Source organism: Gavia stellata, chromosome 20 (assembly GCF_030936135.1).
Source record: "Gavia stellata isolate bGavSte3 chromosome 20, bGavSte3.hap2, whole genome shotgun sequence".
NCBI lineage: Eukaryota > Metazoa > Chordata > Aves > Gaviiformes > Gaviidae > Gavia > Gavia stellata.
Genome location: NC_082613.1, coordinates 9166715 through 9238803, shown reverse-complemented (window position 1 = coordinate 9238803; position 72089 = coordinate 9166715). Strand labels below are relative to the sequence as shown.

General features: G+C 39.9%; 2 protein-coding genes across 2 annotated transcripts in view; one reads left to right on the top strand and one right to left on the bottom strand.

Moving 5' to 3' along the window:
• Positions 1 to 9536, top strand: part of PTPN1 (protein tyrosine phosphatase non-receptor type 1) — a 13512-nt gene extending 3976 nt beyond the window's left edge. The window contains exons 3-8 of the mRNA XM_009809730.2: positions 17 to 115; positions 2536 to 2673; positions 4426 to 4635; positions 5348 to 5509; positions 6161 to 6396; positions 9136 to 9536. Coding sequence (XP_009808032.1) covers positions 17 to 115; positions 2536 to 2673; positions 4426 to 4635; positions 5348 to 5509; positions 6161 to 6396; positions 9136 to 9343 — 1053 coding nt within the window. The 3' untranslated portion in view covers positions 9344 to 9536. The remainder of the gene's footprint in view (positions 1 to 16; positions 116 to 2535; positions 2674 to 4425; positions 4636 to 5347; positions 5510 to 6160; positions 6397 to 9135) is intronic.
• Positions 9537 to 13844: 4308 nt separating this feature from the next.
• RIPOR3 (RIPOR family member 3) lies at positions 13845 to 45432 on the bottom strand. Its single transcript, XM_009809729.2, has 21 exons — positions 45332 to 45432; positions 41196 to 41342; positions 37860 to 37938; positions 37078 to 37101; positions 36896 to 36949; positions 35988 to 36137; positions 35358 to 35421; positions 34913 to 34956; positions 34124 to 34249; positions 31810 to 31955; positions 24714 to 24843; positions 23129 to 23713; positions 21825 to 21964; positions 21247 to 21379; positions 20383 to 20491; positions 19003 to 19164; positions 18676 to 18834; positions 17341 to 17543; positions 16990 to 17073; positions 15937 to 16027; positions 13845 to 14905 (listed from the first exon to the last, which is right to left on the bottom strand). Exons 1-21 carry the CDS (start codon positions 45430 to 45432, stop codon positions 14805 to 14807), a joined length of 2832 nt encoding a protein of 943 aa, XP_009808031.1. The 3' UTR covers positions 13845 to 14804.
• Positions 45433 to 72089: the final 26657 nt, after the last annotated feature.

Below are 72089 nucleotides of genomic sequence, written 5' to 3'. Positions count from 1 at the left end.
GATTCTGTCTCTGCAGGGACCTTTGCCAAATACTTGTGGTCACTTTTGGGAGATGGTTTGGGAACAGAAAAGCCGTGGTGTTGTCATGTTGAACAGAGTGATGGAAAAGGGATCCGTAAGTACTTATCCTTTTCTAGCTATGTGTTCATTGCATGTTTATGTTTAAAAAAAAAAAAAACAGACCAAAAACCAACCCAAAGAATGCCTAGAATTGAATACCCGGTGAACCCATCTTAGTGCAGTCAGAAAATTATTCAGTTTGTAATTGCAGGTCTTCATTTCTTATGAATTTGGCTGAAATAAGGCATGAACATAATATGACTCTACTGGTCTCTACTGCTAACCTAGGTATCTGAATGTAGTTCTTTTCAGTGTACACAGCTTGCACCTCTCAAAGATCATTTACACCAAGTGTTCATTCACAATCATTATGAAATGGTTTTGAAGTAGTTATAGAGGCACTTTGACTCCAAGTTTCCTTCGTGCAATAAGAGCTCTGATTATTAAATGTAACATCTAGGCATATTGTTTCTCCACCAGTGTCATTGTTTTACAGAAGACATTAGAGGTATGAGGAGAATGGGGGTACAATTGAAAGTACTTCTGTATCTATCTCAAGCAATGATCTTCTGGGTGATGTGGAACCAACTGTTAAGCCAGTGCTTTATTTGCTAGGACAAGTGTGGTGGGCTAAGTTCTGTCCAGACCTTTTAGGACGTTTACATTAGACAACAGTCAGAAGATGAAGGGAAACAGTAGATGAACAAACAAACGGGGTTATTTAAAGTAATTTACTTTCATATAGATAAAAATGTTTGGTTCCTCTGGCACATGGAGTAGCTGCTGCCTTGGGAAGCAAATGCCTTAGCCCTTCTGATGGTGGAGAAGACAGGAACCATCAGGCATGGTTTTCATCCGTGGGTCAGAGTTCTGCCTCTATGCTAATTCCACAGCTGTCACCCTTAAAGTGGACTTGGCAGCTGTGCAAATTTGAGACAAAAGCGATTTTAAAGACTGATAGAAATGCACAGTTTAAAGTTGAATGTTATAGTCAGTATAAAGATGGTTTGGAAGATGGGTAGCAGGTATGTTGGGTATCCACCAGTGATAACTGGGTAGTACATGCTTTTGCATAATCAGGAAAGAATTCCTGATAATCAGGAAAATTATTGTGCAATGAGTTGTGTTTTAATAAACTGCAGTCTTGATTTTTGTGTGTTTTGCTTTTTTTGTAGTGCAAGTGAAATTTAATCTTCAAAAGAGATGCAGTAACCATATTTTTCAATAGTTTCTTCCTTTCCAACCATTCCCTGCTCATTCTCTGCACTACCAATAGTTTTGAACAAAATGAATTATTGTGATCCCTTAGGGCAGGCTGCTTACACTTCTCAGCAAACAGCAGTGGGGGACCTACAGTGGAGCAACAACAAAATATTGTTTGCAGACACATTTGGTGGAGAAATTGGACACAAAGCCACTTGCTGTCTCTTTAAGATTAATATGCAAAAAAAAGTGCAAAGAATTATAACTGCATTCTACACCCCGATAAACTAGAGAATGTATTTTCAAGAAAAACTAGAATTAGTCTGAGCAAAACTAGTGTTAGTCTACCTATGAATAAAATACTGAAGGGTTTTCTTACTTATTAAAATGCTGTCAGAAATCATCTTAGTCTTGAGGATGCAGTTCTTTTTTCATTGTTCTTCCACTTCAACTTTAAAGTCATATTATTTGCCCTTTAATAAAAGAGGTATTAGCCACGTCCAACAATCCATTCTTATTGCATGTTTAGGTATGGGCAAATGGTGGTCATAATCCCATTTCAGAGGAACAGAGCTTAGTGGCAGAAGTAGCAGGCGAGTTCTCCCAGTCACAATACCCTTAGATTTAACTGTCAAAAACTTGGTTGCAGACTTTCCTATTCATGTTGCTGATGAGTTTCTTTCAGTTTTTTCCTGCACACAGCAAAATGTGCTACTTTTCTATTTGGTTGACTCATTTAAGGTCCTAGCTTGTAGCAGTCTTTGCAAAACTAAGCTCTCTGGGAAACTTTACTGAGAAAATTAAAATTCAGTCAGAAGTAGGTAATGGGAATGTTTACTGAATGCAGGTTTTATTTGACATGACTGTAATAAATAAGGTGCAGAGTAGGCTAAAATTCGGATTTTGGCGGAGTGTTGTGAGAGCTTTTATACTTAGTTATTAGATTTTGTTAGTTTGTTCTGACACAAGCTAAAATAACTCTTTCGGCTTACATGTAGAAGAAAGAGGACTTTACCTAAACAAGCCTATCAATCCTTGGGTATTTTCATGAGTTCAGTCAGGGTCAAAATAATTTGACTCATACAAAAGATTCAGTGAAGATGTGTTTCTGCAACATAAAGGAAGACTGATATTCTTCACACTAGAATTGATCTTCATAAAAAAAACAGACGAAGAAATTGTCTCATAAGAAAATGTTGTATCCAAGGATGTTTATTGCTTGCCTTTTACCCAAACATAAATGACATATAAATGTCTCCTATTTGTTTTTAGATAAAGTGTGCACAGTACTGGCCACGGAAGGAGGAGAAAGAAATGTTTTTTGAAGATACAAACTTGAAACTAACATTGATATCTGAAGATATAAAATCATATTACACAGTACGACAGCTAGAATTGGAAAACCTTACAGTAAGTACAGAAACTAGTACCAATCAGATCTCCAAATCACTAATCAGTACCAAATCGCCAGTCTCCAAGGTGAGGTTCACCTCTTATCAACAAGGTCTTGAAAAAGATTGTCATGAATTATAGCAAATTTTGTTTTGGAATTGGTGATTCTGCATGAGATTTGTTCTTCAGCCTCTAGTTTGTGTGTTGTGGAAATGAAACTCGTAAGTATTTATGAAATATATCTGGGGAAACTACACCTGTTTTCATGTCTCAGCTGTACTCTGAGTGAGAAGGTTGGTTTGTCACTACTTGGGATTTCAGAGAACCCTTTATAAAATCACTTAGCAGATGTTCTAGTGCTTTTGTGTTATAGCTGAAATAATTGCTCTTCCTGTCACTTAAGCTACCTGTTTGCCCGTGTCTTGTTCTAAGGTTTATTTTTAGGTTTTTGGCTTAAATCTTCAGGTTTTGTATTGATGGCCTTCATCAGAAAGCAGGAACTGTTTTAGCCTTGGTGCCACAATGAGCTGTGTGGAGCTCGGTACAAGGAACAGGCCACTAGCTTTAAGAGAAATAACTCTTCTTCTCTTTTTTCTTTTTTTCTTTTCTTTTCCCTTTTTTCCTTTTTTCTTTTTTCTTTTTTTTCCCCTTTTGCGCAATACCAAAATAAAAGTATACATGCTGTTTCCCACCCTTCCTCTCCTCTTCAGCACTGCCCTGTATTAGAGCAGTGAGAGCTAATCTAAAGCTCCTTGGGGAGACTGGCTAAGGAAGAACACCATTAACTTTCACTGAATGCAGGTCACTGAAGATACTGTCTGAGTTCCTTGATGGTGCTGAGCTAGGTGTGTATGGTGTGACATGCTAGTCTGAGTTCTTCCTGTCCTGGTACTGCTTGCCACTGGAAGACAGAGTTATTCCTTTGCTTGTCTGTTAGCATCTTGCATGTTTCATCCTGCCAGGGAACATGAGACAGCAGATAAGAATTTGACTAAATTATACCTGAGTAAGAATTTAGTTGATGTAGTTTGTGGTGTGTATTAACTATGATATCTGCCATAGACATGTTTGATGGTTGTAGCTTAGTGTTCTAGGAGGATGTGAGCACCATTGGTTTAGTAGTTTTGGAAGAAAGTTTTCAGGTTGGGAACAAACCTGTAAAGGAACAGCTGTGATAGTGTATGGGCTTTGTCTGCAGAAACTGTAAAGGGCTCCTATAACTTGAGGTAATTCCTTCTGAGAAATCTTCAAATGATATTCTGTCATTAGAAATTGGAAGGTAGTAGTGCCAGCTGTCTTGTGGTGATACAAGCATTTGGACCGTACTGAAAAAACTAGACCATGTTATAAATAAGTAAATTTCCTTACCCAATTTCCGTTGCTCAAAATGGAGACCTTCACAACAAGAGATAATTATTTGTAATTAGTTTCTTAGCTGTGCAGCTATAAAAGCTCCCTCAGACTGGTGGAACTTTGTCATTTGAATTTAAGTCAGCTGTTCTAAAGATGTAGTGGAAGCAGTGTAGTCTGAGTAGCATACAAAGCTGAGCAGGCACGTGCCTCTGTTCCACGTAAGTTAGAGTTATTTTCAAAGGAAGTAGCTAAAATTTTTCCAAAGGCACAAATTTGAAATTGACCTGAAGGTAAAGACGTCTTATGTCTAAAGCTGTATGTATTTGCTGATTAGAACATTGTTGTAGGCAACTGTGCTTTGAATACTTCTGACTTGTGTGTCCAAGCTAAAAGACTTCCTAACTACTGTTTTTACAGACACAGGAAACTAGAGAGATTCTGCACTTTCATTATACTACGTGGCCTGACTTTGGCGTCCCAGAGTCACCTGCTTCATTCCTCAATTTCCTGTTCAAAGTGAGAGAGTCCGGCTCACTTAACCCTGAGCATGGGCCTGTTGTGGTCCACTGCAGCGCAGGAATTGGGAGATCAGGAACTTTTTGTTTGGTTGATACGTGTCTTCTACTGGTAAGAACATCATTCCAGACGATAGGCTATTTTTGTAGAGTTATTTTCAGGAATGGCTTGTTGTGCACTTACAAAGAGCTGTGGTATGTTCTGTGAAGTATTGTTGCATGCTATTTCCCATTATCTTACTCCTATTCTGGTCTGGGAGTGTATTCTAAGGCAGATCTCATTAACTGGCCATTTTGAGTCTGGGGAAGAAAAGTCTGTCTTTTTGGAGTGATTTGCAAAGATAGACTTTGCCCTCATGGTTAAGAAAAAACCACTAGATGTCTGCTAAGTAATAGTGCAAACTATCCCGAAACAATGCAAAATAAATCTAATGTGTTTCCTTTTACAGAGTCAGCGTCACCTGTAGGCAGGGGGAAATTGTCCGGACTTTAAGATAAAACTGGAATTCCCTTGGCTTTATTCTGTCACTGTGTGAGAGCAACTAGTACACGAAAGTCAGGCCTAGGTTAAAATGTCCTCTTTTTTTTTTCCCCTTAACTATATTTTCAAAACAAGAAAGACAAAAAAGGGAAAAACATGCATGTTGGAAGCTCAGTTTGTTTTCGCCTCTCTGTCTTTTTAGAGACCCAATAAATAGCTGCTGATATTTTTATTAGTTTATTAATTCTGTAATATGGAGTGTAGTCTGAAGGCTGTACTACAAAATGAGTCATTGTATTGAATCTCATGAGAGCATAAAGATGTTTCAAATTTTTATCTTCAGATGGACAAACGGAAAGATCCTTCTTCTGTGGACGTTAAACAGGTTCTCCTAGAAATGAGGAAGTACAGAATGGGACTTATACAGACAGCAGATCAGCTCCGTTTCTCCTACTTAGCTGTTATTGAAGGGGCAAAATTCATTATGGGAGATGCTTCAGTGCAAGTGAGTACTATTGACTGCACAGCCTAATGTAGTGAGCTGCAACCCTGTTTTAACGTAGCAAATATGTGGGATGAACAGACTAGAAGGAAACTTTAAATTTCATGCTTGCATTGGCTTGAATAAATTTTTATATTATGGGGTTCTTAAATACCATGCTTTACGATCTATCGTGACCTGAAGTGTTGTATGTCAGAACCTTCAAAAAAGTACCTGCAGTTATAACAGGTGGCCTTGTGTACTTTTCAACACTGTAATTGGAGTGTAGACTGGCTTTCATTTCAGAGAATAAAAATTCTCTAATATGCCTGAAGTTTAAGTATTATGATTAAATCCTATAAGTTTGTTTTATGGTAAGCAGAACTCTAGCAACACAGATTCTACTTTGTGCTATTTAAATTTCCCGGAAGTAGATTAAAATTTCCTGCATTTATAGCAGATGTCTTCTGTGTACTGGATGTAGCTTAGGTTTGGAGTTCTTGTCTCTCTCTTTTTTATCCCCCCCCCCGCCTTTTTTTCAATGCAAATGAGCAGCCACTCTAAGAATAAATGAAAAGGTAGAGTGTAAAGACCTTGCCATGTTAAAATTAAAAATTATAGCAGCTTACATAAAAGAAATAGAGAAAAGCTTAATAGAGCTTTTCCTTCCTGAAGGAACAGTGGAAAGAGCTTTCCAATGAAGACCTGGACCCTCCACCTGAACATACCCCACCACCTCCCAGACCACCAAAGAGAACCTCAGAAATGCACAATGGAAGGATGCATGAACACACAGAATTCTTTCCTAAACATCAAGTAGTAGAGGAAGAGATTAGATGTTCAGTCAGCACTGTGGAAGAGATGGTTCCAGATGGCAGAGCTCATTCATCTGTACCACTGATCACAGACAGGTAATTCATTTAGTTTCCCACTTTTAACTGTCCCAAGAAGACTGTCCAGTTGACTTACAGTGTTGAGAGGTTGTAGGACGTTTGCATATAAATGGCATTTCGTACAGAAGGTCCTGAACAGACCTTTATGAAGTTAGTGTAATAGTAGTTCCAACCCAAGATCTTTTCAGTAAAGGTCTTACGCTCATGTTCGTTTAAATTCACACATAAGCTAGGGCTGCTTACGGGATCCTGCTAGAGCAAAAGAAAAAGTGACAGCATAATGAGGTGTTTTGGTCTTGATTTACATGCAGTATATGTTAAGTTACAGAGGAGCTCTTTCCCTACTTAGAGGCGGTATGAGTCATGTAGCTGAAAACTAGGCTGACTAGCTTTAGCCACACTTAGAAATGTGAAATTAATTGCAAGCAAAGCTACTTTTGATGAAAGTAGAGGGGGCTCATGAACAGAGAACTTTTCTACCTATCATTGTAACCTAAATTGTAGAGACTAATAAATGGGCAGAAACGCTGTGTCCATGGGCAGTAGAACAGCGGAGAAGCCGAGGTTCCTGTCTGCTTAACCACTAGATGTCACTCCTGATTTATCGGAGTGGCGTGGAACTGGTTGAAATCCGCATGCCTTGGTGCGGATCCTGCATGGCATCCTGCATGTTAACTAGTTTTATTCAGAACAAACAAATGGATGCCACACAGAACAAAAAAAAGTCAAAATTAAAAAAAAAACAAAACAAAAACCCACATCCATGAGGGATAATCAAGGGAAAGTTTGATGTTCCCCCACTAGATGGTCTCCTAACAAGACATCTTCAGCTACCCATAGGAATACTGGAATAAAATACAAAGGTTTAGTACTGTCCACAGAACTCCAGAGCTTTTTCAGCAGATGCAGCTGGCAGGCTTGATGTATTTGATTTAGCTGAACCAGTGGCAGGGGAGTGTGTGACTTTGGGAACTGGAGATTAGTGAGATGTGTTTCAGAATAAACCTCCTCTTAATTTCACAGAGCAGAGAGGCTGAGACCATGAGCTGAACCTGTTGTCTCCCTCCAAATTCTGCTGGAGACAAGGAGATAAAATGGAAGTGTTCCCTGCTCAACATGAAACAATGTTTTGATGAGGATTTTTCTTAATTCATCAGGGAGATTCTGGAAGTGATATACTCAAATTCCAAACACCTTTACTAAAAAGAAAGGAAATCTTGGAAGTAGGAATGGACACAAATGGAAGTTTAGCTACAAAAGAAAGAAATGTTGCAATGGTAGCACCTCCCTCTTTCTTCCCTCTGTGACAATATAGTTCTGTTACCAGGATATTTGCCTGGGATGTGAGATGCCAGTTAATGCTTTCCACGCCTAATGAAGAGTATGGATTTAAAGCTGGTGTCTTATGTCTTCTCATTAGAAATGTGAATTTCTCAGTGAATAAGTATTTCCTGGAAATACTTGACACAGTGTAGTTTAAATGAACATAAGACATGTCCAGCTCTAAATTGCTCAGAGACTCAATTAATTTCATTTATTATAGTCCCTTGTCTGAGTTTGGAGTTGAGTCATCCTCTGGAACTGCCTGTCTTCATTGATTGTAGAGGCTGACTAGACATCTCCCTTTTACTTGCTAAAGTTAAATCCTACCTTATGCGATGTTTCAGGCGTACTAGGAAGGGCCAGGATTTGAATCCTGAGCTCCCTCATTCCGTACCAGTACTGTTGCTGCAGGATCAGGCCTCCTTTGTGATCATCGCTCTTGTCCTCGTGTCTGGGACAGTGAGTCTAGAAGTGAGGAAAGTGACACTTGCTAGGCAGGAGGGGGAAGGAATAGAGAGCAGAGGAGCAGTCTGATGTGACAGGATGTGGAACAGTGCAAGGCTGGAGGAAATGGAGGGGTGGGAAATAGACATGGTGCTGGCAGAGGTGAGGGAAGAAGAAGCAGAAGTCTTAAAGCACGTTTATTTTCCTGCCCAGATATTCTAGTGTCTGGTTTGGAAGATTCCTGAGTTCTTCTATACTTAAGCTCTCAGCAGATGTCTAGGAAATCTCCCTGCTGGTTACCTCCCCACTGGTTCTCACAGTATGGTGATGTTCTGCTTTCTACATTCAGCTAGAAGTTGTGGTACGGTAGATGTAAAAGTTCTTGCTCAGTTAAGAAGCCTCTTTGGGTGTCAATATACTGCCAACAGGATGGAGGTCTAGTATCTAGAAACAAAACCATGTTTAGGTAGAGTATTAAAGGTGAGGAGATCTTCAGTTCTGTCGTTAAAAGCTATCGCAATGCATTTAGCCACTCGTCTAAGTTACGGCTGCACGAGCTAACCACAGTTCCATCATTTTCTGACTTTCTGGGCGGGTTCTTGATTTTAGAACCTTAATGTTCTCCTGACCTGGCTGTAGGTTTGATTTGTGCTAGTTCACTACCTGTCTCAGTGCAGGTAGCAGGTTTGTGAATAAGCAATGGGAGTAGGTGGTGTTTAAAACTAAGTCAGCTTATTCTTTAAAGGGCACAAAATACTCCCAAGCATGGCTTTTGATGACAAGCACTGTTCTAAACCTGTAATTTAATAGCCAGAACTGTAATAATTAGTGATAGGCTTTGGTTTGTCATCTGCTGCAGCTCCTGATAGCAAGAGATTTCCAGCTGTGTCTGTGGTGTTCAGTGGGTGAGGCCATGCTCCTGTAGAGTCTGCATGGCTTTTCTCCTGCATGGAGAATCCAGTACTGAGTATTTATTTCTTTGTCCTTAAGCACTAGTCAAGACACTGAAATTCGGAGGAGAACTGTTGGTGAAAATCTGCGTCTCTCGCCCCACAAAGAAGAGTCGATGAAGTCAGAAAACTCAGAAGAGGATGATGAGAACATGATGACAACTTGGAAGCCTTTTCTAGTGAATATATGCATGTTCACTTTCCTCACGGCAGGAGCTTATCTCTGTTACAGGGTGTGTTTTCATTGATGGACGTGCCAGCGAGATCGACCCTGCAGAAAACACCAAGGATTTGATCGGTTTGTAGTAAGCTTCTCTGAAAGAAAGCTAATTGAGGCATGTGAGCCTTGTCTCAGTGGAGGGAGATCTTAGGTGGAAAGGCCGGAACTTTGGTTAGGGTTTAAAGAGAGAATTGATGCACTAGGGTTTTATCTAGCCCTGTGGTCCCAAGAACATAATATTCTAATCTCAGGGCCTTAAAATATTCAGGAGTAAGCAGAGAAAATGCCAAATAGTATGTTTTCCTTTTTTCTTTTTTTTTTTTTAAAACTAAATAACAGAATTACAACACATTGTTGTTTTTAGTCTTTTTAAAAAGCCAGTTATTTTTCTTTTGTGTTTCAGAAAAACTAGGCACAAGTGAAACTTGCTTGTACTCTCCAAGTGTTGTAACCAAATATGTGACTTATGAGTTCCCAAAAAAAGAAAAAGAAACCCACATACCTGAAGAATGTAAACTTTTTGGAAGGGAGGGTGTTGGGGGAGGGCTGTTTGTAGTTGGGGTTTTGTTTCTTTTTTTTTTTTTTTTTTTAACTTGCTTCATCATTAAGGACTGAGTTGTGGGCAGTGCCTGTGGTATTGATATATTTAATCTTGGCATAACTGTTCTTAAAGAGCTTATTGTTTTACATGTGTTTCTATAAACAGGCTTCTGCATTTGCTCAGGGTATCCCAACATGTCAAGGTCTTTTTTTTTTTCCTTTTCTTTTTTTTTTAATAAGTGTATCTCCTCATTGACTTTTGTTGCACTCTACTTGCACATATGCCTATTTACATTGCACCATCCTCTGTAAAGCTGTTTTTACTTTTATATTCTGGGTTCAGAGAGGTTAAGGGGAGGGAGAGAAACAGGAAGGGAAAGTCAACCAAAACATGTCCACCAGCATTTTGCAGCTGTGCAGTTGGCATTCAGAAGGACCAGTTCGTAAACTTCATCATTTGGAATGTAAAATGCAGTTTCACTCTACATCTGCTCCGTAAGGAATGGCATGCTTCCTGCAAGGGCCGGAGAGGTAATGTACTCGGAGGCATTGCAGGCAGCGACCAGGAAAGCATTTCAATACATCCAGAGCAACTAATGCTGTGGCAGCTTCCTTAAGACATAAAAAGTTAAACAGAAGACATGTTGGTCTGTGAACGTCTCAGTTGGCTTATGATGCAAGCGTTTGTGTGTTCTGCTTTTCTTAAAGCAAAGATTTAAAATACTGGCTTTAGCTTGGCTTGAAGATACGCTCTTCAGTAATTATGGGATGTAGTGGTGTCAGAGGGTAAGTCTTGCACCTCTGCAGCCAGGGGTGTTGCTATCCTAAGGTAAGCCAAGTGAGACGGGTGGTTTTGTCCCATGCCACACGGTGTCTGTGTTGTTCCGCTCCGTCGGTGAGCCTGTTTCGCAGGCCCAGGGCTGGAGTAATGTAAAGTGCTTGTAAATAAGGATTTGGGTGCATTGGTAGAACTGTGACTGGAAGTCAGCATTGCACTAAACAGTCTTGGTCAATGCTGTTCCTCTTGTTCAAACTTATAATAAATTTGGTTCTAACAACAACAGCAAGGATTTTTTTGCTGGTGTCATGGGGCAGAGGATAGGAGTAAACTCACTACTGGGAGTTGTAGTGATTGAAACTAAACCATGACAGCTAATTTGCAACAGTGTTACTAATCACTTGGTTTTATTTTTAAAGGCTTTCTAGATTTATAGCACTTAACCATTCTCAGTGCAAACCTCACTATGGAGTATCTTACGTAAGTCTCTCTCCACTCCATGTTTATTTTTGCAAAGCCGTCTGTAGGTGTAGCTCTTTTCCTTCAGTGAGTAAGTTGGTGAATGGGGGCGGGTGGGAGTTATTTCTATTTCGTGTTTTGTTAAGCTTGCATCAAGGGCTTTTCAAAAGTACAATAATAAATCCTCAGGTAGTACTGGGAATCAATACTTTACCTGTGAGACTGTTGGTCAGACCAGTACTTGAAAGGAGGAATGTTGTAATCAGTCAAGATTTAGTTATATTATTGGAAACATGAAAAATGAGTATAGAAAAAATGGTAATATATAATGGCTCATCTGTGTATTTAAGATACAGTATGTGATTGCTTTGTCCCCACTATTCTCTCCATCAGCTGGTAGGATATTGTTCTAAGGCAACATCTGTACCCCATTTGTATTAAAATGCATGTAAAGTCTTCTAGTGTCCTGATTAAATACCACGTGCTTGAAAGGTGGAAGAATTTATATTTCTGCTTACTGATGTACCCAAATTGTATTTGCATGAACTGATCATTAAGTGGCTGTGGTTCAAAGGGTGTTGCTGAAAGTATCTTCGTTCAGCGATAGACTGATTTGGTGTTTATCAGATAACGTGTACTCGCCTAATACTTGGCATGACTTCCTATTGAATTTCTGCGTACTCAGTGTAACCTGGTTGTTTCGCATGGTTCATTTCAGCTGAGTAAGTATAGTACAGACATTCCAGAAAGTTTAGTAAGCCGTATTCACACCTCACCTCTGGTCACTTCAGGCGAGGAACAGCTTGGTGATTTCAGGGTATGACTTGCTGTGCTGCCTTCACAGCTGTGCTGGATGAGGGAGAGGAAAGTCTCTTTTGCAAGAGCTCAGCAGGCTGCTTTGATCTGCAGAAACACAGGCTCCTGAAGTGGTGGCCCATTTAAAAATGAAGAAGGAAAACACACCTCTATATACTGTTTCCCGAGAGGGAATATTTCAAATTTTAGGCTTGACAGGAAAGCAAAGCATCCTTCTTTTGAATCCAGAGTAATTCACTTGCAAATTACTCTACCAAGAGAAGGTTTCTGCAGATGATAAAGTTCTGCACATCCCCCTTTCTGCCCACATATTGTACTATTTCTGTCATCGGTTCCAAATCCAGAAGTTACACTGTCCCAGGACAGACAGTGGAATATCCCACAGCCCTGCGAGGTGTGTATAAGGCTTATAATACTGAACTGTAAACATTTTTGTTTTGATGTCCTGTATATGTATGTAGTAGTTCGGGTGTGTATATACAGTAGCATTTCAAAGTGGGTGTATTGGTTAACCTGTTCTTGGAAAATGGACAAATATCCATGTAAAACTTGTTAGAAAGTTAGTGAGCTGCTCTGCTATATGCCTTAAGCAAATATTTACTCATCAGGTCTTTCTTTTTTACAGATTGCCATAGAATAAACTTTTTTAAAAAAATAAAAAAACAAAAAAGCTAAATGTTTTGGTATAATACATTTTCAGGTATCTTGTCTTTTGTGTAAGCCCCTGCAAAGACCTCAGAGGTTATAGTAAATTGTACAGTTTTTCAATTTCCCATACAAGTTTTCAGTTCTCATTTTAGTTGTAACAATAAAATTCTTTTTTTAAAGAATGTATGTGAGGCTCTTACTGCTTCCTGTCTTCTTGGGGCTAAAGCCACGGGCCTCTGTTTTGAATCACTTGCAAATTGGGGCTAGCATGGTATTTGGTGGGGGTTTTTGCAGAGGAAAGTGATTTAAATGTTACTATAAAAACTTACTCTCTTTTATGGGAGCTCTGAACTACAAGTAAGTGAAATGAGCATCCCCTGTCTCTCCCTGACACATACATCTCCCTCCTCTAGTCTTCCACTTTAAACAGTTAATATTTAACTACCTTGGCTCAGGAATCAGTGTAATGTAAAAAGTACAGAAACTCTCAAGCACAAACAGGTTTTTTCACAAGAGTTTCAGTTGTGTCTAACACGAAGCTGTGTTTGGTAGGGATAGGGTAACATACCTGTCTGCTGGAGCAGCTATCACATTTCCATGGTGTTTGGATTAATGAAGTATTTACCTTTTTGTTTATAGTTTTAAGGGAAGCTACAACTGGAGGAGAGGTGCTTGAAAAGAGCATTTTCAGTAGTTTCATAAAGTGGTATTACAACAGCTGTAGTGAGTTTTCACACACTGCCCCTCGGAAGGTGTCAGCACCTTACTGGTAGGGTTTAAAGCCTGACTCAGGCAGAAAGTTCACAGCAGGGACCTGTCTCTTTCTTACACATCACCAGCTGTTTATTTCCCCTTCCCCCTTCGAGTGAAGGGGAAGAGTAGGGGAGAGAGGCCTGGGGAAGTAGAGAATATACCAAAGAACTTCTTTCCCCTGCTTTTAAATAGCTCTGTCAATGAAAAGCAGAGTTACAGCACAGAGAAGCAGCCCATGAAGTTTTCCTTTGCTATAGAACAGCATGACCTCAACACCACAGTCCTGCACATCAGCAAAGACTTCAACTGTATAAGCACACTGCACATTTCCAGACTAAATACCAAGAGCAGAACAGTAGCTCAGCCTGTCCTAATGCTACAAGCCCGACCTCTCCACAGACGGAATACAGAAGTGGGTGTATGACACACTGCGTACCAAGCTGTGATGATCTTAATTCCTTTTGGGGGTTTATTGCCTTAAACCTGTGCACAACGCTACAAGCACATCAGTACAAAGCACTTGGGGGAACTTGTCTCAAATGTTTTATTAGAATTTCAGAAAACAGTATGAAATCCAACAAATAAATACTGAATAGAAAAGTAACATATATTTAAAAAAATATATACACACAAGCTAAACCCTTTCAAGTATTTCACCTGAAGCCAGGCTTCTCTTTATGGCTACCTTCCACTAAGTTAACTAAGTGCTGAGTAAGGAGCCTGACAATGGGCGCATGATTATGAGAAGTCTTGATTTATGACTAAATGAATAAATTTAAAAAACAAAAACAACTTATACAGAGCTGTCCATATGTCAGTCAGACCTGCACATGGCAAATACAAAACATACCTTCCTGTTGTAAACTGCCGAGGATATACACTCAGTACACATCCTTGTCAGTCCTTGCTTGAACCTGTCCTAAGTTACAATGATGACGAGATTGGCTTTTGAAGTAACAAGCTTTCCTTCTGCAACTAAATTGTACAAGAAAAGGAAACCACCAAGCAATGCCACTAGATTTTTTTCTAATGTATATGGCAGTTGATGTAAATGAGCTGTTGTCTGCTAGTTTTTAGACAGACTGTTACAGAGATAATTTTTTTCCTCTTTGAGAAATGCCAAATTAATAAAATACTTTATGGGAAAATAGATCATCTTTGACTTACAGTTTGAGCGGGGACAGATAATTCCAGTGAGATGGGGATTTTAACTCAAGTGACAACCTGGTTCTGTATTCTAAGAGATCCTAGTTTTTGTTCGTCCAGCACTTGATAATTCAAGTGTGTGCTGAGAGACTGAGAAAATATACTCTGGCCTACTGAATGTAGACTGCAAACTCTCCCCTCTTTGGAAATAGACCTGTACTCTGTCAGTATGCAGCACATATATAGCAGGGCATAAGTAAACCAGACACTGATAAACAACAAAACAAAATCCTCAGGTACCCATAGGTGGCTGTGAGGACAATAGGATTCAGCTCCTTATGTTCCACTACTAAAATACTGTGATTTCAATTTCAGCCTCTTGTTGTACAGTTTCTCTTAATTCACAGCAAATCCTGTCCATTTTCTCAAAGGCTTGTCGTCCCTTGTCACCTATGGAGAAAGAGAAAATACATCCCATGCTGAGGAAGAGGAAGCAGTTAGGTACACCCTGAGAAATGTGATACTCTAGAAATGCTTCTGTTGTGACCTTGTCCGGAACTAACAAGAGCTCTCAATAGTGACGGACACATCTCTAAGGGAATAGTTTTCCAAAAGCTGCTAGAAGCCACCATGGAAAATCAGGCCTGCTGTAAACATTTCCACATGAGTAACGATTTGGAGCATCACAGCTGGAAAACTTGTTCTGTAATATGTGTGAATCTGAGTGTTTCTGTGAAGCAAGTCCGGAGATCCCCAGAACTAAGCATGAATCGAAGTGGTTTTAGGAAGAACAGAACAGGGAAATTACTGTCTCCTAGGTAAACTGGACACCCTCTCTAGCAGCTGTGCATTTAAGACATTTAGCCTAGGCAATTCTCCCGTGCCCTCAGTGAAGTACAAACACTAGACAGTAGCAAGTTGGGAACATGACATGTTCGCAGCTCAGCTCCACTGTAGATCTACTGAATGCAGGTGAAGTAACAGGTAACAACAACCCAGTATAAAACCATTTTGTTTGTACTCTTTACCCCTCCCAGTATTCAGAGTGGAACCATGTGAAGAAGAATAGGAACACCAAAATCAGAAGTAACTAGTCAGTTTGTGATCTGCCAGGTTCAAACGTCTTTTTTACAAAAATCTGAGAGGAGAAAATTGCCGATGCCAGCACTACTGTTAAGACTTACTCCAGCAGCACTATCAGCACTTCCAGAACTTACCTGCCGCCTTTTTAAGAAGTTTAGTGGTGCTTAAAGCACTTTATCCTACAGTAATCTCCTTGGTCTGGTTTTACAAACTTTAATGGGAGCCTTTGGTTATTATAGGTGATACGAAGTTTACCTTAATGGTATGAAATAGCTGTTCATGAAACATTTCCATTGTCCTGGATGTGTTCAGGCTGGACTTCAGGCCTGTTCTGGTTCTGCACTATTTCACACTACTTTTTCCAGAATCTATATTTTGAAGTTGTACGGAAGACTTACCAAAGGATAGCGTTGTTTCTCTGGCTGCATTCCTAACTTCCTCTGTTTCAGACTGGCACAGGTGGGCAACCTGCTCAATGCTCTCAACACCCTGTTTGAGAAGAGAAAAATTTGCAACAGTAGCTTTTCAGCAAACATTTTGATGAACATTTTTCACAAGGTACACACAGGGATACCAACTCCCATCTCTTCGTGCATCTGAACGCTACTGTGACCTTTCTTTTCTCCCCCAACATACCAGCTTGCAGTTAATTTTTCTGAGCATGATCTCACCGATGCTAGTTTCTCTCTTGTTTTAGGGCACGAAAAAGTGTTAAAGTTCTAGGGTACAGGTCACGGTGCAGTGCCATTAATTAGCATAAACCAACTGGGACCTTCACTGAAAGAGTTAATGCAGGTTCTGCGAGGGCAACAGTCGCTTTGCAAATCTGACTTTGAGAATAAGACTCAGGTTTGTTTGGCCTGTCTTGTGACTACGTGTTTGTAGAAACCATACTCACAATAATCCCTTGTGTGCAAACCAACTTATTACAGACTTGTGGCTGTTGGAAAGCTTTAAATCTCTTCTGACAGTTTCTTATAATAGGATTGCAAATACTACTTTATTTTTTGACTATCATCAGCTATTATTAAAAAAAAAGATGAACTGATTTAACTTTAAATTTCTCTAGTTAAAGCTTTAGAACTGACTCCATATATAGCTGACTGTTGCTCATCTTCCTACACCCTGGATGGTCCCCAGTCAGACAGTGTCTGTTTGTCCTTCACCACTGACAACATTGCAGAAGTTAGAAAACACCCTTTCTGCCACTGTACTGTGCCTGTCAGATCAAATTGAGAGACTCCAAGATGCCTCCAGCTCCCTCTGCCTGCTGCCTTTTGAATAATAGCATTAATACTCTGGAACTTTGGCAGCCAAAGAATTCATAAATTCCAAATAGAAGGAAGCTGAAAAAGTAATCCTACCAGCTTAAAAAAAAAAGCTAGATACAGTTTTGCATGTAGCAATTTTGGCCAGACACGCACAGCAAAAGTAGAGCTGTAAATACTTACTCTGAGGTTTTTAAGAGCCAAACATGCAGCTTGCTGAAGTCTTGCGTCACAGTCAGCTAAAACATCAGTGTAAAAAAAGAGAGCCTGAATGAAAAAAAAAAGAGGGAAAAAAAAGAAGAAAGGCTTTATAAACTTAAGCGTAATCAAGCACTCAAATTCAGACTGACATAAGCACTGTTTTTATCTATCTGAAATTGAATAAAGGATATAGACAAATCACTGGAGCACCGATGTAGTTTAGGTTCTAGTTAATAGATTAATGAAGCGGACAATAGTGCTGTTCTAGGACAAAGCAAGCTCCCTGTATTTCAGCATCTATTTAGAAAAGCTGGTAAGAGCTGCAGTCTTTACCTTTTCCCTAAAGTTCTTGTTTGCTGCGGCACGGCAGAGGCAGGATGTGGCTGCTTTGCTGACACGGTGGTTGTCGTCTAGCTGTAAAAGCCCAAGGAGCCGTAAAGTCTGTGGTAGAGGTTGGAGTTTGTTCAGTCGCTTTCCTTTCAATTTTTTAAGAGTCTTCAGCCGTCCAGGGCATTGTAGCTCCTCAATCAGCATTACTGCAAGTGAGAGGACTCAACTTCACTAACTGACAAGTGAAGACATTACCAAGAGGAGACAAACTCCTCTCTAATTCAGTCTCCTTTAGCCACAAGTATGTTGTATTCACATGGCTAATAAGCAAGCCAAGCATGGCAGGAAGCAAGTCAGGATGACTGCCCCTTTGACCATCCTGTCTTCTTTCCCTGTCATTGTTTCGTTTCCTCCTATGCCAAGACTGTCCGATGAATGGAGCAGGGATTATTATTCCACAATATTAGTTCACAGGGTGCAGTGAAGCCCTGGTCCTTTTAGGGCCCGGGTGCATTGAGTACAACATACAGTGCAAAAGAACTCTTACACTTTCGGAGATTAGGACAAGCAGTCTAGTCCTACCAAAAGGAAAACACGCTCAAGCAAAATACTTTTAAACATCCCTGAAAGATCTTGCTGTACTGGTCAAAGAGAAAACCCACTATCTTTTAAAAAAATAAGAAATCAGGCATTGGATGGACAGTTTCAATTTGAAGAACATTCCAGATCTTTTTCACTGACTAGCGACGCACAAGTTCTTAGTCCCCACCAGATGAGTCATCTGCATCAAAATAAGACTAAAGATGCAGCCAATATCAGGACTGCTTTTAAAATAATTCTTTTCTGATACAGACTAAGTTTTAAAGTACTTTCACATGTTGGACTAGGCTTCAGCAAGACACTGGCTACCTCATGCTAGAAAATACCCATTAGTAACCTCTGAAGTTTTATTGCTGTTATCAGTCTCTGATTACAGCTGCAATAGTCACACAAAGCTACAGACAATTACTCAGTCCTTGAATCCAGCTGTAGATTGCTGCCAACTTTGTTTCTGCTTTAACTTCAGAATTCACAGAACCTGCTTTTTAAGGCACTTAAGATAAACCCATCCTTCATACCTCTGTTTTGTTTCTACCCAGTTAGATATGGGAGTCAAGCGTGTCTTTCCTGTTCCAATTAAAATTACATGGTCATAAGGGGAATTAAAATAGAAACTTGGTCAATGCAATGGTTGGGCTGTTTTCTGCTCTGAAAGTGTATCTGGAGTAGTAACCTGGAGAGCAACAGCCAGCTGCTGGGCTTGCCAGTTCAAGGGAAGGAGCCAAGCACTGCCATTACCTTCTTTAGCAAGTTTTCCCAAGTGTTTCTCCAGGCTGGTAATGTGGTGTTTCTCCAGGTAGCTATAAAACTGGAATAAAGTAACCGGTTCTGTTTGGAGGTACGGAGAGGGGAGCAACCCGTCACAGGTGATGATCTGCTCCAGCAACCTCTGGAATACTGAAAGTAACAAGGAAAAGAACAAATGAGAAAATGAAGGGTTGGTCAGATGCAAGCTGCTTAAACCAAGTAAGTGTTTTAGTTTATTTTTAAAATGCACAAGGACAATTTTTAGCCATGCAGTAAAATGAAACTGTAGTGGCCTTGTTTTCAAGGAATGATTGGTACCTGCTTCTAATTGACCAGGGTATTTTTCCTTCACTTTGAGCATCAATGTGTATTTTAGTGCATGACGGAATCTTTCTGCTGAAGCAAACAAGACGCTGCCAGGCTCTGCAAGATCACTCCAGATTTTCAGATAGTGCTTCTTCTTTTTAGTCTTCTGAATAACTGGAAAAAAAAAAAAATCACATTTTAAAAAGTCAGTGAGTTCTAGCAAATTTTGGATTTTACATGAGAAATTAGGCACCAGATGGCATATCTAGAGATGTGTCAGCATTAACTTGTATTTGCGTTATACAGACTGTTTTGTGCAAACCTGGAGATTTGCTGCCAGTATTTTAACATCTGCAAGCATCGATTTCACCAAGCTTGGGTTGAGCTCCTAAACTGTCATTACGAGACCTGAATGAGACGCCCAGAAGCAATTCTGCCTCTTATTATTCATTTTATCCCAGCATCTGAGTCAAGTTTCAGAAGAACTTTCTGTGACTTTAACTGTTTCCACTTCTATCAGCAAGAGGTGTGCCATTTCCAAGCATTTTAGAGATCCTGTCTTACGTACCTTCACAAGTGGAGAACTCTGAACCTCAGCACATAGGCTGAGGCAGGCTTCCTTTCATCAAACACTTCAGAAGAGCACTTGAAGCCATGCCCTGTGGTTTCTCGCTATCTTTTAAACACTATTATTTCTCACTCTGACCTACAGAGATGTTGAACTTGTGTTCTGCATTTAAAACTCCTACACTTTCCTCATCACATTGTACCAAAGGCCCTTCGGAGCTTTGCTCTGGGGAACAGTTTATTCTCACATCCTTCAGGATAAAAATCTGTCAGCAAATGCTTTCAAGTAAAATTTGCATTCTTGCTGCTATATTTACCAAAATGAGAACAAAAGCCTTCAAAATCTCCCATTTGTGCCTTTATCATTTTGTCATATCCAACAATCAATGGAAGAATTTAGCAGCGAGAAGGCCTGAGATGGGAAAAATTGCTCACCAAACTTTTCTTGCAAATGTGTACAGAATTTGCGCTGTTTGCTTATTAATTAAAAGCATAAATATAAAAGAGGATTTTATTAAGGCTATTCTGCTGTTCTCTGACTGCTAACTCCATCATCTATAACATCCCTGTTTCCAAGACATACCAGTTCAGCTACTATTTCTTTGAGACAAACTTCTTCAAATCTTTTTCTTCCTTGCAGAGGGGAAACCCCAAGCAAACGATGAGCCCTGTTTTTTCTAAGAATCTATATATAAGAGCTGTTTTAATTATGTGAACGTTTGTAAGGAATTTAGAACGAAACCCTGATGTGTTTGGGGAAGCTCAAGCAGAGTTACCTGTACCTCTCACATTTCTGGCATGCCTTGGAATAATGCAGTTACTTACTTTCTTCAACAGACATATCCAAGACATCCCCCAGGACTTGTGTCTGCTCTGATACTTCTTCCAAAATGCTCTCCTGGACAACCTGGGCTACATTTGGTGACCTCAGTTTCTGAAATGCAACATGCTTATCTTAGTAGCTGAAACAAAGGCAGTATGAAACAAAGGCTCGAGATGAATGAGGATTTGTTTCTTAGGCTCAAACTTCTAAAATCTGTGAGAAAACACACCAGCTGCTCTCAAAAGGCCTCTTTTCCCATCACAGCATGGACAGGTCACTTTGGAGCGCAAAGCTCCTCAGCAGAACATGATGAGTCAATCACATTATGCTGGGACAGGCTGTCTGGCATGTGACATCCTTCTCTGCCCCTGTCCATTGACGATTGTGCAGCAGATCAATACTAACAGTCACACTGTCCTCTGCTGCCCATCCTGATCAGAGGTAATACTTCGAGGACGATAATGTGCTTGAGCACTATAACCGAAATTAACTGAGGAATGAGGTCTCAAGGGGAGAAAAAGTTCATGCTACCAGTTTCTTTCTAGTAGTAGCAGTTTTTAATTCATTAAAAAATTGATCACCTGCTATCGATACACAATTCAACCCAAATCTGTCCTACTGCATTAGCAGCCTGCTTTGGGCACAAAGGTATCACACTTAGAGCTTCAGCAAAACCCAGAGGCTGAAAAAAAACCAGCAGAGTTTTGTATGACATGTTCTGTGTATACACAGAAGATTTTTTGGACTCAATTTCTATTCCGAGTCTTTCTGCTGTTATATAAGAACCAGCTACATATTCACTTTTGTCCATAATCAAAATCAACAATTACAACTAGTGCCCTGGAAACCCATAGGCTATTCCTTACCTGCAAAAGCCCTTTGCACAGCTTCAGATGAGTTATCAAAAGTGCGTCTAAGTTGTCATCACCAGTAGTTACATCTCTTGTTTCTGTTCTCACGTCACAGCTCAGGGACTGAAGCGTGTTGTCATTGTATGTGCTGTTGAGATGAGGGAAAAGAGAGTTAAAACTCTCATCACAAAATAAATGTGAAGTTGTGCAGTCTCAATATTAGCCTTCAAGCAAGTTGCAGAAGTACAATCCAGGTGGCATTTAACAGATAAGAGCATTTTTTTATTGCATTTATAACAGTTCCTAGAAACATGAGGACTTTATTTCTAAAGCTTCCATCGTATCCCGCAGGCATCCTTCTGCAATGTTTTCTGTAAATTCAGTTTAAGTTTCCTGTCATTTCAATCTGGTAGGCATTCTGACTTACGAATCTCAGAGCATTCAAAAAAATTTGTTTCTACCCTGGATGTTCCAACCGATAGCAGCTCTGCACAGTTACTTAGCCAAGTATAGTGTACCGGGAAGTGTTCCTGGGATCAGCTCTCCTTACCCCTTTCCCTTGTCCCCTATAATAAAGTGCTGCAGATACATACCTGATACTGGCTGTTCTCACACTTCCAAATAACGAAAGCTCATCAGCACTACAGTCAGCATTTAAAAAGTCAAAACTTTCCAGTACCGTCTCCACCATTAAACTTTCCATAGATGAATGTTTGTGATGAAGTGTCTTTAGCTGTTGATGGAATGGAAGGAAAAATATTGTTATTTGTAGTTATCAAGCCTTTTTGCATGAGTTCTTTCCTGATTTGTTATTGAGTAGTTTGCAAAACAATATGCTCTTCTGATTTCATTCTTAACACATCAGGAAAGTCAGCTCTTGGTACAGCACTCTGATCCCAAAATAATTTTGCTAATTAAATTCAAAATATGCTTCAATATTTTAATCTGACTGTATTCGTCTGGATTTCCATGCCTGTTAAGGTTGGTATGAGAGCTGATTTTCTCTGCATCTTCTGCCACTAGTGCAAGTTTCACTTATTCCCTGTTTCAGATCTAGAAGTAGCAATCTTAGGGGTCTGTTGCATTTCAGTGTAGTATCGAAGAACTTTGATATCAGTAGTGGATTTCACGGGGCCACTAAATTTCTCCCCCTTGGAAAGGCTGTTTTGAGAGCACTTGGTTTGTTGTTTTAAATTTCTATTTTTAAAAGTGGTTGCACTGGAAGAGGAAGTCAGTGCAGTTTTGTTAATGTCATTTATTATTCCAGACCTTAGATGAAGTCTTACAGTATCTTATCTCTCAAGTCTGCACACTGGCCCCATGTACTACAATGCTACCGAATTTGCAATATAGCCCACTGCTTGCAGAAAGCTCTTTTCCAGGATCTTTCCTCTAAAGAAAGAAACGTTTTCAGCATCATATGACTTGTCAGACAGACTGAACTGCCTGCAAAACCTAAGTGATCCTGGAGAAACATTAGGTTTAATGAACTGATGCAGTCATCTCAAGGTATATTAAATCTGAAAAATGTAAAAAAAAAACTAGAAGCAAACCAAAATGCAGAACCTCTGACATACAGTTCAGATTCTGCTTAGCCCAGACTAGTTTCCACTTTGACTGCATGCAGTTTCTTAATTTCTTTTTCCAGATTATTGAACTGCACACAGCATTTGAAGGCTGTCTCTGAGATGCTGTGCAACACAGTGCTCCGGTGCAGCTGGCTCTCAAGGCTGCCTTTTCCGAGTGGTGCCTGACCTCTGGCGGCCAAACTCACTTTTTGGGAACATGCCATCGATACATCACTAAAGCACATCCACCACAGAGTCATGGAACTCCTACAGTTTTAGGAGTAACGGTGGAAGCTACACCATCTACCAAGAGTAAAACACTACCATACCTTTAATTTGTCCCTCAGAGATGAAACCTGGTATTCCAATTTCTCCAGCTGGGCTTGCCCCACATCATGTAATTTCAGCAAATTTAGTACTTCTTGGAGAGTCTTATCAACTGACTTTGTATGTCCATCTAGTTTTAGGTCATTTCCAGCATTCAAGCTTTTCTGGCTAATGTCTTCTTGCTCTGTCAGATGGCGGTTTCTGGTCTGGTTGAAAGAATCCCTACCAGCTTTGTGACGATTCAGAAAACTAGATGGGTTATTTGGAAATCCATCCACACACGGAGTCTTCTTCAGGATATCTAGAGTTGTGTGATTTGGAAGAGGATGCTGTCGCTCTTCTGCACAAGTCTCTTGAATAATCACCAATGGCAATGTCCTATGGTCTAGAGCTGGAGTTGTGTTTCTGGACTCTGTCCCTTTCTGGTCCTCAGAGCTGAATGAGTCTGCCTCACTTGTCTCTGCAGGATTGTGAGGCTTGCTCCTCCCATGTACATCAAAATCACAGGCAGCCAAGTAGCTCAATATGCTGGGAGGCTGAGCTTCATCACTTACGTCCCCTTGGTTCTGCCTTTGTTGCAAAACAGACTGCAGCAAATAGATTCATAAGTGAGCACATACAGAATTGAAAAGCATGAGATACCGCCTAAGACAGAGAACTATGGTTTCCTGTTCTTGGAAACATGCCACCCAAACTGATCAAAACCACAGGGCTCTTCTGCACAAGGGAGCCAGGCCAGCATAGACTGGACAAAAGAAACTATTGAAACAAAGTGCTACGAGCCTACTGGATGAACTAAGTGGAGCAGCAGTAACTGTGCTTTAGATCTTTCAGATGAAAGCTACCAAGACAGCTAAAAAATTGTTTCTGGAAAAACAACCTTGCCAAGCAGCTTTTGTGTCAGATCAGCTCAGGACAGGATGTGAATGCAGTGGTTAGAGTAAATGTTCACTTTGAAGAGTCCAACATACCCTGTACAAATAATAAACCTTTCTGAAGAAGACTGCACATTCTGCTGCCTTGGTAAGGCAATGCCAAACCTGACTTTTAGACTTGATGTTAGGGGAACATACATATGATGTTATTAGTATTTGAGATGTATGGCAGAATTAACAGGGCCATATAAAACAAACATTAAAACAAAACCCTCTTGAATGAATGAGAAGTAGCCCAGGGGAAGAGAAAACCCTGTTCTCTACTTGGCAAAAAGTGGGATTGAGGAAGAGGAAGGCTTGTTTCACACAGCACCTCTAAGACGCCATTCTGCTCCATGGCTACTGAGACAAACTGGTTCCGAGTTTGATTCCCACCACAAACTATTAGAGCAGATGCCCACACCCCTACCATTCTGGGTGCCAAGAGGAATATCTGGCAGGGTTTTTTTGTTTTTTCTTTTACAAAATCTAAAAGTAGAACTCAAAAGAATAGGGGTTAAAAGAAAAATATAACGAAGCCCCAAAATAAACTGCAAAGGCCCTGGAGTGCTACGCTTTCAGATTTCTGAGTGTGTTCTTCAATAGCCTAATGTAATCCAAAAATCAAATCCTAGGCCTGTGCTTTGCATTTTGCTTTCCTCGGCACACTCACCAGGTAATATTTCTCTCTGAAGCTGGGAGTATTTGGTGGGGTCCAGTTGTATAATGAGCTCTTCCTGCTACCCACAGAAAACTTGGCAGTGGTTCCAGGTGACAAAAACAGGTTCTCTGTGTCAAATGGGCTGTAGCAGAAGACACAAAGGCCTAAGTGTCAGTAAGACCAGAAAGCACAGAAATGTTTAGCAGCACAACAGCTGTTAGGATTTGAACTGTGACATTTAGTAAACACCACAGGAAATAAAAGGAAAGAGAGACTCCCTCTCTGACCAGTATCTTTGATTGCACCAGCTGAGAAAGAGGTAGGCAAAAAGATTGCGTATTTCACACAGAATTCTCAGCGCCCTTTAGACAGAGACCTGTGCCACAGTCTTTGGAAGAAGAGTCCAACAGGCCAGAAGTCTGAAGTGCTCTCCATCCTTCTGCAGGGTCCTGCACAGGCACCAGTGCTGGCAAGTACAGTACAGGCTGCTTGCTGACAGCCACTGGACAGATAGCAAGACATACACCATACCAGATAGGAAGGAAATATAACACATGTAATAAAGGAAAACTCTCATTAGTTTCCCTCCTGCAGAGCACACACCACCTGGAAAAGCCACTAAAAAACCTCGTTATCCTTCAAATATTAATAAACAACTCCTTTGGCTGGCAGAGGAAGCTTGTGCAGTGGTATATGGCAAGTTATGCACTTCATATGGTCATGGATGAGTCCATTTATAGCCCCACAGGATACTGGCTATAGTCTACAAGAGTTTGACAAGTCCTGCTCTAAAGCCTTCCCAATTACCTACTACATCACAGTCATTAATTTCCCAACTCCTTTGCAAAGCAGTCTAAGGAAACTTGGACAAACTGTCTCCCAAAATGCAACTCAGCTAACCAGGAGAGGGAAAACATTTAAAGTTCAGTAAAGCAAGTTTGTTTTTTCTACATGTTACTTTTGTTCCCTACTGATATGCCTTGTGGCACCAAAAGAAAGTTTGTTTTTCCACTTAAGTACTGGCATTTTGAAAAAAGTTAATTGTTTATAACAAGTCTGTAATCTCATAAATATGAATATAATGACCAAACAGCAGGATAAAGTCAGCTGCATTTAGCTGTACTATATAGAACCACTAGAAGTCTGAAAAGATCCAAACAATAACGAGGACTAATCAGTTACAGGGAAATGAACTTCTGCTCCCTAGCAAAAGTTGAGACGCTAGAGAGAATTGGAGCTCTGCTTTTCATGTTGCACAGGGACAATTCTCAACAGCATCCTGCAGTGCAACACACCACTGTCTTCCTCAGCACAGAGGTAATGCTCTGTGAGCTTGCCTAATACAGGTTAATTGGCTAAATTAACCAGTGTCACCCAGCTGCGGTTCATCAAACAGGCCAGTTCCATGGGGTCACATTAACAACCATCTGCATCGTCTCACTATGCAGAAAATAAATCGGGTTTCTGACACTAAGAGCCTTTTAGCCAAACCCTGCTATGTTTCTGATGGAAGCAAATTACTCCCATCCATGGCATTTCTTAAGAGTCACAGGGATCCATTCCTCATTTTTAGCTTTTAATATAGCAATGCAGTAATGCAAAATGACACTTCGGGGGAAAGGGACATGAATAACAAGCTAAATCTGTTTTGCCCCTTTGACAATTACTAAAACCCTCTAGCAAAATACAGCTATTCAGCTGCCCTCCAAACAAGCACACGTTCCCTGTTACTGCAAGGTAACAAAAAAGCAAAGGGTGAAGGAAAGAATGAAGTCTGCTCTAAAGCATCTCTTATCTCTTGGTTATAAGCTCTTTGGGCATGATCCATCATCTTGTTCCACATTTGTACCACAAACAAAACATCATACTGGGACAGATCTATGAATCCATCTCTTCCAGCATCTTGACATTGACAGAAGCCAGTAGGGGATATTCAGGGGAGAAGCATAGGAAGTAAGTCAAATATAGTAGGCTTTCCCCAGACACATACTCAAATTTGAGGCAATCCATAGCTTAGATCCATCATGCACCAGACTTTGCAAGCAGACTATTGCCTTTAATTGTCACACGTTTTTCCTTAGTTTGTCTAGTCACCTCCTGAAATAATTTGCACAAAATCTCTGCATAGATCAAAAGTATGCAGAAATTTCATTATTTAACTTTAAATTATGGCACAAGTACTTTGACATGGGGGGGGGGGTGCCTCTGTGGCTGTACTTAAAGAAACAGTGGCTCATAATTTGCTTTCCACATTCCCCACAGCGAACATCTGTATGCCTGTACAGTATTATCCATCAATGCCTCTTCAAGACTGAAAAAATTCTGTTAAAAAAAATGAAAGTGGCCCCACATGTCTGATCATCTTTGTTATCCTCATTCTATTTCTATACTGCCAAACATGTTGGCCTTTGGTTATGACTAATTACAATATTGGCGTTAAATGCACAACACTACAATGCCATCATTGTTAAGGCCAATGTAAACGCAGCACATAGCTCTTTTTTAGCTTGCCTTAGCACTGTTGCAAGGCTTCAGTGTTCCAGTCCAAAACACACATGCCCAGCCTGACCTCAAAGGGGTTTACAATTCATCAGAGCTCATGTTTCCTAGATTGAGCCTCCCAAGACATCAGAAGCTTTGCATCCACGCACACTCGGAGGTACCTCAGCCTTGCCAGCACTTAGCATGGATTCCCAGTGAGATATTATTTTGCCGTAACCACCAAACCTGTGAAGGGATGAAATACTTGAGATTTCTACCATTTCCCTCACCCTGCTGCATTTTTCTGTTGGGTGTGTAAGGAGGACACTTCCTGGTTTATGTTCTCAGAGGAACATAAGTAATCAGGCAGAGCATATAAGAGCTGAACTCAATTCAGTCTTCAGCCCCAGAGTATCTGCATTCCTTTCTCCCACTGCCAAGACTGTGCCCTAATCTGTCCCCTTCTGTCCAGTCACTCCATGTATTAAATACTAATGGGCAGAAGGGCTCTTAGTGGGCAGACCTGTCTGAATCCTACTACTAAGCCTGTGAATCCAGACTTGCATTAACACAAAAAAACCCCGTTCTGGTCAACTGGATTGGACTCGCTGTTAATCATGAGATTTCTTTTTCTCCCTACTGAACACAGGTGAAAATGCCCACGCAATTTTAACAGTGTGATTGTTGTTAGGTTTCTCCTACCCCTTAAAGCATAATAAGCACCAGTTTCAAAGTTAGTACAGCTTATCACAAGACTAAGCTATGAAACATCACTTCCATCAAAAGCACAAAGATGCATTGATGGACTACTGCCTAAAGATACCTGCATGAGTAACTACCTATTCATGTAAGTTTTCATCTTTAAGAGCAAGACTGTCAGTAGGTATGCATCCAGAAAAACATGCTTTCCTTTTTTATTCTCCCTTAAGGTTTTTTTTTCTCCTACTCCACGAACCCTTGTGAGCGAGGCCAGCACATGCTCAAAGTGGGCAGAAATCACAAGAGTGGTTCTGGCTGGATGGTACCCTTAGATCCCAGTACAGGGTGCTAACTGAAGTTCTGAAAAGAAAATACAGGCTTTCTCTTTGTCTTTCATGAGAGACAGAATTCAGACTGCTGTTTAGGTTGGCAAAAACCCCAAAGTCTTCTGCCAAACTGGCCAACAAAGCTGTTCTGCAACAGGCCCAAGCTCATTCACACTCCTCATGGCATAATCTATAAAGGGGTTGAAGGAACTTTTGTTAGAGCCCAGAAGACTAGGGACCTATTTAAAGAAAATATACATTTAGAAGTGGAAGAGTGATCTACATTTGTATTTCTCACAAAGCAGGTCTAGATTGAAAGCTTGCCTCTCAGGGAAGTTTGGGCAAATCAGCTGGATTTGTTTAGTTATTCTTAAATCAAAGAAAAAAACAGCTGTTACTTTGAGTGCTCCATCTTTGAAAATAGAAACACCCTGAGTTATCACCACACAACTTCTCTTTTCTGTAAACAACTTCAGCAAACAGGCTGTCAAAGAGGAGAAGCCTGACAGTTCTGTGCAGAAGCGCTCTGGAGAATCCTCTTGGTAGGATACCAATGCATTTCACAAAACTTAAACACAGCAGAGACATGCAGCCGGAGTTCTCTCATACGCTGACAAATTCCAAGTGGCAATTAACTCCCAAAGAAAATGCGTCACCACTAACCCTACTCCCAGCTCAGCTGTTGCCAAATCTAAAAGCTGGGTGATGGTTGTCCCAAATGCCATAGAAGTGCTCATCTTGCCAATCAAAAGCTGCACTCTGAGCTGCAAGCTACCGCAACAATCAAGTATCAACATGATTTGAACTCCATTTTTCTAGAAAATTTAGTCATAAATATCATTTGCTTTGGAGATTTAGGCTATTAGCTAAGAAACTATGCAATATCCCACAATAGGAAGGGGTTTTCCTTGTACAGTCCTTTTGGAAGAACAACTTATGTGCATAATTACTTATGCAAGTTATCAACAGTGAGGAAAGGCAAGCAAGCAGATCCAGCAAAAGTAAATGAAGTGAATCTGTCTGTCAGATGCCATTTGTGTGGGTTAACAGGAAGAAAGAAGTGATTTCTTCCAGACTCCGCTACGAATGTGCCATCTCTCAATACAGCACTTTCCATATTAGGGCAAAAGCAGATTTTATACCCACTTCAATAAAGAAAGTATGTCTCCTTCACTGCACAAATGAAGCTTCTTAAGATGATAAGCTTGAAGTCAGGGAAAAAGGGACTTCCATTATAAAGAAAAGCATCTTTGCAAGCAGAGGGTTCTGTCTGCAGTCCTTTCTGCTCCAAAACTGCACATAGAGCTTTTGATCATCTTACATCCAGATTAAACCCAATGCAAGTTTTGGTGCCGTGTGTTTGTTGCAGGGTGAGAGATGACAAATAAAGGCATCAGACTTTGCTGGGGATCTATGAGAGCCCATATATCTTCCTACATCCCCCTCCTCTCCTTCCTTCCCCAATACGAAGACATGCAAATGTCAAAACAACAGATTATTTTAATTGGCCTTCATTTAAAAGGGACACCATTTTAAGAGCTACTTTTACTTTTTAAAAATACCTATACATAATGCAACTTGCACCATCCCCACTCCACACAGTTTTCAGTAACTATCATGAACGCCTCTGCTTTCAGATTCAAATGGGAATACATACGTAACTTGGCACGCGTAAGAGGAAGTTTCACAGGGCATATAATGCAAGATCACAGCAAGCTTCTGGAACAAGGCTTTCTTACCCAACTAATTAGTGGCTCAGCTTCTCAAATAAGAAACAGGGGCCTCAAAAGTCTCAGAGCAGCTGCAGCACCTCACCAAAACATATACTGATGCCCATTGTTAGATCTCAGGAGGAAAAAAGTGTCATAAACAACAGGTGCAAATCTCTGCTGTGTAAGTTTATTTCTCATTGACTTAGAGCAATGTGTGCGTTTGAAACTAATTTTCAGATGCTGTTGCCAAGATTCATTTTTCAGCCCAATTGCACATACAAGTCAACAGTAAATTTCAAGAACCACAGCATACACAAAAGACATTTAGAAAATAGTATGTTGATCAATACAGCTTTTCTTTCCCCAACCCCAGAAATGCAACCTGAAAACTGTTTACCAACACTTGAACAGGAATTGCAACAGAAAACCTTTGTGGCACTTCTCCTGTTGGTGGCTTAAAAGACTGTGATAAGGTGAAGTCAAATGATGCTTCCAAAGGTAATTAAAAGTAGAAACAGGGTATTAAGACCTGAAAAATCAAGTCTGATTGTAAAACACATTTGGATACTTTACCCTAAGGGCAGGGAAACTTTTACTGAAAGATCTGTTTGGCTTCTGGGCACATTTGGCAGACGACACATTCAACACAAAAGCTTTTTTATTTTTGGGTAGTTTTTAAGAAAACAAGAAACCAGCATGGCCAGAGAAGAAGAGTTGTATAAGGCCGAGTCATAGGTGAGTCTGGCCTGCAAGGCATAGCTTCCTGCCCTTCCTAATCTAAACATTGTTCAGTTTCTGCTTCTCCTAGAAGGAGCCTACATCTACACGTCATCACAAAGTGGCCTTTCAAGAAGGTCCTTATCATGGAGGTGTGTTCAAATGCCTCTTCACCATGTTGGGTTGCTAAGAACTGAGGACTGCAGTAAGCCATATACAAAAGTACAGGTGAAGAATGTCCATTGTTTAATTGGGCACTTCACTAAGACGGCTAGATTTAACCCCTGGGCAGTAGTAAATGGAAACAGGTTAAGAAGTTTTGATTTGTTGCAGACAAGACTCTCAGTATGGACCAACACTCCCATAAAGCAGAAATAACAGTACTACCTCAAAAATCTATGGTGGCATGTCTAGAGTGAGGAAGAAGTTCCAGAGCAGCATCCACAAAAGTGAGAATTTGCTTTTAATAACATCAGTAATTCACTACAAAAAAATCAATTTACAAATTTAAATTATAAAACAATTTAACAAATCATAGGCACCATGAAAATACTCAGCTGTTTTAGAAGTGCATCTGTAACCAAGCTTCCCTGTAGTGCACAAACAGGCCTTATATCAGTAACTGTAACCATAGTGCAAATATGAAAGTGCTAAGTCTTTGGGAAAGCTTCATTTTTAACAGATTGTGGCCTGGTAATAGTGATTGTCCTAAGATGTCAACTATGTATTTTTTCATTGTGCCTAGAAGCTGCTATTTTCAGTTTCATTCATCATCATTAAGATTATTGTTCATGTTTTACAGGTGTACATACATTGCTTGGAGCTAGGCTTGAGTGTTCATTCTGAAGAGTAGTAAGCTAAGTAAAAGCCTACTAGTCAGTTCATGTTACCAGAGCCATGGCTAGCCACAACACCACCAAGAACTGAAGGGTCATAGAAATAGCTTCTGTCCCTTTCCCCCTCCCCTTCCTGAGGACTGGTCCCACAGAGTCAGAGATCAGGCACGGTAGCTGGGGTTCTTGTAAGGAAGCATGTAGCTGCTATCTATCCTGCACCTGCTCTGCAAATAGAAGGACAACTACAATGTTGAATGCTACTAAGCAACATACTTAGGAGCCTTTAATTGATTTCAAATATTTAGCTCCAGCTTTTTTCATTTGAAGCTGTACTTACTTCCAGAGGACCTCCAGCTGTAGCTTGATGGTGCCCAGTTCAGTTATATCCACAATGATCGCCTGAGGCTTGGTTGTAAAGAAGTTTATGCTGTCGCATGTCACGACACCAACTAGAATAGTGGCCAGTCCTCGCAGCTCTGTCACCTGCAGGGACAAACATATCCATTTTCATCTTACCAGACAATTCTAAGTCATGTGCATGGAAAGGAGAACACTCCAGGCTCAGATCTGCTCTGAGGCCCACAACAAACTTAAAAACTTGATACTCAATTCTGGACTCCTAAACTGTTGTGACCCAGTATCCCCACAAGAAATATGTCATAGATGGCTAGCAAAGAGGAAAGGAGTTCTACGAGTTGGGGAGAAACAGAGCTGTACAGCACTTCTGACAGCAGAATTTGTTAGACTATGATTAAGAAAAATTAGTATGAAATTTGGAAATTCTAGCTCTGGTATACATACAAGTAGTCATCATTTATAGCACAGTCTAGCTTGTCTACGTTTACAACACTGTCATAAAAATATATATTACAGAGAAGTATATTAGCCTACCTGCACTAGACTATTTCAGCTCTCAATTGCCTAGATGATCTGGAAGCACTACTGTCTGCATCCACTGTGACCTTTCTAACTGTCCTGAGCTCAACTGTGGACCAAAATTGGAACTTGTAAGTGTCAGTTCTTTCCTCTAGCTCTGCAGGTGGCTCCAAGTTTGTTATCAATGCAGTTACATGCCTGCATTTTTCCCAGGCTTTGTTTCTTCAGCTACTTAAAAAAAATCTAATCAAACACTTGCTATGAAAATATACTTCCAGTCAAAGGTCAAATTGTTCTAGAAGTGCATAAAGCATCAGACTCCGCATAAAATTTTAGCACAAGTGCCTAAAGTCCATTTTGGGAATTAGTTACATGCCTACATCTCCTTCAAGAGCTAGCAAAAGTTATGTTGCTAGGCTCCTCTTGGAACACTCTTCAGCACTTCTCAATTTTATTTTATTTTTTTAAACCTGCTATGTATTTGTACTGGGCAAAGATTATTAAGTACAAAGTGGAAAGAGCAGGAGCGTGTGGAGAACATTAGTCAGTAGACTTTCATAAGCTGACAAAAAGAGTAAAACTATCATTGTCATACAAAGTAATACAAGATTTTACAACTATTATGGGAAAACAGGGATCTGAATTAGCCTCTCACCTGATCTTCATTGTGCAGTTGCAGGAAAAAAAAGTGGTATAAGCACATTTCCAAAGGCTCTTTTGGCAAGATGCCAAAAAGTCTCTCCTATGTAATCCAGTTCTTGCTGCCAGATAGGAGGGGAACATTGCAATAGCTGCTTTAACACAGCTGCCAAAACTTGAAACCCTGCACTGGCATAGTTTCCTAGTAGAATAGGATCCAGCACAGCCTTCAATCTCAGTTCCTTTTAGGTTGACAGGATTCATGCTGCAGAGTCCAGCCTACGAAAGGTGCCAGACTACAGTGGAAATGCTGTTTAAGGATTAACTCCACCTGCTAGGTAAGCGCCAGAACCAATGCCAGTGGCAAGCTGCACAAGGGTCTATGAAAACTACCAGCTTCCCCCAAGTGGTACCCACAATGTGTCATTGACATATCACAGGCCACTAGCACTGGTCCCTTACTGTTAAAGAAATGCCCTCTTCCGAGGCACTTTGTATCTTTAGAGTTCTGACACTTTTTTTGAAGTACAGACAGTTTGTACCAGCATATAAAAGCCATTGGTTCTTCGCAGATATGGAGCATCTCTGGTATAAAATATGACAGAAGAATCTGCAGTGCGCCCAGATAAAGGGACATTTCAACTACACATTCAAAACATACACATGTGCAATGATATGTTTTCCATATACATATTTCTTTCTCAATCAAGAACTCCAGGTACGTAATATTCCATATGGGTGATATAGATAATATCTACATACATACACAATCTTTTTGTCTCTACATCTAGACTCCACCCTAGGAAATCCCAGATATTGATCTAGGACTTGGTTAGGTTATGGTTTGTTTTTTTTTTTTAAAACAGAACAACTCCAACCAACAAAACCCACATATACCAGACTCCAGAACATGGGAAAGCAGATGCACTAATACAGTTACGAGTGCCAGGAGCAAAGGAAAAACAGAAGTAGATGTCTGTTCAGTAGGCAGAACATTGATTAACTGCCATTTTTACATGGCTAGGAAACAAGAACTACTTAAGAATTTTGTAAAACGCTTGGTAGCCTAACAGGTAAGTAGTATGGCAGAAGACCTATTAACCCACTGATTCCAATCCAACCATTATACACCACACCTTGATTTCAAACTTCTCATGAAGATTGGGTATAAAAATCTTTTCTTCCTCATCCCATGTTTGGCTGTCATCAGTCTCAATCTTGCCTTTCAACCTCCATTTCTGGCGCCCCAGTCGCACAAACACCTAGAAACCACGTAGAAAAAAGGATATTGGGTCAACATATCCCAGAACACTCCCATCAGTCCATAGGCCGCAGAGGCAAAACCATTCCTTTGATCACTATACATTTAGGAACTTGCATAAAGCTAGAAGATTGGAGGCAGGAATTCAGGTTGCAGGTTTTAACACCTTAACTCAGTGTCAAATGACACGTCCCACCCATTTGAGAAGAACTGCAAAGCTACGTTGCATAGCAAGTGTAGCGGTACTGAAATACAAGGCACACTGGAATTCATTTGGAACTGTTAGAAGTAGGAGAGCAATCCAGTAAGATACTAAGATGCATTCAAATCATGCCAAGGGCAATCTTCCAAGAAACAGGCAGCTACTGTTACTTGATTCCAGGGCAACTTTGAAGACAAAGACCTGACAAGTTGGTTTTGATAGACAATCCCTGCTATCTTTTAAACCTTCCCATTGCACTGACTTACATCTTCCCCTCTTCAGTCTCACAGGGCAGAGTAACTAGTGAATGTGCCAAAGCACTGTTCTCATCAGAACAGTGCACGGTTTTATCATAGTCTGTTTCCTGCTCACCTTCTACATGTTGCCCCCTTGCTCTCCTGTTCCTCTACTGCAAACTCACAGCAGTAAAATAAAAAAAAAAAGAATTGCTGTATACTGCACCTCATACTGGTCCCCCGGACAGAGACGTGCAAAGCCCACCAACCCTGAAAAAGAGAAGGAAAACTAATGCGTGTAGAGTTTTACAATGGCCCCCAAAACCTCAGCTTGCAATAAATAAAGTGACTATCTGGCTAACACCCCCTTGTGCTCAACTCTGTGCAGAAGCTATGCCACCAGCCCAAAACACTCTTAGAAGGACAAATTTTAATTGAGCTGAGGAAAGAGAGCTTGTCAGCTTTTGTACTCAAATATAAAATACCATTGCAGATCTGGTTTACAGTACTGAAGCAAACAGAAGTTTGCCAAAACTCTGTTCAGGGTCTGATCCAGAAAGCCAGTGGAAGTAACTGACATTGAATAAATGGACCCTCAGTGGATCAGATTGCTACATAGGAAACCCAAAAATCAATTGATGAGTCTTGAAGGAAACAAGAAAGGAACATACCTTTCATCTTCAAGTGAAACTCTCCCAAGTGGACCTCCAATGCTCCTTCTATAAAGCACATGTCCTAGAAGAAAGACTGAACAGTCACTATGACTGAAAAGCAGTGCAAAGTAGCTACCTTCCCATACATGCCATTTTCTTTGAAGGACTTTGACTTTTTTTTTAAAAGGACACACTAACATTTTCACTAGTGAAGGCTGATAGAGTCCGTTCATACTACTTTTAAAATAGAAAATCATGATGCTGCTCCACAGAAGAGTGGAACTGCTTGAGCAGTTCACTGTCAGTTACCTTCCACTGCTTTTTTTGTAAAAATAGCATACCTTATTCATTATTCAATTCTCATCCCATTACTTCCAGTGGAAATCATAATGGACCCCAGTATTAAAAGCAGAAATTCAAAGGATTTTTCACTTGTCTCCATGAATGCATGAAGCAAGCTGAGCAGGGGCTAAAAAAGAGCTTTGCCTGCAAGGTATTTCTCACAGGTACATAATGTGAATTAACATGTGAATGAAATACAAGTTCAAGTTTTTAACTTAACAATTAAAAAAAGCCAGCAGCAAGTCCTAGAACATTTTTTGCTAAGGAACAGTCAGGTCTTCATTACGTGGGTGTAGTATTTCCTACCTCGGTGCACTCTTGGAAGTTCTTGTAAAGCTCCACTAGGCTCTCTCTGGAGGCTTTGGTGGAAGGAGACAAGGAAAAGGCATGTTTCATATTAGTGGCCCCATCTCGTAGTCTGCACTGGATACAGTAAGCTTCATAGAGTTCTTCTACCTTTAAGATTTGGGGGATGGGGAGAGAATGAACAATTACCTTGGCACAGTTTTAATAAGTTTTGGAAAGGAACATCAGCAGTCTTTCCTGGCAAAAAAACCAACTAAATCCCACTATCATAGTATTGCAGAATGCTGCAGCTCCTATATTTTACAGGTTGATTAGAGTGCAACAGTTTGTAGACATTCCTGCAAAAAAGCATGGAATCTTGAGAAACACTTTGCTCTGCTATTATCAGTCTAGAAGACAAGGAGTCGAGTAACACTTTGTTCGGGAAAAAAATTACTTGGGGAGCAGCAATAGGTTTCCTAATAGGAGCAGGAAACCTATTCCCTCAATACAGATTAAAACACCTACACCTTTAGCTACGTCAGAGGAGAGATTTCATTCCTTTGGAAGCAGATGGCAGACAGCAGATATGCACTCTACAGAACTGCCCATCTGGCCCCTTGTGGGAAGGGGAGGGAGAACATGCAAGTCTTCCCACAGCAGCATTTTCTGAATAAACAGGCAGAGTACGCAAACTGGTTTCACAGGCATATAGGTTGGGTTGCACCCAACATCCAGCCTGAATAGAACCATTCAAGAAAATAAATAAATAAAACCCCCCTCCTTCTGTAAGAAGAGTGGCTCCAGCATTCAGAAAGTACCCAGCATTATTCCCCTTCAGATGAATTATAATCGAAGTATTTTCTATTTAGATAGTTTGCTTATATAGCTGTGTAAGCCTTACATGTACAAGACATAAACCCCCTTACCTTGCTTATGTGAAACTCCAGTTTTCTGATGTATCTCTCCACTGAGCGGATTTGCTTTTGAAGAGGGGAGAGAAAGGGGGACTTGAGAACTTATTTCCTAAATTTGCCTTTAAGTAACACAATAGACACATCATCCATTTTTCTCTGTTTGCAACATTTCATCTCATCCTCAATAGTCTTACCTTATCCAGGTCGTAGTAGAAAGCCTGAAAAAGAAATAGCACAGGCTGAACAGGAGAGCATGTATATTTGTACATATTAATGATACTCTCACATTTACTGCAAGACTCACTATACATAAGTGACACTAAGTTAAGATGCATTGTTTACTACAAGAAGACAGTCCAACATTTTTAGAATTAGTTTCATTTTCTGCATATGGTTGGTTGGTTTGTTTTCACAGATGCTTGAAATGAGACAGCAAGAGTCTCACCACCAGCTACAACAAGGACTTGGACATTGGTCATAGTACATGGGAGTCTCTGTTTATTTGTTTTTAATCTAGCTATTATTTCCCAAAGGAAAGGCAAAGTTGGATCTGCGAGTTGTCTTTTCATTCGCACTGTTGCTGAAGGTACTTCTAGGGACTTGTGAACACAACAGAATCTATGTTGCTAGGACACATTCACCAACTATGGAAAACAAAGCTCGATCTTTATCGCCATTTCTGTCCATACAGAGTCAGGTACAAACACTGATCACTAGACAGACAGAAGAAGATACCATCCCAGTACAGGAACGCTATCTGAACACCACTGCTGGATATTGAAAATGAGAAATCCCAAGTTTAATTCTCACATCAAGAGCTAACTTGCTTGGTAAATTTCTGATTGTGATGCCTTGCTGGATCTCACCTCAATGCTTTAACTGGAAAACCCCTGGGAGTCCCAGATGTGAGAGAGCACCTACTTCTGTGACTTTGTTTTTAAACCCATTTAAGTATTTAACATTAAAAGCACCTTACCAATCTGGAGTTCCTTTTTGTATCTTTGTGTCGACCAGAGAGATAATCCAATTCAGCCTGATGTGCTTCCAAGTATTCACTGGAGAGGAAGAACACCCAGAGTTACATTCTTCTGGCACATTCATTATAACACCTCCCCAAAGAATTTTTCAGCAGAATGTTACAAAGCAAGTTCCTTCTCTAGAAGGCTTCTCTTGTTTTACTCTCTAGAGATGTGAATGGCTGTATAGAGGGACAGGGGTCAACAGATGAGAAAGGGTTGTTTCCATAGACAAATATTTGTCCTAAATGCAAAGTCACTCCTAGAGGAGCATCTGTACACAATGAGTGCCAGAAGATGATGGTTACTGTTACCTAACATTTAAAGATGCTGTATATTAGGAATCCTCTTTACTCCAAGATGTGGAATGCTACAGTGTAATTCAAGAAGGCCACCACTGCTGCATAAGGTATATACATGTACACATGCACACACTGCACTCAGACATTCACTATTTCTTGCTTCCCTTCATCTAAAATAGGTCATTCAAGTGAAAGATAGACTTTATTCTGGGAATGCGAGGCAAAACAAAACAAGACAGTAGAGCTGGAAGTACTACTAAAGGCAAGAGGAAAGGAGGGATGCAAGAGGAGAATAGCAAGTTTAACACACACATAACCCAGCTGAGATCTCCTTTTCAGATTTCTCTATTCCTGTTTGGCCTTCTGGAACCTTTTCTGCAAGGTAGAAGGTCAGTTCATTTGTTGAGCAATCTCTTCTTACAGTTACTGAGGAGTAAGAATTCATCAACCAACTCCATCTTACAAAGTCAAAGAATTGCAACACGAAACACACTACAAAACCAAGCCCATAGAAGTACTCTGCATGTACGGCAGGGCAAATGTCATTCAGTGTTTTAGCAAACAGAGCTGAACACCACCTTTTAGTATGCTAGACAATTTCTTAATGTGACCATAACTTTTTCCAGAACGAGAACTATTTTGCAAGGTGTGAAGCACTTGGTGCCATTTGGCTTCTATAGAGTTGCTTGCATGCAAGGGTTGTCCCTTAGGAGTTCCCACAGGGCCTTAAACTATTTCTGCCGAGACCATCTTCGTCCAACTTTGCTTTTAATACAGAGCAGATTTAGGTAACTTTTTCCTCTGCGCTTAAAAGGGAACAAGAGTCACTTGGTAAATACTACATTATAAGACACAGCCTCTGAGCAATCAAAATAACTTCATTTTAGACAGCTGCACTTCTTCACATTTGCTTTGATGCATTTCATTTTCTTACTGTTACAAAACTGGTTCCCCCAAGACACCCAGTGGCTCCAGCATTCAGCTGTTGCTCTTTACACTTGACTATTAACAGCTCAGTGCAGAAGTAGCCAAGGCTGGTGGCAGAAAAGGGTTCACTTTCCTTTTAGAAGGGCTTCATCACTTTTTAGATTTAAGTATATTAGAATTGCCAGCTTGATGGAATGGTACCCAGATGGTTAACAGAATAAAGAGTTATTGGAATGGTACCCAGATGGTTAACAGAATAAAGAGTTATTTGCTATAGCTATAAAGAAACAGGCACGTAAAACATGTTCTGTACTAAAAATTCAAGTCACTCCAGCACCAAGTGGACTTAGTCTGCATCTACTTAAAATTTGGACTTTGCATTGCTATTTGATACAGTTGTTTTCTGTAGGTTACTTTAGTCAATTAGTTAGCTACTCAGTTTTGGCAGGAGTCTGATCATATGGCATTCCCTGCAGAACTGGGAACAAATTTTGATCCACTTTATGGTTTCTCCTCCCTAAGCTCTGATAAATTCTAAACTCTGCAAAAACATTTGGTTTCATTATTTGTTTTAAATCTAAATCCACTAATAAGATATTGACTGATATTTTTAGGGCTAAGGCTTTATAGTCTTTTATCAGAATAAAAGAGTGACACATCTGAGTTTACAATGTGTTATTACAGTGCATTTTATGTTCTTTGCTTAAGAAAACAAACTAGGATCAGAATATAGCAGCAAAATTCTGAGGACAGCAGCAACATACGTGAATGAGCTCTTAGTAGGATGCCAGCAGAAAGAGCTACAGGGTTTACAAATCCAAGGAAAGGTATTTTATCTTCCGACAGTAGCGTCAGGGTGTAAATGAAGTTCCTATGATAATAGACTAGACCCATCAGCTGTAACCATTTAAGATGTGTATTTTTAAATAATAAGATTTGAGAACTCAGTTAAAGGTTGATCAGTTTCAGTCACTGATGGAGGCAAACAGCACTTACCACCACTTCCTTTCTGGTCTATAATACCAAGAGAGCAAGCTCATCCATGTTTTATTTGCCATTTCAGCACTGAATAATATCAGCGTTTCTAGGAGGTAACTGACAGCTTCCTCAAAACCAGAATACCCTAAATTCAGATTGCCAGCCCATCCTTTGATCTCTGTTACGCCTGCTGCATACACTCCACATCTGCCAGATGGAGACAATGGACAAAACTGGTCTGCAGCCTTTTCACTCAAGTCTGTACTGATGCAATACTGACTGCACAGTCAACCATAATAAAGACTCTGAAATAGTGCTACATTTAAAGCAAGATAATGTTATTTACATTGCCATAAGAAGACAGAGTTGTACTACAGCTCTGTTTCATCACCTCAAGTCAGCTGAAGTTTCCAGGTGGATCTGCTTAGACCTTTCCCTTGCAACAAGCCACCCAGAGATGAAAGAGTACTTTTGAACTCCAGAATTTAATTCTATTAAGAAAAAAAACCAAACAAACCCAACATCCCCCCCCTCAATTAGAATATCTACATCTTTAAGTGTTCTCTAATGAGCATAAGGACAATAGAAATTATTTAGGAACCAGACTCCCCACTGTGTCCTTGCAGGGCACACCCTCGCTTTCAGACTTGGTTTTAAGTCAGCTTTTTGAGTCAAAGCAAACTCCACACAGCTCCCTCTCCAGAAACTTGCTGCCAATCACCCCCCAAGGTCTGGCTAACCCATCCCTATTCAAGTTTCTCCTTGATCTGCAGACTTCCTGCCTTCTACCCTGCATGCTCTGAAAACCTCTTTCCTCAAAAGAGCTCAGTTGCTCCCCAAGAGGTGGAGAATCTCCCCGCAGAGTTCTACCTGTCACTGACTTTAGAGAAGTATAACAAACAAAAACATCAGAGCACTTTGCTTGCAAGCAGACTGTCTGAGAGTGAATGAAACTTGTTTTACAAGGTCCCAAGCCAGTGTCTGGGAAAGTCACTACATATGTTTAGAGATGCCAGATGGAGACAGCGATACACAGACTTAAGCAGCATGACTAGGTAAGGCAAATCACAATATTTAAAAAGTCCTTACTTAAGTCCTTTCTTCAAAGCTTCAAAAATTTTCTTCACCTGCAGTGGCTTTGGATCCCAGATGACTGCCCCCTTCTGCAAGGAATTATAAGCCTTGGGGGATTTCAGTGACATTCTTGATCTCACTGAACTTCTGCTGAGAGACTTTCTGTAGAAAGAGAACAGAAATATGGGAAAGATACAAAACCCATCACCTGGGAGAAGGGAGATGCCTAACCCACAAAGCTTCCAGGCTACAAGTTACATGTCCAGTCCCATACACCTTTATTTAAAAGAACAAAGCTCTTGAACACACTGAGAATACTTTCACAGATAACATTAGGAAGTTAAGGCCCAGCCCAAAATATCTAGTGCAGAAAAGCTGCAAGTTTTTTTGTGACTTCAACAATAATAATTTCAGTAAGAAACATCTCCTTCTCCAAGCTTGATGCAGACTCTGAGAAGCCTAGTGGTTCTCTCTTATCCTTTTTAAACAAAGCAAAATTGTGCAGGTCCCCATTTCTTTAGGAAGGAGGGGGCACTGAGCAAGAAAAAGAGAAGTTCATTTTTTTAACAGATTAATAACAAGTTAATGCTCATACTGCTAACAATTGTCTGAACAGACATGCATGGCAGCTAGCTAAAACCCTGTTTCTGTGTGCACATTCACACCAGTTCTTGGGTCAACTACAGAAGTAGTCAAGTAAACCAAGCTGCAGGATGAGGACATTCCCATTCTGACTCTCGCCTGCAATTCAGGAAAATGAGGCAACAAACTTTTGATTTGCTCAAGGTCTAACTGATAAAGCTAACATAAAAAGCCTTTTGAAATAGCTATTTCTTTGCCTGCATTCACCATCCATTTAAATGATGGCTTAGAGCCCTACCATGTTTTAGAACAGAAAGCTACCAAGCCCAGATTGCATACCAGATATAATTATCAAGGTGTTTTTTCAGTGTCTAACACCTCACTTATTCACTTTTAAAAGTAACTGCAAAACCAAAACTAAATATTGTTTCTAACAGAAGTCACACAGGATTTTTTGTGCTAACCTGAAGAGTTAGAACACCCCAAGCCATTAGTTACATATATATATCTCTACAACATTTAAATGAGAAAACAGGCTCTCTACAAATGGTTCTTTCACATTGTCAGATTCCTGCCTGGCTTACCTCTATCTATATACTCCTCTAAGTCTTAGTTATTTTTATATAGTTTTATTAACACTTCCTGTAAGTCAAGGCTCTAAAATAACATTATCTAAAGAAGTTTCCCATTCCACCAAGCCAAGCCAACTGGTTGCTCTCAGAGAAGCTTTCCACCTTCTCTACACTCTCTACCCTAAATTCAGCTCACCTGGAGAAATGATGAACTGCAACAGGCTTAGCCACTGGCTGTTTTAAGTTCTAGGCATGTGACTGAAGACCTAAGGAGATTATTGAGCTTGGTGATTAAATCCTAGGCCCAGCACACCTGAGAGCTGTCCCCAGTCCTATTACAGAAACCTTTGAGTAACTGCTTTAATTATCCTGATGCTAAATTTCCACTTAACTCCATTTTTTAACATATAATCTGCAAAAAATCTGATAAAATTAGGTGTTGCCAAGCATTACTGGACATTTAATTTCTTCACCCCAATGATTATCTTAGTTTTTTATGATGGCTTAATGTAAAGTATTAATTAACCAAACCATTTGGAGCTCAGGTTACCTATAACAAGGAACATAACTGTTAAATTAGAAACTTACAATAATATTTTTTTCTTTTGTAAGATAATGAATCTTTGAGTATTCCATGGAAAGTGAGAGGGTTTCAACAGGAATAACACTGGAAGGGACAGTCTAGCCAATAACAGCAGTTGAAAGAGTCTCCTAGAAGGATGATCACTTAAAATTCTTTCATGCAAGGAAGGAAATAACATCCAGTTCCATGCTTTAGATGGGCACTCTAATTAGCAAGATATGATATGGAAGATATAAGATAATTCAATCTTTTGAAATTAAAAAGCCCAAATTACTCCTGGGTTTTCTTTATTTTTGGAAAGGAAGGGACTTTGATATTTACCTTCAGAGTTTTGGACTGCAAATCCTAAAATCAGGGAATTGTGTCCCTTCAGTTAAAGTAGCACTGCATACGGATAGGTTGGGATTTGAAACTCACCGTTTTCCTCAGCATCTGCTACTGACCGATGTAGCCCATGCCTACTCAGTGCACTGATGTTAAGAATCCCATTTTCATACATTTCATAGGAAAGTGAAGTGGCTGACATGGGCCTTTAGGGACAGTAGCTAAAAGCTAGATGCTATGTTGCTGCTTTCCCTTGTGAACTTAATAATTTAAGTATCAGATTTCCCGCTTTATAGATAACAGTAATAATATTTACTTCCTGTGGAGACCATTGTGAGGAAAAATGAAATAGTGTGTCTGACTGAGAGCCTCAAAAGGAAGTTGCTAAAGAAATGCAAAAGTATATTTAGCATCTGCTTAAGAATCTCCATGTGGACCTGATTTGTGTGTCATCCTTTGGATAGACCTTGCATAGGGCCCCTGCAATCTCCTGCTGTGTTTTGCAACAGTGCCTGAGGGAGAGATAAGTTAGGAAAGGGTGATTAAAAAATTTCTTCACTATGCTGGAGAAGGCTCTCGGGTGTTCATTGGGCTGTGACTGAGTATCTAGTACGCAAATTTTCCTTATTGCGGTGATTCCTGAACGAAACTGTCTGTCTAAACACTTAAATAATGAAAAGCAACCTCATGAAAAATGCATAAAGAGAGGCATTTGGTTAGAAAACCTTTGCAGCTAAAAGTAACAGAATAATCTTAAGGGATATATGAACTCTTCTGTTTGGAGCATTCTTACCCCGTTGGACTGTGTCTTTGTTGGAGAAACAGCTGCTCAACACTTTTCCTGGTAGATCCTTTCTCTGCTAGAACTCCCACTATGTACTTGAGCTCAAGTCTGTTTATATAATTTATTGACAGTGTTTTTCTCAAGATCTTAGTGATTGGTGTGATTTTAGATGTCCGATCTTTGCTAGGTGTAATATTATTTTTTCAGCTTCCACAACAAATTATTTTATTCAAATGTGAAGATTTCTTGATTACATCACAGTCATGCCGGAATTTCATTTTTGCTCATACTTTACCATGCTGCTTTTAACTAAAGGGTTAATTCAGTCAGTTGCTTCTTTGAAAATATATTTTATGACGAGACAGGTATTTTACTGATACATAATAGGATTTTTTTGAGTACAATACTTTTAGAAGCATACTTTCCAATACTTCTATAGGATACTGCTAAATGATTCACTTTGTTATTATTCTAGCATGCATTGGCAGTCAGAGATTATATTAATTTTCCATTTATATATCATATCTTCTAAAAGCACTCGGCAGCTTATACAAGGATCGCTAAATTCAGAAAAAGAACAAGAGCACTTCTAGTGGAAAAGCTGCCCAGTTATCTACATACAGTAATGCTACGCAACAAGTTATGATAAGCAAAAGGGGAAAAACAGTGCAGGATGGTTAGCAATTACGGGGGTCAACTGAAGACCGACAGACTGGACTGCAACCTTGGCTATACTATAGACCTGTTACTGATAGCAGCAAATTTGCAGTGGCCTTCTTGGCCTGTTTGTATTTCTCCCTTCCTCTCGTTTCTGACATTGCCAGAAAGCAGCCCTTCCTCTCATGTAATGCTGCTCTGCTCAAATAACTCCAAGAAAACTTGAGTTGCATTCAGTTACATATTTTACCAGGATTCACCATGAACATCCCCATCTTTTTAAAGGTCTATGAGATTTTTAATTACCATAATTATTCTGAAGGTTTTAGTCAGAAAACATCAGTTACTACTAGGCTGCTCGCAGGAAGGGTCACAGCCCTTCATTTTTCTAAAAGAAATGGACACTATTAACAGTCTGGTACATAACCTCTGAAATCCAGCCATCTCTGAAGTACAGTGTGTATAGCAGTAAGACAGTATGGTGTGAAGTATAGCTATTTGTCAGTGATCCACGACAACACTCAATAGTTTTAAGATAAAAATTAAGGAACAACTTCTAAACATAGATGCCTTAGGTTAAAAAACACATTCACAGTACCTAATGTCTGTTGCCCAAATGATCAGATGCTTTTCTTTTTGTTTTACTTACGCTAATTTTCTGCTTTGCACAGTGCTGAATCCAGTGAAGGAACAACTCCTGCTGATACCACCCCCATCACCAGGAGAGACAAATGTGAGTTTGACTGACATGATTGCCAGTCAGTAAGTCTATCGGCTTCTGAAATAAACAGAAAAACAGATGAGTCAAAACCTTGTTGGCAGTTCAGGCTTAGACCTGTGCTGCTGCAAGTGCCGAGCTGCATGGAAGTGGAAAGTCAGAAAAACAGACAGTAGATTAAACAGGAAAAAAAAAAGACTTGTCTGCTATACACATTTCCTCTGTTGCCATCCACAATACAATTAATAAGGGACTGAATAGTCTAAAATGAAATCTCTCATGCCCTCTTCAATTTCTGATTGATTTTACAAACTCACTATGTAAAAGACAGAATAGCCTCAATTCACAGACTCTCTACATTTCTGATTTTTTAAAAACCCTGTAATTGTCCCACTGCTTAAGGAATTCAGGCCAACCGGTGTATTTCCAAATCAGTATGGATGCCAGAACAATCCTTAAGCTCCAGACTTAGTCAGGTCCAAAAAGCAGTTCCTTGCATCTGTGCAGAGCCACACTGAAGTCAATGGTAGAATTGGCTGAGTGTGGTACTTAAGCCCAAGGCAGAAGTCTGGTTTCAACAGTAAATTTCAGGTTCATGCTCCTCCTTTGGCAGCATTTCTCTTGGATTGCTCTCTTCTGTTTTCCATCAGTCAAACTCCTTTGCTTTCTGGAGAATTGTGTTCTCTGCCATATGTCTATAGAATCCAAGTTACAATATAAGTAACAGACATATCCTTCAAAGCAGCTGTAGAAAATCACCCAGACAGTTAATATACAGAAAAATTCCCTTCCTTCCCCCCTCAAGCTGGTGTAATGTAAACACCACAACTGAGTAAAATTGAGTAAAACAAAAAGCTGGAGTATCTATTTGTAGAGAGAAGTACAAACTCCAATAAAGAGCTCTACATGGAGATGCTCCATGCAAAAGTTTGTGCGACATTAAAGAGTGTACTCTGAAGAACAGTGAGGTCTTAATCTATCAGAGTAGATACTGGAAAGAAACATCCACACTCAACCCCTACGCCTGACATTATCCCACCAGCATGGCTACAATTAGTCACACTAGAAGCCCAGAAATATCAGGATAAGACTCTTTTCCTGGCTCTGCCACTAACTTGGAGAGCAACCTAACTCAATGCTCTTCCAGACTGCATATAAAGAACTAAATGGTTGAACTATACTTCCCGAGAGGGGTGAGATTTTTGAGTGTTTTACTAATTCTGGGCTAGTCTACAAGTACAGGGAGTTACTGTAAGTGACAATGCTTTAGGTATCATTATCTACTAAAGCAGTAACAAAAGTTGTCATGGATTTCCACAAGCAGAGATCCTGAAATGAGACCTGACTACTTTATTAGAAGCCACTCAGTCAGTTCCCTGGGCTGAGGTCTAAGACTCACAGTTCTTTGCGTGTTCTACAGGCTGTGCCAAGCTCACGAATACATCTGTGAAAACCAGGCAAAATATTTCAGAACAAGACGTGAAAATTATAAATTTGAGCCAAACAGCTATCTGCTTTGCAAGCTACCTAGTTTGTCAAAAGAGGTGTTGGGCACAGCTAGCTATTTTGTTTCTTAGTCATCGAAGTCCACATGACTCCATAGCTTCAGTAGTATCAATAGAAATCTGTTACATGGAAAAATTTAGGGGCATCTTAACACCTTTTAATCAAACTCTACAGCACTTACGTTCTCTTGCTTTGAAAGGATGCCTCTTTAACACCCTTAATCAGAGATTGTACTTGCATTACATCACAGCTGAAGTTTCAAAATATTTTCCATTCTTTCCTTTAGTTTTCAGATGCTTATAAGTCTGCGAACAGTCACCCCATCAAAAGGATCATTAGACTGAAAAAAACATGCAGCTTACTGAAAAATGTAATTGCATAACAAGCTGCTAAAGGAATAAATAAAAGGAATAGCCTCATGGTTATTGACCACATCCCTCATCAAGGCTAAGCCAGATTCCCAGGATCTATTCTTCAGCTCTCTAACTTGGGAAAGTTAGTTCATGAGTAAAAGGGAGGAAGAAAGTGCAGGAAAAGCTTGTCTAATTTTATAGGACTCCTAAAGCATGCATAGCATGAGACTGAAAGCCTTTGAAGGATATAGATATGAAACAAACAAAAACAGGCAGACCCTTGACAGGGAACAGAAAGTGGAAAACGATGAGAAGACTCCCGAAGTAAAAATCTGCGGTACTGAACTCTAGATGTGAAGAATTAAGTTGGAAATGTACAGACCCCCAAAACCCAGCTGGTGAAAGAATAAATTGATTAAATTGCCTAGACTTGATTCTGTTGCCACATGTGTTTTAATAAATCAAATATAATTCAGGACTTCAAGAAGATACACTGTTGCAAATTAGTAGAAATGAGAGATGAATTGGAGAGCACTTGCGCACAGCCATAAGCATTTAAAAATTCTCATGTGTCTTTTTTTTTAAACTGCACAAAGCTCAGTCCTCAAGGCCACTGACCATGCCGTGTTCTGCTGTAACGCATAGCTACATTCAAAAGCAATTCACAAGCACATTTTCACAGTTCCCTCTTACAAGAATGAAGAGAATGTAAATAATGTTAGGAAAGCACCATTAAAGGGGTTATCTTTCTTACTTTGAAATAATGTCGACAAAGTCCAATACCTCTCGGTACACACCTGCATATATATTTTTTGTAGTGACCTAGAAATCTTACAGCTCAGTTCACACTTCTGCGGAGACCATAAGTAGGATGTCAAGACAACATTTTATTTGTAAGAAAGATTTATAAATGCAGTTGTTTAAACAGAGGGTTTTGCTAGCCAGAGTGTCTGCATAAAAGTGCTGAGCTACGTTACAACTGCCCCTGAGAAAAAGCATCTGGACGCATCTCAAATTCAACTCTCCCTTTAGGCTGGAAATAAATCAGATAAGGACCCCCGACAAAGCTGAGTTCAAATCTGTCTTCCAACCTGTAACCTCTGCTGTGTAGGCCAATGTCTCCAAATCTCATAAATAAGGGATTATACAGTGGGAAGCAGAGGTACTTCCTCACTTTTAATCATCTCAAAAAGCACGGAATGTGAATACGGTAGCTAGCTAAGGGCTGGCATATGTAGAGTGCAAAAATATCAGGCCAAACTGAAGGAGTCTATTGCCAGGGGCAACAGAAACACCAAACTACTGGAAAAAACAAGGGGTCTTGAAAAAGTCTTACAAAGCTTGTGAGTGTTGAACAGACCTCCCAACTGCCAGGTACTAATCTACCCAAACATTTTAATACGTACAATTTTGTATGATTGAGACTTCAGGTCTCAGAAATGTATTTTTAATACAAATCAGAAGAGTATTTTTTTTCAAATTAAAGTAGTATGTTTGTTTGTTCCTATTTCAATGATGTGCCAATGATTTGCCGTAACAGGCTATTAGCATTTAACCTTCAGCGTTACCAAGTATCCAGGCATGTAGGGCCAAACATCTGAGCTTCTATGCAGCAGTGAGTACACTCAAACTGCATGTTCTGCTTCGTCTCAGTTAGTATTAGGATATTCCTCAAGCCAAATGACCTTCATCCTCTACAAACAAAAAGCTGGTGTCTGTTTGTGTTTATGGCTAAACTTTTCCAGCCCTAGTCACATATTTAATTGTTTCTGGGCACAATGGTTTCAACAATTTTATGAGGAAAATATGACTCACTGACTTCTTGCAAAATATTTCTGCTTGTGTTTTGTACTTGAAATTAGTCGCCGTGTTTTTCTTTTAATATCTCCAAGAGGTTCGCTTGAACTTGGTGAACTATTGCTAGAGTAAGGTATTCCTGTTTCCTGAAAATTTACAGTGCTCCAATTGTGAATGACCAGTTGGTTAAGAGACACACTCTTGCTCCTAGTTGTGTGTCTACAAAAACTGTACCAGACTTCTGTTTCCTTCAGCTAATTTTGGACACACACATCGAGTTGATAGTCTAGGCAACAAGTGGCTATATATGTCACTAGTATGTCAGTTCCTGCTGTTCACTGGCTTCAGCAAAGAGCGGCTGCCTAACAAAATAAAAGCCAGGTTGAAATCAAGCAAATTCTTAGTCACTATAGAAAATAAATGCAATGACTGAACACAAGCTATCAAATGTCAATTATTTCAATGTCTTAGGATCATGCTTGTGATTCTGGATACATTATATGACCATGACAATTTGTCTTACACTGCTTGATGCTAACTTTCTCCTTACATTTTTAGATTATTGTTGTTATTTTTATACATAATTTTATTTTTAAATATTACATTAGCTTTACTTGGAAGGACAATAGAGCCGTTCTATCTTCTAGCTGTGGAAACCGACCAGAGTTGATTTCATTTTGTATTATCACAACATAATCCTTTTCTCAGTATCAGCTCTGTTCAACATTTTATTGGACGGACTGCAGCCTTGACCCTAAAATATGTGGCTTATATTTGTGCCTATATGGAGAATCCTCTTAGTAAGTTGATTTCTGCATAGCATAGTACATAGATTTTATTGTAGAGTTGCCACTTAGAATCTATGGCTTTTATAGAGCATGGTTTTATAAAATTCACTTCAGTTCCGTGACAGCCAAACAAATTTGCCATTAATGTGTATTGGTTCTATACCACCTCTACTGAAACTCAATTTTCACTGGACATAACCAAAATCAGTAGTGATTAAGTAGATTAACATTTAGGGATTTTAGAGACATTCTCTGGACTTACTCTAGAAATGATCTATCATTCCAACTAATCATCTGCTGTTTCAAAAAAAACTTCAGTCAAAAGTGCTAAATTACTCATTTCATTTCCCTGAATTTATTACAAACTCCACCACAATAACTGTTTTCCTGCTATAATTGCATCTGTATTAAGGAGTCAGCTGACAGAAATATATATTGCAAACACTTAATAAGTGAAAAGACAACCCTAACATAATTGGACCAGAAAATTTCTAGCATAGGTCAAATTTAAGACCTATTTTGCAAACTGGGCTACATTTGTCTACCATCACATTGATGTAATCACAATTATTTTTCTTCCTCTCATTTGTTTCAAAACTCAGGAACAATGGAATTAACTAACACTTCTGCATGCTTATGACGGGTGGTATCCATTTCAAAACACTTGTGGCAGACAATGGCATTTGAGTCTTTCATGACACTGATAAAGAAAAAAAAAATCAGATTGCCCATATTACAATACTGTCAAACTTTTTGAACAAAGTCTTAGGGCTGATCTGGGTCTAAACCACTGAAGTTTTTTGTGATTTCAATGTGCCCTGGAACAGGCTGGAAATTTCTAGACCTCGGCACTTACTTTGCAACGTTGGATATCTAAAGAATCCAGACCATTAAAATTAATGAAACTCCTGAGATGTGATAACATCATGACTCAGTCCTAATTACTCTAAAGGTAGATGCAATGAAGGCTGGCTGAACAAAGAATGAAGTGACCATCTTGTGTACAGCACAGTGTTGAATCCACTGGGAAAATGCACACTATATTTAATCTTTGCTCTTGAGCATTCTTTAGAAAAACCATTGACCTCAGTAGCAATGTCTACTTTGCTAGATAAACATTCCAAATTTATGATTAAAACCCCTTAACTTTCAAGCATTTTTTTTCAATTCTTAGGCAAACATTCTATTTATACTGTTATTGCCAGAACTAAGAAAAATTTCTCTGGTTATTTTTCTAGAGATGAAAAGTCATTTGAATTAGGGAGACAGAAAGTGCCCTTGATGCTACATCTTAACATAGCTATTTTAACACAGCATTACACTCCAACAGGGATCCTTTCTTCAGATAGATCCTTTCTGTGGAAAGGATTCACAGCACAAGGATACACAGCAGAATCTGAAAAGGTTATACGAAATTCACTGTAACACAGGAATTCTGACTTGTGGGTATCATCTATCTAGAACTGGTGTCTTGCACCAACACATATAACCTGTAACTAGTCCACCACACAGACAAGGAAGAGCCACTGCAATTACAGAGATGAAAAAATGTATGTTTGGTATTTTGTTTATCATATTTCTATGGTAAAACAGATTTGCAAAAATGGAGGTAATGGAGACAAATAGCTGCCTGCGATGAGCTTTTGAAAAATCTCCCCTTAGTACTTTTATCATCTGTCTGTGAAGCACTAAGAGGTAAATTTTGCTTCTCCCTTGCACTTTTCCTGCTCCCCTCTCTCACCCCTACTCATCTCCTCTCCCCCCCTGGTTCCTATAATGGGAGTAAAACAATGCAGACAGCTGAACTTCAGCCTTCTTTGCAGAAGAATGCAATCCATGCAGGAAACCATCTTTTACTGAAGAGGTATGTTTCGCTACAGCGCTGTAAAGTCCACTGGATATAGCTGTACAGAGACATGAACAATCATTCTTCCACTCATATTCACCAGACATTTCTGCTGTTTTAAGACTGAGCAATGTGAGCAATTACATAGCAATTTTGCTGCAAGTGGAAGATTTTGCTTCTCTACAAACCTGCACATGTGTTCCACAGAACTCCCTGGCCTAAACCTGTTTAACTCAGATTATTAGACAGGTCCTTTACTTTGCACCAAACTTACATCTGTTGGGGTGTATTTTCAAAATCTCAAATTATTTAGGAATATAATCCCATTCTCAAAAGTAATTTATGCTCTTAAGAGTTAGTTCCATTGATTTTTAATAAGAATTACATTCATAGCTCACATTATTTAGAAAGATGGGGCTTCAGTGTATAACTCATTTGGGTACTTTTGAAAGTTTTATCTAGGCGGATTCAACTCTTAAATATATATTTAAATACTACATATCTGACATACTTTCCTTCTAGCCATATTCAAGCCATAAAAAGAAAATCAGATAAACGGCTTTGATCCAAGTTATTGCTTTAGTCATTAGGCCCTTCTACAGCTTTATGCCAGCTTCTGGAAATGAAGTTCTGGAGTCCAGGTTTCCTATGCAGCAATAAATTTAAATATCATAAGCAGTCCCCTCAGACAGCTTCTCCTATGCTGGAGGTAGTGTCTCTGATGTAACCATTTCTAGTGTAGTTCTTTGAACACAGGACTCAACTTTCAAGTTCAAGATGACCTGTTTTTCAAGGCTGCAATTCATAATGTTACTGTATTTCTAATTAGTTTTCATCTAAGCATACAGATCCAAGTTCTATTCTCAGTGACACTGGTGCACATCCAGAGGAAATTAATCAGTCATTTATTCCAGATTTCCAGTAGAATCCCGGCAGCAAATGTTGGCCCGTACTTAGTTAATGACCTGGAAACTATTTTTCAAGACATAGTTTTGTGGTCAATTTTGTACCTCCCTCTAGTGGCAGCAGATATCAAACAAATGAAGCACAAAGGAGACCTTGTCACGGATCACACACTGATGTAGTGTGCCTATTTCTTTTATGGAGATTTGCTACTCAGAATCAAGGTTGGTTGTAAATCCCACTGTAACTTTTTGGTAATGTTGTAATAAGAAAAGAATCAGTGCCTGCATATAACCAAAATTCTCACTTACTTCCTTTGCCATTATGTGGCATATTCATACAGCCACACGTAGTTTCTCCACGCTTGCCTAGATCATAGCTCTTCTAGTTGCTGTGAGTACTTTTGCACCGAGTTTTGCTTTCCTCTTTAGGGGAAGGCACAGAACAATTCACCCATTATCAGCTGATTTATGAGCACAGGGCTTGCTGCTAGCTCCTCTGGTTTCAATTTCAAACTTGATGACAAACTTGCAAGCCTGAATCAGAGATTCAGGAATGTGGCAGGCTCCACACGCTAGCCTGACTTGCAGCTTTTTCAGCTTTGGCAGAATTTGAGTCTGCAGTTAGCTACATTACAAGGAATACTTAAAAACAAATTCCTAACAAGAGAAGAAGCAGATGGCGCTGAGGGAGAGCAATTTACAAGTGATGAACAGGCTCTTCCATTTCTGACAAAAGAAAATTTGCCTAGCAGCAAGGCACTGAATCCTACCAATTCTGTCCTTGAGAGGTTCCTCCTCCTTAATTAGGAACCCCAAGGAACATTCTTCTTTAACACATATATCATTCTCCTTGTTTTCCCCAGTCCATGCCTGAATGTATGTTACAGATAGACTTATCAGGTGTGATCGTCTCCATCCATCGGCTAATGCAGGAGCCTCCTAAAAGCCTATTTCCAGGTCAGTTATGAAAGAAGGAAGGTCCTTTATCTCAGCCTTAGGGCTGGGGAAAGTCCCAAGTCTAAGCTTCAATAGAAACCACCATGATGGATAGGTATAAGTTTTGGTTATTACACTGAGAATATATTAACCAAAACAGATAACAAATTTCCAGTAATAGTGAAATTTGATGTTCAACAGCATGTGGGATGTATTTTGACATCTTCAGAAACTGACGTCTGTGAATCACGATATACTGGTATGGGCCTTGGGGCATGCTACTGAAATGGGAGAAACTATCTGTCATTTAGCTGTCTGATCAAGAAAACTGTCCCTTTATTAAGAATTAAACCATTAAATCAACTTCCTACGGCAACCATGTTTTATTCCCATAAATGTTACCAAGACAATCTTGTGCCACGGAAATAATGAAGTTGCTAAGTTAGGATCTGTATCCCAAAGATACAGAAAGAGTATACAAAATGTCATATAAGAGGGAAATAGGAGAGGGAAAAGTTTTATGTTTTAAAGCAAAGTATTTTCTTGAATGCTGAGTAGACACAGACTTAGTTTTTTCAAAGTCAGTATTTCCACTACTGATTAGCGAATCTTGGTACCTATCTTAAGATAACGAAAAAGGGTGTATTTTTTAGAAAAAGATATCAAAATCAAGATAATTCAGAATGTCTCTCATTGGCCAGCTAACAGCCGAAGCATCAAAAAATTATTTGGTATGTTTCAACACTTTATCTAGGCTGAATTTACTCAGTATCTTCTAACACAGGCTTGAACTTATTATATTTTCTAACAAATTAGGGTAGCTGTCATAGCAATCCTAACACTGTGTTCTGTACTAATGTTCCCTTTCTGTAGACACTCCACAAGCATGTAAACTTTACTTGTGGAAAAAACCAAGAACCTTTGAATATATGTGGATATATCTGTACTTTCCCCTTCATTTCTTACCAGTTCCTAATACATAAGCTCCGACATTCATGTCCCACATTTTTTTACACTGTTATTCTCTGCTTTTATTTGGTTTGGGTTTGTTTTTAATGAGGTGAACTTCGCCCAGCTCAACTCTAGCTCCTATAAAATCTGTGTCTTAAATGGCCAGATTTAGTGATTTTTGTATGGAGGAAAAAAAAAAAAAAGCCTACATACTAACCACACAGCTGTACTTGGAAACAGATGTTTTACCCCCTTTAAACTGAACTAATGAGGACAGGAATATGGAACAAATAGGTCAGGAAAACTTCTGTCTAGATTTTCAATTTGGAATTACGGAAAGAGTACAGAAGGGACTGGTGCTTCCACATAAGGGGAGGGGAGAAGGATGGTAAAGCCACTGATGATAAAAATTTGCACTGCTACACTAACTTTAAGGCACTTCCACCTCGCAGCCCTGTTCATCCCAATGTCAGTTCTATCCATCTAACTCACACAAGTATCCCATAGAGAGCAGGCCAGATCTTCAGTTTATATGAACTGCCTCAACTCTATTCAAATCAATCTATTTACAGAAGTCCAGGATTTGGCTCTGTGTCTCCTCTGCATTTAGCAGGTGTGAAAGGACTCTACATCACTTCTTTCAAGACTTCTTTGAAACATAAAGTAGACCAATTATTTAGGATTAGACGCTGTGAAAACCGTAACTTCTGCCAGAAATCTTACAAAACCTGTAAATTTTTTAAATTAACTTTGCCCATCAATGTGTTCTTAAAATATAAAGTGTCTTCTGCTGCTAGTTCAGAAATAGATAGGGGTTTTAGGACCATCGCTTCTCTGCCCAATCTTGCTCCCATCAAAGTCACTGGGAGCACTGCCATAACTTCAGAGAGAGGACGAACAAGGCCTTTGTAGTCATGATTTGGCATTCACACTGGAAAAATGCATTAGTGATGGCTTTCTATAGAAAAGATGCATCAGGTTTTCCCTCTGGTTCCTAGCTTAAGCTTCTTTAAAAAATTATTCTTGATTTGTCTTATATGCTCTTCATCACTATGCTCCCTTGCAGTATAGAGCGGGTCCCCTGCACTAAGCCACAGCAGCAAAAAAGAATCTTCTGCTGTATAAGGCTTTGTCAGACACAGTCATTACATGCAGAGGAAACTGGGTTTAGTGGGGCCCTTGTTCCCCTGGGGACTACCATAATATAAATTATTAATAATAAAAATAAACATTGGCTAGCTTGAACTTCTCTTCATTCCCTTAGAGCTTATTTTTGTGACGGAATTAGCTAAATAAAGCCCACTTGAAAGAATGCTTAATTGCAAACTATCCAAACAAAACAAAAAGGAACTAATTGGTTCTTAAATATCAAACATTCAAAAGGAGATGGCTTTGGAAACAGCTGAAAGACTAATGTATATTAGGATACATATGATGAAGCGAGCAGTTAAGGAAAATGCAGTCTAAACCAGACTAGATTTACTTTTAAACCAGATATTCAAGTTTTGTCAGTCTGGTTCTGCCTAGAAGACAGCTTTGGATTATTTCAGGCCTAAGCAGAATTACAGCAATACTCTTTTGAAAATTATAATATCAGAAGAGTCAAACTTGTGTACTGACTTCTGGACATAGTTTGCCCAGGGAAGACTACAAAATCTACAATGATCATTACTCCATGGAGTGCCCCTTAAACCTCTTTCAGCCTAAAAAAGATAGCTTAGCAAAGACTACCGTTTCAAGTGTTTTTTCTAAAGCAATTATTTTCCTGGAAGCTGGGTAGGGAGAGCTCACATAAACAGCTCTGACAACACATCTCTAAAGGAGAGTGGTGATGCCTTCCATCAGAATAACTGATCACAGATCTCCCTTGGCCTTCATAAACTTCCTTTCTTCAGCCCTGTGTTTTTATTACTACTATTTAATTCAAATATTTCACAGTCAGCAAACAGAAAGAATCTGTTTAGGCATGTGAAAACTCCCTTTTCATATTCATTAAAGGTTAATACAGTTGTCACACTTATTTCTTAAATCAAAAGTATTTCTAGCAAGACTAGAAAATGGTATCTCTATCGTGACTGAAATTTGTAAACAAGAAAAAATAATTTCTACATTAGAAAGGAGCAAGAAGTAGATAAGTTATAGCCAAAACCATACAGTAAAAATAATTTAAAAATTAATTAGTGGTAGAAGAATTTTACTTTGGAGGACCACTGTATGCTGCGACATGAAATCAGACTAGTGGTAAGCCACTGAAAGTGCTATGTCTAATCAGCCACATGTTTACTTTCCCACTTATCAATAACTGACATTAACAAGACTTCTGCCAGAGATAATAAATTCCTGGAAATGTCAGGCTCTTCTACATCACCCAGCCCAAGCACAAGAGAGCTACTCACTAGAAAAAAAAAAAAGGGAGACATAACTGAAAGTGCTAAGCAGAAGTTGCTCAGTAGCAGTATCAGTTCAGATCAAACCACTTCAACATTTAGGCCAAAAGCTAATCTAATTTTAAGGTCCCTTGAAATGTTATGAATATCATCAACAAACACGGCAACAGTCACTCATGAAAATACGTTTCAGTTTTGTGCACAAAAAAGAAATCAATCAGCTCTCTGTCTCAAACTTCTTCAAAGACTGTAAACCCAATTGTTTGTTCCCTGAGGACTCAACACTTTTACTGCAACTAGCAGTCACGTCTGCATGGTGTTTCATATTTTTCAGCATCACAGGGAGTTTTTCTTAGACCTTGGACTGGTTTACTTAGCATCTATGTGCAAGTACAACAATAAAACTCCAACAGAAGAGATAACGGAGGTCTTCTGCCAGTTTGTTTCTACCTCTCTCCCCAAAAGACACAGGCAATCCTGGCAAAAGGAGTATTCTTATATGAGTATTTTGCCAACATAGCTAAATCTTGATGGGTTTCATTTTTTAACATTCTTCTTAGCGCTCATAGCTATGCCAGAAACTTTGCAACACAGACCTATACAGCTACCCAAGAAAGCTTTGTTGTTTTAATACATCTAGTATAGTTTTGAAAGGTATTAGTCATCTGCAGATAATGTTAAAAAATCATTCAATGTGAACACCTTCTGTGTATCTATACTACCAGCACCTCACTGCTATAAGAATATTGGTATTATTTACTACAAAAGTTCTCCTAGAATGAATGGAGCAACTTGGCAAGCCTGTGCTTTCTATCAGCATAGTTAAAGTTCTCTGTCAGACCTAAAACAATTAGTACTAACACGTGCACAAGTTTACTGTGCACTATAACTGCTTCTATACTTGCATCTTTTGCTAATTCAGCCCTGTTGGTAAAAGAAACCATTTTTCACAGTCCTTACTCAATTCAGCTGAGGGCAGGAATCTGTAATATTGACAGGGACTTAACAGCTGTAGAGAAGGGGTTATTACTTGTGCCTCTTCAGACACTACAAGAACTTTGCTAGTACAGATGTACCGCTATAAAGCATCAGGGAAAAGAATAAACTGTATTAGCATACAACACTGCATACACATAGCTATAGAAGCTTTTAATAACATATGTCTACATCATTAAAAAAATCCCTCCACTGAGACAAAATTATAACAGGACTACATTTAAGCACAGAATAAAGCTTGGTATGGCTACATGGCAAGTGTAGAACAACCACAATTCTCAGTTTATAAACAAATCTGTGGGTGAGTCCTTCATGCTTCATAAAACAAGGCTTATTTTTGTGATATAAATTGACTTAGTCTATGTTACCCAGACTCTACTACTTATCTATGAGCCAATTAAAATTGAGACCACTCTTGCAGAACAGGATCATGCCACTTGACAAAACTGGGCCCCCTCTAAGAAAGTTCTCTTAGTTCCCTTTCAACATGGAAGGAGAGAATTCTAACGCTAACATGCACACTGACTCAAGAGTGTGAAGAGCTGTTACCCAACACCAATAAGCAAAAGACTCAAGGTAGCAATCAGTTCACTGTACATACTGATCCTTAGTTCATCAGCTCCTATTGTCCTAAAAGAACAAGGACAAACAACAGCCACCTTCAGGATGCAGTATGTAGGGAAATGACAGTCAGGTTTGCATTAAGTTACAATTATTAGAGCTGCAGAGAGATCTAACACAAAAATGGATGGCCAAATGCATAGTCCATATTCACATATGCTGTTGCTTGATTGATAATTTAAGGAGTCCTAGTAATGGATGAGATCACCAGTAAATAACTTTAAATTTCAGGACAACACATAGGCAAAACAGTTAAATATCACAGTATTGTGATGACTCCAGTGATATCAAAGGCACTATGTGTACTGATCTGCTTTTTTGGCATCAGACAGGCACGATTTGTCAAAGACATAATCATCATGCATCTTGCCAGATGAGCCTGAGATGATGGCAGCAGTGTCCAGAATGCTGAAAGGTGCTATAAGCACAACAGTGATACGCCTTCCCATTAATGAGGAACCATGCCTGGCTGGAGAGGCAGTAGAGAGAACAGTATGTCCCTGTGATGTTCTGTGTCCCCTGGCAGTTCTCCCACACTCGCAATATGACCCTCCAACCATCAGTGCATGGATCATTGATCTTACGAACTCACATTTGTGATCTCTACAGAATCATCATTGAGAGTGTACAGCCCAGAGAACTTACTGGCAGAAAATCGCTCTTGGGTGATCTTCAAAATTCAGAAATGGCCATTCAGATACAAAATATACATGTTGACAAGTGATTCCAACAATATACTAATTCAGATCCAGAATTAAATCCAGATCCTGACACAGTTACAGCAGCAATGGCAGACAGTGCATTCAATGTTATAATCGAAAAATGGTGTTTTGCTCCATGTGACTTGGCTTACTCAAAAGATACATTTTACAATAAGCTACAGTTTTACAGTATTGTAAAGATAATCTGACAATTACAGGTCAAAGTATACTTGCTTATTGCTTTAAATGAAACTAAAAGCAGTCATTCATACACATCCAGGGGAAAGATTCATCATGTATTACCACAGCTCTGGAGCAAACAAGCTAGACCGGGCAGACACAGAAATTATGTCTGGACTGGAGATCTTACCAGAAGATGCAGTATATGTTCTCATCCAAAGCCTTCTCCTGCAGAGCACATATTCCTTAGACTTGTGTTTTTGTTCGTGAAGAACCTAAGCTCAAGCAATTTTGAGATACTTTGCACGGCTACTTACTTGTTTTGCACTTCTGATGTTTGTTTGCAGGCAGCTGGGATGCCTGCACTGATTTTCTAAGGTTATTTAAATTCTTCTTTATTTGTTAACAAATTATGTTGGTTGCACAACACATTGGCATGTGAACACTTCAGAAAAAAGGAGGGGCACAACTCAGCCTCAGTGGAATTAGGAACAAGATCCAATGACTTCAGCAGAGTTACACAAAGGATAGCTCTATTGTTTCAGTGGGAGTTGTGGTTAATTAAAGTAGTATTTCCCGTCAGCTTTCTACATGCAGGACTCTCTTCAAAGGTGGCATTACCTTCAAGATCATTGTGTGGGCTTCCATTTCAGACAATGAATAACAAAAGCCTAGTGACAGATTTTCAGAAAGTCTAGGCATATACTATTGCACTAAAAACATGAAGAAAGGCACACAGTAACGTGCAGTTATATGTATCTATACAACAAACATATAGTGATGCTGAAGCTGTGATGTTACTGATGGAATTAAACCAATGCATTTTTAGACATGATCCATCCATTTTAACTGCTCTTTTGTTTTGTTTTCCATTGTAAAAAAACACATAACTAACTTGCTATAAATCAGTTGTCTTCAAAACTTTAGAAAAGTCTGTGAACTTTCTGTATAGATCAAGTATTAGCCACAGTTTCAGACAGTTACCCAATATGTATGCTATATTGTAATAATTGCTCAAACAGCTGCATATGCATTTGGAATACCGCTGTGTGTCAAATCTTTTTGAAAACCCTGGGCCTACTATTTTAACTTTACAGACCTCATCAAACAAAATCCTTCCTTATAATCCGGAGAAACCTTGTAAACTCTTTTTGTAAAATTTCAGTTACATAACATAAAACTTGCAGAAATTCAGCGCATAGATAAACTGAAGGTATTTTGTCTGCACTAGTAGATACAAACCTATCATGCTAACACTAAAGCAGTGAACAGGAAACACTAAGATTTTAAAGCAAACTGAGTTCTTTGAATTGCCTCCCTGTTTGTTTATCTGTTGTGTCCCAGTATTGGAGAATGATTTTTCCCTCCTCAAGTCTGTGGCAATTTAAATAATAAAACAGAGGTTATGTAAGTGCAGAGAGTTATGGAAAAAATGTAAATGGAAAGTACATATTTTTAAAATGTACTTGAATAACTCAAATGCAGCTGAACTCACATTATTCAGACTTTCTGGTCTTATTCAATACTGGATTGAAACCAAGCACAAGAAATTTCAGGCCCAAAGGACAGTTTTAAGAAAATTGTAAGTACCTATATTTCTAGTTTACAATGTCTGTCTGGGAAAGCTCTACCACCTAAAGACAGACTAACCTATCTTCTCATGGGATCAAACAAAAGGGTTGTGAACTAATTAACGGGATGTTTGGATCGGCTTGCAAACGTGAGGACTGATTCAGCCCCAAAGAGCACCCAAAGCAGAAATCTGGATTCAAATATCAGTGGTCATCTAGAGAAATATGCATGCAGATGCAGGTCCAAATTTTACACTGGAAGTTCATTTCTAACCTGTGCAGACACAAGCTCTAGGCCCAGCTCTGCATTCCTTCCACACCCAGAATTGGAGTTCTGCCTGAATAAGGAATGCCAGAGAGAAATGAATTTCTTATCTTTATGGCAGATCTTGTTCAGTGATGTACAAGCCCGTGAACCTGCCAAAACTCAAATGTGTGACATGGTATGCAATCTAATTCCAAAACTGACAGATTTCAAAAGATTACTCTCGTAGGACACTTAAAATAAGGTCAAATCATTTTCATAAGCAAAAGTAACTGTTCCTAAATCTAGTATACCTGGATATATTCTGATACTTCCATTATAAACAATTTTTATCAATGGAAAAGTGAAGATCCCAGATTTGCATAAAAAATGAGTAACAAAGGGAATAAATTATATATTTCCAAATTGAGGGGCATTTAAAAGTATGGCTATATGAAAAAAGATTTTTAAAAAACAAATTTCACAGAGAGAAAATGCTAAACAAACAAACAAACAAACAATAAAAGAAGGCTTCTTGGCATAACACTGTATGTACATTATCCTCCAAAATCACAGGGTAGCATTATGCATACAGATGCATATGGTAAAATTTTTTTGCCACTCCAGACAGACACAAACTTCACCCTGGCTTTTGATAAGATAAATGCAGTTATGTTTCTTTCAGCTACCCATCCAGCGATATTTCAAAATTTGCAGGGAGAAAGACCTTCCAAATGCATCAACGACAAAGAACTGTGAAAACAAGTCTCTTTATGTGTGATCTTGGCCTTTTTAAAATTTTCCCAGATTTCACAGTCAAGTTGGTACAAGAAATGCCCACCAATGTTAGTTACAGATGCTGTATTTATGATATGTCTATGATAAAATTGAAATCCTAGTGCAGACACAATTCCGTCAGCATTTTTTTAGTTTAAATTAATTGGTCAAAAATCACCACAAATTCTACAAGAAAAATCTCTTTTTGCAAACACTAGATGTATCTAGTTTCAGAGTTTCTGAACAATTATTACATGCACCAACCTGTTCTGCTGTAGCTGTGGCCTTCCTGGATGTTTTTCTCATTATTCTACCCCAAAGAGTATGCAAAACTGTAGGATAAAGATGTCCTTCTGTGGTCAAAAAACTGAAAAGGGGTTATTAAGGTAATTCATGTTGCATTTTGTTCAGACAAATATTTTCATAATAGTTGAGAAAAGGATATGTTGAATAGTGTAACCTGTGGCAACTATTCTGAGAAAAAGAAATGCTAGCTAAAATCAAGGGCTTTGGCTACTTTAAGGCTTCCTAGGCAAGATTAAATCAAAATATTTCCTATATACATTCCCTCTTTTCATCAGCATGTCAGCTGTAGTAAGTAAGAATGTCCAATTAATTCTCAGCATCAAAATCTGGAATAATTTTATACAGTCAAATGTTTCCTTACTTTCACAGAAACAACTATTACTGGAAGTATTTTCCAAAGCATGTTGCAAGTGGAGCTAAGTAAATCAGCGAGCACACTGCACACTTTTCAAGGAAAAAGTTTCTAAAAATGAGTCAGGATTTAATAAAAAATGTCTCTGAGGTACGTAACTCATGCCCATAATAGAATATTTTTCAATTTTCAACCCTGTACAGAGAATTTTAAAATGCAAACAGATGTGTGAAACAAAAAAGCAAAATTCTCCCTTATTCTCTGCTGTGCACACATATCACACATAGAAACCAACGAGAGGCTCTAAAACATGAATACTGCTTTTACATTTTCCACTAGAAAGACAATTTTCTCGCAATTCCTTCTCCCTTTAAATTGTTTCTGTGGCAACACATCTGGTGCTCTAATTCTGGGCCAGAACATTAACTATCCTAAAAGAAGAAAGTTATGTTGTTGTTCTGGTCTGCAGGAATGTGAAGCAAAGACAGATCTCCAAATACATGTAATCAGATAACCCTTTTTGCCTTCATAGGTGCAAAGAATATTAGCTACCGATACTTACGCTTAGCTTAAAATTACAAATTTAAAAATGTTTCTACAATGGTTAGAGAAAACTCTTGTGGTGAGCACACATTCTATGAGCCAGCTTTTTTTAAACAAAATGACGAGTGCTTTGTTACCACTGTTCCTACCACATGAAGTAAGTGAGGAAAGTATTCCGCTAAGAGGAACAAGGTTCATTCCCTAATCATCAATATAACTCTTCCTACGTAATGGAGAAAGATTGATATTGATTTCTTATCAACTCCCCAGTACTATGTAAACATTACTGTATTATCACCATTTTACAGATGAGATATGTCAGGAGCACCTAAGGCCGAAATATCTGCAGTGTCTGTTAAATGTAGATGCCCCTACTATTAGTTACTCAGACTGAAACACACAGCCCATGGCTCTCTGAGCTGCTGAGAACCAATAGGTTTTACTGGCCTTACTTGAAATTGTAGGAACCTACTGACGTTTAATGAAAGTCTTGGACATCCCCGCTTGAGCATGCCAGCATTTTCAGAATTTGTAGTCTGAATGATTTAGTTGTAGAGAAAGGAAAGAAAACCAAGAATAAAAGCTTACAGCCCCAATTCAGTTTGCTAAGTCAACAAGTGAACGGGTTTTTATATCACTAATAACCCTGACAAATCAGTCTGAAATCTTAAAGTCATACTATATGACTGTAATCCAAAGCAAGTTATTATGGGTGTTTTACAGTGCAACTGAGATTGACACCTCAAGATATAAACTCTAATGTGTTCATTCATGATACAAGGGCCAGAGCAATTTGCAAGGCCTACCGCATTCACTTAACTCAGCCTGGAGTAGTGAGAGTTAAAAAAATAATGAAAGCGGATTTTTGCTACTCCATCAAGCAGATTAGGGATGAATTCATTGAAAGAACATATCTGATGAATAACAAAATATCACTGACACAGTTACTTTTCCAATAATAATTGCATTTTAAGTTCCCCATGAAACAAATTTTATTATTTAATTTGAAACAATAAATTCAAATCTAGATCAGTTACATATAAATCGATTTGCTAACTACACTTAGAGTATTTTCTGTATTAGTGACAAAGAAGACAATATTATCTTGGTGCTCTGATCCTCTAAATTACTAATGATTAAATGCATTGATTGGCTGAAAATCAAGTTTTTTCCCTAAAAAGTTGAACTGAATAAAAATTACAGTTTTCAGGCACTCTGTCTTTGAAGACATACTGGTTTAAAGCAATCTGTGCTCAAGTAGAATAAACTGGCAACAGAAAATGAAAAGTTTAAAAAAGTGGATAAAACCTGGTATTTCATAAATACATATGTCCCTCTTGTACTATTGGAGGTGCCATCTTATGATCAGAATTAAACCTAGGACCCTGAGCACCTCTCGTCATTAAAGTCTGGCTGATGCCCTTGGCAAGACTCGCTGTCTGTATAATTTTGGATTGTCACCAGCCAATCACCTTCCAAATCCTGTTCTGGCCAATAACAATCTGGATAATCCAAGTCTGTCTGTTCCCTTTTTCTCAGCCTTTTGGCTAAGATCGAGTGTGTATATTTAACTAATATTAAACCTACTATTTTATATAAAATATCTCCTTCACCTCCAATATTTACTCCATCCAATTGGCATAATTAACAAACCTTCCGAGATAGTTCTTACTCCCGTTCTTTATCTTGTATAACTTTCTACATACAGAACCTCCGTTTTGTCCTGGTGCAGTACAACTCCACATTATGACTCCTCAAACCCCTGAGAAAGAGACACATTAAAATCATAACTTTTGCCTCCCCATAGACTGAGTCCGTTTTACCTTTCTAGCCATAACGGCTCTATTCCACTTCTCAGGTTCTCTATGAGGATATCGCAAAGGAATATTTATGAAGGAATTAGCTGCGAAAGGGAATAAAGTGATATTGGTGGATCTGCTATTACAGGGTCCCAACTCCCTGCCTGGATTGCTCTTAAGGATCTCAGGGCTACAGTGAACGTTGTAGAGCAACTGTATGGCTGCTCTTTGTCTTGACAGAAGGAAATCATCTCATCTTTATACTACCCCTTAGGGAACACCATTACATAACTCACTGTTTGGCCTATATTTCCTTGTTCTTGGCTCCATGCTGTTAAAAGAAATACCACTGCTTCACTGTGTTTACTGACTGACTCGAGAATAGAGCACTAGATAGGGACGCAGGACCTGTCATCTCAGAGAAGCCCATTAATTCCTCTAAACAGTACTCAGACTCTAATCAGAGGAAAATTTTACCAAGCTAGTTGTTCGCTACCGTATCACACGTGTTGTATCTCATACAAATTTCTCTCTAGACCTGGGGCATAAAGTGGGCTTGGCCTGCCATTCAGTAACAGCTCCGTCCCATTTTGGCAGGTTTTGTGTGGCTTTTCCCGCACTACATGTGGTGCTTACGTCACCCACCCTGCAGAATTCAGAGCAGCAGCATGCAAGTGATCAGTTGCACAAGAAATGAATACAACAGAGAAGTTTCTAATATGCATGTTCCTTTAGACATCTTTCTTAGATGTATCTCTCCGTTCAACATGAAATGTTCCCTTACACATTTTGCATTGTTTACCACCCTTACAAATGCTCTTCCTCTGCTTTTTCTTTTAATTAAGGTCTTTCCAAAAAGAATATGTAATGCCCCTCATTAATAGGTATAGCTCCTATTTTACAGCTGTGAAAACACAGGTAGAGACGGATTAAGTCTTGATCCTAACAAAGGAAATGACTGAATCAGGAGTTTTGAGTACTGGTGCTGTGCTCTGACTCCGGTTCCATACTCAAGAAATGGCTCAAGAAATATGTAACCTTATTTTTCAAATTCCTTCAAGTTTCTTTGATTGATGAACAACTCAATTTCCATATGGCCCCACTTATTTAAAACACTTTTTAAAAGGGGAAACTAAACTCTGTCTGAAGCAAAATGTAACTGGGCTGTGACCCAAAACCTCAATTCGTATTTATGAGCAAATAAAATGTAATCTCTGCACAGACAAAAACAGTTAACTAAAATACAACCAGCCTGTACAATGACACCTCCAAAACGCAAACCCTACAGGATGGCATAAACATTGTCCTGCTGCTCTTACTTTTCCACCTGCTCCAGCCAGGCATTCACCTCCCAGGGTTTTCCTGGGTGTTTCCTGGCATGAGTGTGTTTACCCCTGGATAAAAAGCTACCGCACCTCTTTGCGCGGTGCAGCCTCTGTAGGAATATCAGCATCCTCCGAAGCTTGCCTATTTACAGATGCCCGCAGGCTCCGGAGGAGCCTGTGCCCCCCCAGATAGCACGCCCCCCTCCCGGAGCCCCGCAGCTCTCACCTACCGACGCGGTGCCGGTGCCCCCGCGTTGCCCCGCGCGTCTCGGACAGCCGTCTCTCTGCCGGGTGCCCGAAGCGGCGTTACCGACGCGCCCCTGGCCCGCACCTCCCGCCGCCGGGCAGGGCGGGGGTCGCGGCCCGCGCTCCGCCGGCGCGCAGCGGGGCGGGACACCGCCTCTCCCCGCCCGCAGCCGGAGCCGGCACCCCGCGCTCCCCCCGGGCGCGCCCGGCGGGATCCGCTCCGCGGTCCTCCGCGGCCAGGTGGGTCCTACCTGCCCGATCGGCGGCGGGGCGCGGAGAGCGGCTCCGCACCGCTCCCGCGGCAGCGCGGCGGCTGTCGGCGGCGCGGAGAGGCCGGGCCCGCCGGGAGGGCCCCGATAGCCGCCGCTTATCGCCGCTGCCTGTCACCCAGCTGGGCTCCGCTTCCAGGAAGCCGCGGCTCCGGAGCGCTTGTTTGCTGCTGGATGCCGATCGCCCCGTCCCGCTCGCTGCCTCCCTCCCTCCGACCCCCCTCATCCTGGCAGGGGGGCTGGGAAAGCGCAGCGCGGCTCCGGCACATGCCGAGCCCGCGGTCACGGCCCGGACCCTCGGCTGTTCATCAGGGAGCGTCCCCAGCGCCCCCTTGCTTACTCCAGCTGTTCTACTGCAGGCCCCACCGCGCCGCCGTCAACGACACACCGGCTACACACGCGGGGACACCCGCCCCTGCCCCCCCCCCTTACCTCTTCACTTCTCAGGCATTTTCTCCCGTGCCCAGACTCCGTCCCTTCCCGTCTTCCCCATCCCTTGCTCACCGCTCCTCTCCCCTTACCCCACTCTCTCTTCTCTAAGACTCCCTCCTCTCACAACCCTCAGTCTTTTGCTAATCGTCATCTTTCTTTCTCTTATTGCCTCCTCCCTTTTTCAATCCTACCCTCCCATAGGTTTTCTATTATTGAAGACGTGTAATTAGCTGTGTCTTTGATCCTTTGTTACCAAACCCTGCTCCAAGCCCTTTCTGCTGCACCCACTACTGACCTCCTTGTTGCTTCTTCAGGCAGGTACTGTTCCTCGAGAACGAGCTCCCTTCTGCTAGCTTTCTAGACACCTTCCAGATAATCCTGGCAAAAAGATGTGAAATTGTGATGTAGAAAGCAGGCTGAGACACTCCCCGGTTCCTTCCCTCACCATATGAACCCACACAATCCCACCTCTTTTCTTTTGAACAATGCCTTGCCGGGCCTTTTGTAAACACCAACACACAAACGTGTTCCTGCCTTGGGCAAAGCACCTTGGATTACAGTATGTCTCATCCCTCTTCCACTTTCCCCTATGTTTTTTAGCACCATTTCCCCATAAGGTTAGCATGCTGATTGACTGACAACACAGGAAGCTAGACACTCCCCATGAGGAAAATGAGCTGACTGTATGGGATTTGGACATGCTCTTACAATAACTTTATTACTAATAGTGTTTGCTCTTCTTTTGACCATATTCAGCAAGATCTAGGACACATACCAGACTCTTTCATCCTGTTTCAGGAGGATAAAACATAAACTAAAGTTCTCAAAGCACCAGGTGACCAGAGATGCCATACAAGAACCTGTTAGGGCAGAGTTATTGTTTTCTTTTGCAGTACTCTATGAAGTTGATTAGGATTTGTATTTTTCTGTGTGCATGCTTAAAGGAAAGTCTTGAAAGAGGCAAGGGAAGATCTCTTGCACAGCTGAATATGCTTTTAAGAAGATCCATGAGGGAATTGACACACATGAAAGTGAGAGCAGTAAGAGACAAAACCAGATGGGCTGATGGCATTGGCTGAGCAAACAACTCAAGCACTTCGGGTTTTCTATATATTAGAAAGAACGGCGCTGAGATGCAAGTAAAAGTGGGTTTCATACCAGATCTTCAAACTGATTGGGGCTTGGAGCGCTGAAAAAGGCAATGGTGATACACCATGGAAAAGACATCAGCTTTTGATGTGTCTAGCAAGACAAAGCAAGGAGATGCAAATACATGCACTTGTACAGGTAAGTACATGACATATTCTGATAACTGTAATTCTGCTAACTGTTCTCTTGATTTTCCTAGTATTTTGGGGTTTTATGATCAATCACACTGACTGCTTGAAGAACTCCCTGCCCCAGCAAATGTAACTGCAGCTGTTCAAGATGCAGCCAGCTACGTGCCCTGCCTCTTTGCTCAGGTTTTCCAACCTTATAGGAGAGTCAGCAAAGCTGGATGTGTGCTCCCGGCTCAGACCCAGCAGTATGAACGGTATCAGACCAACTCACGCAGTACAGGAGTATGCTAAAAAGTGGACTGTGAAGTGCAGCAGTTTAAGCACAGACTCATGTCTTTGCGTGCCAGCCCCATGGCAGGGTGGAGCACTTGGGGCTACTTTAAATCAGCTTAACTGGATTTGCAGGAGGACATTTGTCAGAACACCAAATCTCTGCAGGAGCCCTACGCAACCAGTTGACCAAAAAACCTTTACTGTTACTGTCATTTCCTCCTAAACATGAGACTTATAATAAATTTCACAGACCAGACCCTCAGCTAATGCAAATGACCAAGGTTCCATCATTCCCGGTGCAGATGTCCCTATTTACTTCAGCTGAGGATTGGCCTTACGTGTTTTTATTCCAGTTTGTTTTTTATACTCTTCATTTGCTGTGTCTTCATCTGGTGTGTTTATGTGGCTGGTGCTTGGTTTTCATTATTTTTAACTGCATTTCAGATTATTCGCTCTATGGTTTTGTTCACATTCTCCTTTTCCACGAAATTCTAATAAAACACTTGGCTACAGATTTTCCAAATTGAATACTGATGTTTAGTGCAGCTAATTATGTAGCAGGGTTCAAAGCGAGTTCTATAATGTAACAATTTACATATTCTTGAAAACAATGGACACAAACCTACCAATTACTGTTACAAGCTAGTTTCACATTCTTCTGGAATTTCCTTTAAAAATACATGTGTTTAGTATTCTCACGCATATGAAAAGCAGTAAATAATCCATTGCTGGCACCATTATAATATTTACAATGAAAAAATAAAACACACTCTGATGTCTGTCAGACCTAAAGGGACATTAAAAAAATGCTAATACGTTTCCTCCAAGGCTTTGGCCCTTCACAAAGCACTTCACAAATTCAGCCACTCAACATCTATCAAGTAGTATGCCAATGATATACAAAGATCATTTTACAACGAAATATTCAGGATGGTTGCAACAACATTATACATTTAGTGTTTCATCCTCACCAATATTCTGGCATAATCAGATTAGCTATAATTTCACTGTTTAAGTACTGAATTAAGTAATTTTTGTTTGTTTTCTAAACCAGCTGAACTACAGACAGCAAACTCTGTGAGCAGACCAGGCTTCTCAGGAAGATCCACACTAAACTGACTTTTAGAAAGGCTGCTATAAACCATAACTCTGTTTATAATAGCAATAGCTAATAACTCAGTAGTTAGGCCTATTAATATGACCCTTTACACCAGGCTGACCTGGCGAAAACAGTCATTTTTCTTGCTGCTCTTAATGCAAGCAATATGTATGCAAATATTTGCTTCTGTCTCCTCCCCACCCTTTTTTAATTTGTATTCTTTTAATTTTAGCATGCTATTTAAATGTTAATAAAGATGAGTAATCTGCACAGAAGTAGATTATCTGTCAATCTATCAATATATCGACGAGGCACTTTCATTACTGCAACACAACAAACTTCAGACCATGTTATAACAAACCATCTCTACATAAAGAACTCAGAGTTTCTGAGGGTGTGTTATAGTAAGATTAAACTGTAATTACACGCATCCAGAATTCTAAACACATGATTATTTTTGCTTCTTTGTGCATCTATCTGCATTGGAGTTCATAGTTCACAGTATTATAACTCGGGAGGAAAACGAAGAGATGAGCCAACAGAAGCAAAGAATGTTTTCTAAAAGCTGAACGCAACTGGGACGGTGGCTGAACTGGATTCAGTATTTCCAAATGTGACATACATGGAAAAATTGAATTGCCTTTCTACTCCCCTTGGCTTCTACTTTTCTATTTTTACTTATTACCACTGCATCAGTACTATTTGGTTAATAAACAGTGACAGTTCTATTATGTTAGTGTATAAACGTCTGCCTGTTTAAACTCTGTAGTTTCACAGTGGGTTTGACTTGTTTGTGTGCACACGCAGAAGAATATTGAGGAGAAAGAGCCTACGTTAATTTGAATTGTTTAAATACAATAACTGTTTTATATTTTCCTAAAATGTTGCTAACGTCATCTTACGATTTCAACAATCAATCAGTGGAATATGAAACGACTACAAGACTAATTTTATACCCCAATTACAAACACAGGTAAGGTTATGAGAGTAGTTGTCTTACCAGCAACATTTGGTACAGGCATGGCCAAACCTAGCATTAATAGCTGAACACGGCGTTTACCTCCAGCCGTAACAACCACAGCCGGCCAGCTGCCCTGCTGGCGGCGTTAGGCGGGCGAGCGCGCCCCGGGAAAGCTCCGCCGCCGGTAGCAGCGGGCGCAGTGCCCTCTGCCGGGCTCCGCTCCCGCGCGGGGGCTCCCCCCGCCAGCACCGGCAGCTGAGACGGGCAGGAGGGACGGCAAGCGCTCAGGTAACGCCACGAGAGCCTCCCACGCGCGATCGAAATGGACAATCCCCCCGAGACTCCGTTCTCCGCTGGCTAATCCACCTTCTGCGGGTATGTAAGGCAGTCCAATCGGCATTACATCCACAAGCGTCGCAGGCGCTTCCAGCACTTTTTTTTGAGCATGTGCGAGCAATCTTGGATGACTCAGGTATTAGCCAATCATAATAAATAATAATGAATTATTTTATAGAGAGCTATCATTATTTTTGCAATTGGACGCAGGTCTCATTTGTGAAATTAATTCACTTTCTCACAGTCAGGCAAGTAACAGAATCACAACAGGTCCTGCCATTACATCCCCTTCTTCGAGTGCTTCTGCCAAAGCAGTTTGTCTCGGCAGCAGGGCCAACTGGGAGGACACAAATTTGTTTCTGGCAGTTTGGAAAGAAGGCAGACATAGAAAAGCATGCGAGCTCAGAAAAGGGAGTTAAATGCAAGATTTCTGAAACAGTACCTGCGAAAGCATGGGGCAGGAGGGACTTGCTTACAAGAGTGATATACAAGCTCACTACTAAGTGATGTCAAAATAACACAGTGACAAGCAATGCAGTGTTCAAACATCACACCCTGGAGGACAAAAGGACATAAAGACAACACAGTCCAATCTAGCTTTGAAGCAAGGTACTGTGAAACAGGAGCTGGATGTTCATAGAAGACTAAACAGTTAGAATCCATAGTAGCTTGTTTACGTTAAAGCTCAGATGTTATCCTTGTTTGATAGGAAATTAACCTTTAACAACTGACAAAGCCTAATAATTTGCTTTATAAGCATACTGTGTGTAGTCACAAATAATTTTAAGATCTATCAACCACCATTCTGTATAGAAACGTTCCTTTGTAGTAAAAGGCACAAGTACTCATTATTCAGCAGATGGCACTTAAAGTGTTACTTATTCTAGGTTACAGCCCCTAGCAGAGAGC

Bases quoted from the DNA above. Each gene is read 5' to 3' on its own strand.
- RIPOR3 (XM_009809729.2), bottom strand. From the start codon at position 45,432: ATGTCAGTCAAACTCACATTTGTCTCTCCTGGTGATGGGGGTGGTATC. The intron at 20,492-21,246 runs GTAAGGAATAGC...GTTGCATTTCAG, and splicing joins TGTGCAAAGGGCTTTTGCAG to AAACTGAGGTCACCAAATGT. The intron at 17,544-18,675 runs GTAATGGCAGTG...TCTCACTTGCAG, and splicing joins GGGAAAACTTGCTAAAGAAG to TAATGCTGATTGAGGAGCTA.